Below are 60,948 nucleotides of genomic sequence, written 5' to 3'. Positions count from 1 at the left end.
ACTTTACTTCTTCCATTAATAAAGCATTTGAGGTTCTTCTATATGCATGTGTCTCAATGGTGTATTGTTATACTTGTGTATTTGATTTATTCTAATCCTTGAATCAATTATGAATGTATGCTTCTTGTAGTTTCCTCTTCTTGCCATTTTGCAGGATCTTGGTGTAGCTGGGCCAGTGAAAGAGCAAGGAGCTGGGAGCAAGTAGCAAGGAGAGAAGATTGGATCAATCATTAGCGAAAGACATCGGTTAGTGGATCTCTTTCTCCCCTATTTTACTTTCATAAAGAAGAAATCTTAGATAGCTTTTCTTCGGTTGTTGTTGAGGTACTATCACCCTTATAGTGGGATAGGGTCATTCCGTATTGGATACTTTTCCCAACAACAAATTGGCGACTCCGCTGGGGATCGTATCTTGTTGGTTGTTTGTGTTTTTGCTATTCATTTCCTAAACACAGGGAGTACCGAATCGAACTGCATTTGGATCTTTCAAATGCAAAGTAGAGGGCAGCTACTCTGGCTCAGTTTCTGGGCATGTTTATGATTTGAAGAGTTGATCCACAAAGACTCTGAACAGCTCTTAGTGATAGCTTTTCATCCTCCTAATTACCCTTTAGTGTGTACTTGATTGATAGCTTCTGATTTGGCCAAAAACTGTGAATTTTTGAGCAATCTGTGACCCGGAAACCAAGAGAAACGAGAGTTTCTCTGTTCATTGCAGGTACTGTGAAGGTAGTCTGCATTTCATCACAGGTCCCGAAGGGGCTACCTGCGCTGAATGTCAAACTGACAGTGTACTACCTGCGCTGAACCAGTTTTGCCTTGTGCTACTGGGGTTCCCTGCTGTTTATTGCCCTGTTTTCATCCTTGTTTTTGCAGCCTGTTATCAGTCAATGTACCTATCTGAAACCACCTTTCCTTGCCACTATTTTGCCTCGGTTGTATAAAGAAACTGTATTTGTTCTTTGTGTGTTTCTTACATCATTTGCAGTTTCCCATAATGAAAAGTGAACTAGTCTTGTTGTGGCATCTTAGATCTAGACCTGTGATTAGTGTCGTATTGATCTTAAGAGTTAGTTTGTTTGCTATTCATAGCTGATTGAGCTTTTTCTTTCGTCATATGGTTTGAATTTACGTATTTCTAGTGTTGAAACAAGTAAATCTTACAGTGTCTTGATTTTGGACCAAGCTTGTTTGCTTTCACTTGAAATTGAATTCGAAATTATACAACAGCTTTCTTTTTGTAATACATCAACATTAAGAAAGAGAAAAGAAATACCTGCATTTTGCATTTGCATTTTTGATAAGTTTGCATGTTGATCTAGGAGAAAGTGCATTAGCGTGTGCTTTATGATCTGTGTGAAGAGATGCTGTCTTTCTTTTCCCTTAGTAGTTAGGATTTTCAAAGTTAAAAGATTATAAAGCTTGCTTATCATCTTAGACTGCATTTATGAATTTGTACCAATACATCTCGTGGTGATCCTGAAAGACAAACTTTAAAAAGATCAACTTAAAATATATTGAATGAACCTAACAACTCTTTGCAACATAACACTCACAGTAGAGGTCTAGGTAGAGACGTGTTCCGGTGTCGTTAAACGTAGTGATTGTCGATCTCTACGAAGGTGGGTGATTCCTCCTGAGGGACGATAGCACTAATACGGACTTGTGCTCCCACGTACCGTCACGTATATATTGGGAGACCCCTATAGGCATTTATCCTTTATCCTTAGGAAGCCGTGTCGACCGCCCTACTGATCGCGATGCAGTGAACACAACATTCACGAAGATCGACCACCCGTACCGTAAAACGTATTCTGTGGTTTCGCGAAAGGTTTGGCACACCCTCTGCCTAGATCTCCAGAGCAGTGCCTTTTGGCCTTTTTCAAACTCTATAACTGAAAAAGTCCAACCGAGCATTTGTCACTTCGGGCTCGTTAAAACATCGAAGGAGACTAGAGTCATCTTTAGCTTTTTCTCGACTCTTTAAAACTGAAAAAGCAAGTTGTGTCTAAAAGCGTCTAATAAAATTCATTCAATTCGGAAATATAATTCCCCTTTTGTATTTTAGTTGATCGAGTAATCCGCAACCGTGGAAGAAAGTCAATTGAAACCCCGTCGTTCGCGGAGGCTTGCGAGTCAACCGTCTTTGTCTCTGGAATCGAAAGTAGTATGGACAAAGCGAACTTGCTTGACCGGGTCAAAATCTCCCATCAAAGTTAGAACAACAGTTCCAACAACATCTGAGATCCCGGTCACTCCAAGCATTTCTGGAACCCCTGCCTCTATTGAAGAAGTTCAACAGCCACAGAGGGACAGTAGCACTGATCCTGGTCTGAGAACAAGTACTTGCATAACTGAACCAGTTCCATCTGTAACCGGTCCAGAGAGTTTTGTTCCTCAAACAACTGTCGCTGTCGAAACAACCCCTTCTTCGGCACCAGAAATCTTTTACGGACATGATGGTCTTCCTCTTCCACCTGGTTTGATTGCAATAGAGGAAATCGTAGAGGACCCACAAGCAAATACTCCAACTCATTTTGGAGGAGGTGTCACTCTTTTTCCCTCTACATCAGAAGTTTGTCCATCGCCAGTGGAAGTTCCTGTAGAATCGCTAGGCCGTTTATTGGATAGACTTAAAATGTCTGAGCAACCGTCGACATCTAGGACTGTGTCAAATGACACAGCAACGGCAGATCTCCCTGCCGCCACTCCAACGATGTTCGCCGGCGTACCAGCTGTCCCAACTAGCTCTCAACAGCTAGAAGGAGTCCACCCAGGGACTATTTCGACAGTGTGGTCTGTTCCAGTTTGTTCTTCCGGTATAATACCTGGTAATTCTTATGTTGAAACTAGAAAAATTGATCCCTATGGAGGTCAATTTGGGCCATCCAGTCCTCAAAGGCAATCCATACCCTTGAGCTCCGGATTGCTACCGTATGGGGGGCAATATGCCCTTTCATTACCCCCTCCAGGAGGATACCCATACGGCAGTTCTCAACAGTATTCAGGATTGGCTGAAGTTACGACAAGTGGTTGGGTACCTATGTTACCCCAACAGCCAAGAGTTGTGTATTCTATGCAACAATGTGTACCTATGTCTAGCATCCCGACGACGCCAGCTATTGTAACCGTGTCGCAAGTTCAAACTGTCGCAAGTTCCAACTGTCGGGACGACACAGGTCCAAACGGGTACAATTACCCCGCATCTTGGTCCGTCGGTTAGTATAGCACAGCAAAACATCGCTTCTCAACCATGGATGGTGCAGTACCAACAACCACAGTTCCAGCAGGTGTACCAAGGATCTGAGCAACAGATCTTTGCGAATAGTGGACAACCCTATATTCAAAACGGGTTAAATCAACCACTTTACAGTGGTCAAGTCCACCAGCCATATCAGTCATACCAGCATCAATTGCATTATGCTGGTATGCAAAGGCCTATTGCTCAAGCGATTCCATCGTATCCTGGGTACGCCTCGCCAAACCTGAATCAACAGTTACCATTCGTGGCAACTTTAGAATTACCAGATTTACATCGATTGACGAACGATCCAATTTCCTATGCCCATTGGTGGCCAGCGATTCCTCACAAGCTTCCTTCAGACATTCCTAAATTCAATGGAAATCCTGGCGAAGACCCGTCAAATCATGTGATGACTTTTCATCTGTGGTGTTTGTCGAACACCTTGAATGATGATTCGATAAGGCTTCGCCTTTTTCAGAGGACATTGACAGGTCCGGCGGCTAAATGGTATATTGAGTTACCTAGAGCCTCTTTCGACAATTTCAGTTCCCTAGCCATGACTTTCTTAACCCACTTTCAGTTACCTATAAGGTACGAAACTGGGACAGAGATCTTAACCAATTTCAAGCAGACAATGGCCACACATATATCCGATCATATACATGAGTGGCGTCGTCGTTGCAGAATGGTAAAGACTTATGTTCCAGATCAGCTATTAGCTGAGTGGTTTATAAAGTCGCTTCTTCCTGCAATAACAGAAGATGTGGCCAAGGGAGGGGTCGTAACAGAGGAGCAGGTTATTGCGCGTGCCCAGTATTTAGACTTAGTATATACTCAGTCTGGCACGCTCTATGACAAGATACCTGATGCCCCCAGACCGGAATTTTCAATTCCTCCTCCTCCTGGGTCAAATAGTGACTCTCATGCCGGCGACGGTGTGATTGGCACTGCAAACACAAAGTCGACAAGGGATTCGAATAAGAAAGCCCGTAAGACTTTGAATCAAAAGGCAAATCAAGAAATTTTTGCTTCGGAAATAAATTCCATATTTGCGGATAAAGGAAAAAATTCCAATCAACCAGGAAGCAAGAAGAAGCAAAACAAAGGGAAGAAGAAGAAACAAGGTGAGTCATCCCCTCAAAAGACTTCTTCAAACCCTCTTGGGCAAGGGAAACAAATTTATCCATGTCAGATATGTGATGAAGAGGATCATTTCACAAAGAATTGCCCATTCAAAGCTGAGTTAAAAAGGTTCTTTAAAAGTTCCCAAACCTCAGCTGTGTTAACTGATCCATTTCCCAACCCAGGTAAAAATATGGTTGATAGTGGAAATGCTTCCCCGTCGCAAGTGCTAATGTTATCGATCTCTAAGCAACAAAATGATGCTTTGATTTCGACAAGGAGTAAAGATTACGGGAATCCACAGGTGTCGAATGACAAGGGTTAAGATCAACCTAGTAGTTCGACAACAACTTCGGCAGAAGTTGTACCCCCCATCACGCATGAGTTAACAATAAAACCGCCAAAGGGGGTAGTACACAAGTCTACATTTAATCCTCGCGCCAGGGCGGCGCAACATTATAACATAGTGGAAGATTTGGCCCAATCGCCATCCGCTATGTCGACTCTTGAGGTACTGCAAAATTGCCCATCCCAAAGGCAGGCGTTGTTATCAGCTATTGGTGGAGTGGATCCTAAGGATTCCAATCTTGTATCCTTTGATCACAAAGGATACGATCCTCAGTTACCAGCTCAACTAGCTTTCCTTATTCAAGTGAAAGCACTCAACAAAACTGTTCACAGAACAATTATTGATGAGGGGGCATCAACATGTATCATGTCGATGAGTTGCTGGAAAACTCTCGGATCTCCAACCTTTTCGCGATCTTCGACGACATTAAAAGCATTCGACGGAAGGACGTACACCCCGTACGACATCCTAAATAACTTGAAGGTTGAACTAGGAGGAAAAACAATGGAAATTGATGTTGAAGTCATTGATGACAATCTTGACTATAACATCCTACTGGGAAGACCATGGATATATGCCATGGCAGCTGTAGTGTCGACTTATTTTAGGAAGATTGCATTCCCGTTTGAAGGAGGGATTACGATCGTCGACCAACAGAAATTCCTCCCTAATGGTTCACAAGTTACAGGAAGCATTCCCATGATCCATGGGAGCGACCATTCAATTCAAGATATCGGAGTAGGCCTATTGAAAGACCCCACAATGATGGGAGCTTTCGCATTGCCACCTCCTATCCATATAGGAAATATCCCGTTTGTAGCAACATGAAACATGATATCTTCCTTGAAGGTCGCAGAAGACAAAGTCGTCATGGATCATTCGATGGTTTTGCCACCAAGCCCTATAGAAATATTGTAGCAATCAATGTTTCGGGCATGGGAGGCGAACCCAAGTCAACGCTCATCAAGCGTTTGGGTAGATAGGTCTGGAGAATATGGTACCCCATTAGATCCTTGGTCGAAAGTTCATGGGACCGACGAGGGAATCTTACAATCAATGTTGATTGAGGGGGCACCATGGAATGATCACCACCATTGTTCCCTTCTTCCAGAATGTGAAGAAGATACTCAACATGACCTTTACCACCCTTCAGTTTTTGAATTCCTAACAAATACTGTAAATACGGTGGATTCCAAGCGAAACTTATCCAATATTGAGGAGACTATAGCCATAAATATCTCGACAAAACCTGATGTTGTAGAGAATATTTATGTCGGCAAAAGTTGTTCCCCTTCAAAACTGGAAATATATGACGCTCTTTTTCGCGAGTTTAGAGATGTCTTTGCATGGTCATATGATGAAATGCCAGGCATTGACTCGAGTATTGTTGAACATGAAATTAAAATGTATCCTGATGTCAAACCAGTAAGACAACGGCTTCGACAGGTGCACCCGAAGAAAGCCGCTGCCATTAAAGCAGAAGTTGAGAAACTTCTCCATGCTTGTTTCATCTACCCGGTTCCTCTAACCGATTAGGTATCGAATATTGTCCCTGTTATGAAAAAACAAGGGACAATAAGAGTGTGTGTCGACTATAGGGATGTAAACCAAGCTTGTCCAAAGGACAACTACCCTACACCCTTCATCGACCAGATAATTGATGAATGCGCCGGATGTGAAATCTTTTCCTTTATGGATGGATTTTCCGGGTATAACCAAATAAATATCCGCCCACATGACCAGTCAAAGACTGCATTTATTTGTCTGTGGGGCACATTCGCTTATCGAAAATTACCCTTTGGTTTAAAGAACGCAGGGGCGACGTTTCAGAGGGCAATGAATTATGCCTTCCATGACATCAAGAACATCGTTCAACCATATCTCGACAACCTTCCAGCTCATTCGCGAAAGCAGACTGATCATCCGCAGCATTTGAGAGCGATATTTCTACGTTGCCGACACTACAAGATAAGACTCAATCTGCACAAGTGTGTGTTTTGCATCGGTTCTGGTCGTTTACTTGGCTTTGTAGTCTCTAAGGATGGGATTCGTCTCGACCCCTGTAAGGTTCAGGTAATCATTAATTTGCCTCCACCTTCAAATGTGCTTCAGATTCAGAAACTCCAAGGGAAAGAAAACTTTCTGAGGAGGTTCATTCCAAATTACGCAGAACTTGCTAAAGGTTACACTCGTCTTTTGAAAAAGGATATACCTTTTGTCTGGGAACAGGTCGCGCAAGCTTCCTTTGATGCTCTGAAAGATTCTCTAGTAAGAGCGTCATTAATGTACACCCCAGACTATCAAAGAGATTTTAACCTGTATCTAGCTGCAACAGATACGACCATTGCGATGGTTTTAGTGCAAGAAGTCAATGGAATTGAACATCCTATTTATTATTTAAGTAAAAACTTAAATGATACAGAGAGTAAATATTCCTATGTTGAAAAACTAGCGCTTGCAGCTGTTCAAGCGATTCAAAGGTTTCGACATTATGTCCTCTTTAGGAAAACTACCATTCTATCAGATTGCAACCCCATGACGTATATACTGTCGCGACAGTTGCTGGGGGGAAAATATTCAAAATGGATAGCGATCCTTCAAGAGTTTGATCCGGAATTTGTAAAATCCAAGTCAAAGAAAGCTCTAGTTTTCGTGGAATTATTGTGCGATCTCCCATCGTCGTCCAACGGTGAAACATCGGAAGAGTCAATCGTGGATGAAAATTTGTTTCTGATATCTACAAGCGATAAGTGGTATGGAGATATCATAGTTTATCTCCAAACCCAAAAATTCAGGCCTAACACCTCACACTCTGAACAGAAACGTATACGATACCAATCTAAATACTACATGATCGTCGGTGATACGCTTTACCGTCGTGGTATCGATACAGTTCTGAGGAGGTGCCTTACCCATGAGGAGGCCGAAAAAGCCCTGAATGATTGTCATTCAGGCGCATGTGGGGGGCATCAATCTGGATATGCAACAGCACAAAAAATATTACGAGCAGGATACTTCTGGCCAACCATGTTCAAAGATTGCATAATCGCAGTCAGAAGTTGCCATGCATGTCAGATTTTTGATAGCAAAACCAGAACACCACTCGCACCTTTGCAGCCAATAGTTGCTGTTGGGCCTTTCGCCAAATGGGGCATCGATTTCATGCAATGTAACCCCACCTCGATCGGGGGGCATGGGTATATTATAGTCGCCGTTGACTATTTTACCAAATGGGCTGAGGCGATGCCTACATTGGATAACACTGGTGAAACAACTGCCCTTTTCTTTTTCAATCATGTAGTCGCCAGGTTCGACGTTCCGCAGGCTATAGTTACGGATCATGGATCGCATTTTCGCAATCACATGATGGTTGAATTAGCTGCCAAGCTAGGGCTATCTCATGACAGCTCTACCCCATATTATCTGCAAGCCAACGGACAAGTTGAGGCAATCAACAAGGTCCTGAAGCGTATGTTGCAGAGGATGATCGGGTTTCACAAAAGAAGGTGGCACCTAATCCTGTACTCAGCCTTGTGGGCTTACCGAACGTCGGTAAAAAATGCCACTGGGTTCACACCGTTTCAACTGGTGTATGGCCTGGAGGCAGTCTTACCAATCCAGTGTGAAATTTCGTCTCTTAAACTCGCAATTGACCTCCTCCCCAGAACCTCAGAAGAAGAGGCCCGTTTCTTGGAATTAATCCAGTTGGATGAAACCTGTTGTGACGCCGCTCTGGCTAATGAAGCCCATAAGAAACGAGTCAAGGCGCAGTTCGACAAGAATGTCAAACCCCGTGTCTTCTCTAAAGGTGACTTGGTCTTGCTTTACGACCAAGAATCCGACAAATTGGGAGCAGGAAAATTTAATTCTTTATGGATGGGTCCCTATATTGTTAAACGTGTGTTAGCAAAAGGAGCCTACGAGTTAATGGATTATGACGGAATACCACTGGCACAACCCCGCAATGGGTTGTACCTCAAGCGTTACTATGCCTAAGTAGTAACCTGAGTGCTTTTGTTGTATTTTGTTTTCGCTAAAGTGTTTGTTTCGGTTGAGTAATCCACCTTTTTCATTTGTTGCAGATGTCGAGCCTTTCTGAGACATATGTGGGATATGCCGACGGAGCGAGTCGTAGTTAACGAAATCTATCCTCCGCAGCCTGGGCCATTTTTGATCCAAGCAGCGAGTTAGTGAGTTTCAAAGGTGTGTGTATTGGGCAATCAACGAATAACATCGCTGATTATAGCGCGTTGATAGAACTCCTCTCTGATACCATCGCCCATGGTATACGCCGACTAATCGTCAGGCTAGACTCACAACTTGTAATACTACAACTCAATGGTATATATTCAGTCTGCAATCCAGCTATTTATCGAATGTTTCTAAGGGTTAAGATTTTGGAAAGGCAGTTTGATTCAATTCAATACCAGCATATTTCCAGGAACTTAAACACATTAATCGATTCATTAGAAAACTATGTATTAGATAGACATTTACGACATTTATAAAAAGAAATGCGTCAGTGCTATGCAAGTGGATCACATAAATCAACCAGAATAAACCTCGAAAATCAAAATATATAAAGTTGTTTATCATTTGTACATAATGTTCTGTAACCAAGACAAAAATTGGTCATATGACCCAAAAACTCAAAAGTGCTAGGGGGCACCCTAGCCTAGTGGTGCTCATGATAGCACGTCACGGCCTGTGCAATCATGTGCAAGAGACGAGTCCATCGTCTAGGTACGCCAGTGGTATGCCGCTGCAACTGTAAAGGTAACTCATCGATCCGTACATTCGGAATACCGAGAGTAAGGCTCTCAACCTGCTCCTGCACAGCTGTAAGGGTCTCAGTGTCGTCAAGGTCGTGAAGGATAACTCTCCTAGCAGGCTCCACTGCCGGGGCAGCAACGGGCGATCGCAGACGGACTGCTGGACGAACAGGACAAACATCTGCATGCACCCAAGAGTTTGATTAAAAGTCTTGATAGAATAAAGCACAACAACATTATGAATAAAAATAGTAAACAGTGATATGGTCAAAGATTTTACCAATAGCACCCCACTGTTCGCCATCCGGTAGCACCAAATCTGGATCACCTTGGAAATCCATACCCACATATGGATACTTGGAAAAGACCATCTCCTGGCGCTCGAACCACCTGAAGAAGGCATCAGTAAAAGTAATCTGAGGTTGACCAGCATGCCTAGACATGTGATCGACCCACCTCTGCATACGTGGCTCGGTAGGAGAAGGCAAGTCGAGTATAATATACTGAGGCTGCATCAGTGGGATCTTCTCCAAGGCGAAGGCAGTCAGAATAGAACCAAATCGAAAGTTCTTCAGCTTCCCGTCCTTCACCTTGGTCAACTGACTTTTCATCTGAACAAGTACTGCATCACACCAGTTGAATACTTTCGGTTGGAGACACTCCAAGGCATGCTGCACATAAGATCTGTTGGCAACATGGAGAGCTACGCTACCGGCCATCCTACCAATGGTATACAGAATGGACCTGAGAGACCTGTCAGCAATCTCACGGATAACAACCTTGCCGTCTCTGCTCGGCTAGGAACCCTCCCTGCAATACTGGCGAACATAATCTCTCAAGGAATCAGTCCCCCGAGCCGTACCTGACAAGGAAATGGGGGCACCTCGCCTTGACAATCCAGTCAAGAAGTACATGTCCTCTATGGTCAAAGGGATGGACTTTCCCCTAATCTGGAATACTTGGTTAATAGGATCCCAAGCATCAAGCATGTACTGCAGCAAAGTGATCTGTGCTCTCATGCTAGAGATACAGAAAAACTTCAGCAAGCCACAGTTCGACAGCACGTTCACCGTGACAGGGTCATGGAGGGCAATCATGTCCTCCTCTTCATGTTCTCGTTCTCGCCATGTAAGGGACATTTTGTTAAAGGTTCCCTGCAAAGCGAACAAAAGAAGGAGTAAGTTCCTGAATTTGGTGAAAAACTGGCGAAAATTCATCAAAAAATGTGCCAAAAACTCAACTTTTTGAGCCCAACGCAGGCAGAGGGTGTCCCACCTGCGCTGAAGGTCAGGCTGCCTTAAGGCAGCTTGACATTCAGCGCAGGTTTAGAATGGGGAACCTGCGTTGAAGTTAGGGCGCCCTGGCAAAACCCCTGAGGCTCAGAAAAGTTGGAAAACAGGCACAAAACAGGAAAAGGAAACCATGAAAGGAAAGAGCTAGTGTTTAGCTCCTAACTGGTCCAAACGGCGCCGAGAATCGTCCACAGAATCTCTCGAAATCAGCTGGTGAAAATCAAGGGGGAAGAGGCACCTCCAGAGCTCCAACAAACAAAATGCAAATGAAATGGTAAAATGAGAGGTAAAAACTCTTTTTAATGAATTTTTACGCAGTTCAAAGCAAAATATTAGGGTTTTCATCTCATTATTATGTATTTCTAACTAAGTTTGATGCAGCAACTGAAAAATGCAGTACTATCTTTGAAAAGAGAAAAGCTAGTAATGGTAAAAAATCAAAATTTGACCATATATCGAGCAGTTTTAGCATAAAGTTCATGCTCGTTAAAAAATAAACGCAAGGTCCAAGCAGTTTTAACGCGGTCTTAATGCTCGTTAAAAAATAAATAAAAGCAGTGAGCAATGTTTCCCCCAGAGTTTAAGCTCATTTTTAAATAAAAAATGAACCTATTTTCGGTAAATAACCTCTGTGATCATAAATTTATCAGCCATAAAAAGCCTTGGTCGTGTTTGCACCTATCACCTCCACCGTCATTTGGCCGATCGTTCACCTCCATATGATTGTTTACCCATTTTGAGGAACAGCTGCGAAGAGTGATTTCAGCTAGCCATCCTTGTGACACTGACGTGATTGGAAAATTCCAACCTGTACCTGGAATCAGTTGCTATCCCTGTTTATCACTCGTTTCTCAAAAGACGAGTCTTCTTTAAGCTCTTTTCATCTGACTCGTAAAATATGAAAAGTTTGTCGAGTTTTGGCCTTCCAGCTCGTTAAAATGATCGGAAGAGCTATCCCTCCTCTAGATTTTAATCTTTTTGGACCTGAGGGATTATTGCACAAAAAGGTCGAGCGCTTGTTTTATTCGGCTCGTTAAAGTTATCGAAAACTCATCCCTTCTGTATTGTTTTACACTTTTTCGGACTTAAGGGATTAGATGACGAAAAAGGAATTTTGGAGTTAACTTTCTGTACCTTTTCAGATTCTCTAAAAATGAAAAGGACCAAGTTTTCCTTGTCGTTAGACTCGTTAAAATGATTAAATAGCAACAAACTTGTCTTTAGACGAGAACGAGTTTCCCTATCGCTAGGCTCGTTAAAACATAGCGATGGGCTTGCCCGAAGGGCAGGTTATAGAACAAGCATATGTTATCCTCCTCAAGCTTGACAAAAATAAAGAGGTACTGGTCAGAAATGACTGGGGAAAAATTGGGAGAACCTCAAAGCTTTAATGGTAGCAAGTTGCTCTTGAACATGACACTTTTCCTCCGTACCACATCGGGTTGGGTTGTTTCATTCACCGGTCTCATCACCGTGGTCTCGCCAAACCATCCATTTGGGGTAATTCTACCGATCCATCGCATCAGTGTCGTTATATGTTCAAGAGATGTTGTTCAGAAAGAGTCAACCGTGTCCCATCCACTGCCATACATTATCCTTCATCCATTCATGACCGCCACCCTGAATCATATGTCACAGATTGTTTTCACCTCCACTAAAATCTTTAGCTCCGTTCCGTGTCACTGATGTGGGATTCATTAAGGCCCTCATTTGACGGATCGCTTCTTGTAGACTTCAGCTCATTATCCAAGAATTTGATCTAGGAACAACCCCCTCAGTACTTTGAAGCTTGCATGCCTCAATGGCAAGTTTCTCACTTCCGGCGACAGGTATACATCAATGACCTTCGACCATAAGACTTTGCGTGGTGTTCGACGCCAAGTCCTATATTCACACCACGTGAATTGTACTGCAGTACCTTGAGGGTCATTATCATTATCGGTGATTCCTCTCGCGCTTGTTAACGGTTTACATCATTGACCGGTAATCAAGCGATGTCTTTCCATGTTCGACTTCAGCGCAATTCTCACATGGATCGACTTGTACTTAGAGTGAATATCGAACGCGTTTGAAGACCCCGGATCTAGTTTCATCCATCTGGGCTGCGATATATATTCAGGAAATATAAAGACATTTAACATGTACATCATTGCAGCAGATGATCATCCTACTCAAAGGATGATAATTTCAGCAGAGAATTATCAGTCTACCATCAGACGATCGTCTGTTCTATGTACCAAAATGAATTTATAAAGCTGAGCATGGGAATGCCCGCCTCAGCTAGATCATGAAAGCAGAATGAAAAAGTAATGTATTGTATTGTATTTTATTACAGGTCACCTCTCAGCGATTGAATGAACTTCGGATCCTCCTGATAAAGCATTTCACCCGATGAACGACCTCATACTTTAGGGGGCAACTGTTATAGACATTTTTGTGCCTTACAGCATGAAGCATGAAATGTCCATAATCTAAGGGATCCAAAGTCCCTAAACATGTTGTTCCTACCCCTAGAGGAACAAGGTCAGCAAACCACAACACTGAATATCAGTTCTCCACCTGAAAACACTCAAAAACAAGCAAATTCTGGATCATGTCAACTACTCCACTGAGCATCTGCGCTGAATGTCAACTGCAAAGAAGGCCACCTGCGCTGAGCGTACTTGGACAAGTGGCACAGTCATTCCTCAAGGTGTCAATGCCCAGGAAGCTTCCAAAATGACACTTGGATCAGGGAATTCGACTGGTGATGAGTAAGAGGGTCTAGATCTCCAAGTGGAAGCAAGAACCTCCAAGTGGACTCAAGAACTGAAGAATAACTGAAGTGAGAGAGGACACTAGTCAGCTCTCAAGCTGACTCATCCTTTCTCCAAAACTCCTATATATAGAGCTCTCTCATGAGGTCTAGGAAGGCTAGAATCTTGTGAATGTAAGGAAGTGTTGTTGGTTTGAGTTTAGAGCTATTGGGTGATTTGCTTTGAAGGAGGTGAAGAGGAGATTTCTTTCTGCTGGGAGGTGATGCTGGATTGGGCCTCTTATGGTTGTATCACTTCCTGAACTTTACTTCTTCCATTAATAAAGAATTTGAGGTTCTTCTATATGCATGTGTCTCAATGGTGTATTGTTATACTTGTGTATTTTATTTATTCTAATCCTTGAATCAATTATGAATGTATGCTTCTTGTAGTTTCCCCTTCTTGCCATTTTGCAGGATCTTGGTGTAGCTGGGCCAGTGAAAGAGCAAGGAGCTGGGAGCAAGCAGCAAGGAGAGAACATTGGATCAATCATTAGCGCAAGACATCGATTAGTGGATCTCTTTCTCCCCTATTTTACTTTCATAAAGAAGAAATCTTAGATAGCTTTGCTTCGGTTGTTGCTGAGGTACTATCACCCTTAGAGTGGGATAGGGTCATTCCGTATTGGATACTTTTCCCAACAACAGGATGGCTAAATGATCACTCTTTGCAGCTGTTCCTCAAAATGGGTAAACAATCAAATGGAGGTGAATGATCGGCCAATGAAAAATGGAGGTGGTGGTGCAAAACACATCCAAGGCTTTAAAAGGCTGAAATTTTAAATTCACGATGGTCATTTACTGGAGGTTGGTTCATTTTTTCTGGATGAGCTTGAACTCTAGGGGAAAGCTTGCTCACAATGCTTAGGTTTATTTTTTAACGAGCATGAAGTCCGCACTAAAACTGCTCGATAATTCCAGTCATATAATAGAAATGTCTCATATAATAAATGGCAAGGTTTTTAATCTTTGCCCCACATCCTTTCTTTATGCAAGTTATAAAACGACCAATCCTACGAGTTTAAAGGGTTAGCCTACAGGTTTAAAGGGAGGACCTAAAAAACTAAAAAATAAATGGTCGCTCTTCGCTTGCACGCCAAAAGGCTCGCATGCCCCCAGGTATAAAATATGATTTTAAGGTTACCCCTCAATTTGCAAATAAAACAATTGTTTTATCAGGAAAGGCCTACCTCTTACATGTTACCAAAGATTGTATTATTCGCGTAGCGAATTAACTATTTCTTCGGCGCTGTCTACCGAAATAAACAACGTGGAGTGCCGCTGGCGCTCACATAACTTTGACAAGAGTATCTTATTCCAAACCTACCTCATTTCCAGATTCTGGATGGGAATTACGGAGGTCAGTCCTACCTCAATTCCAAATTCCAGACGGGAATTACGGAGGTCATATACTCTCGCGGAAACCTATTCTATACCTGGAGTTTTCCTGCCGAAGCAGACCAGGATGCATGCCCCCTGGGTTTCAGTCACGTCCCCGAATCACTCGCCTTCATCAGGCTGACGGACTGGGTGTTGAGGCATTTCTTGCGGGAAAAGACCATTTAGGAATGGTAGATGACTATATGTTGAGTGTAAACCGGGGAATGAAAGTTGGTCTACGAGCTTGACCACTCTTCCTTCATGCGGAAAACACATCACTCTAAAGAGTGAGGAGACAATTGCACCCATGCAATAAATATAGTCTCGCCCAAGGAGTAGATTATAATCTAACGGACCTTGGACTACCATCACGTTCATCTGAACGGTCTTCCCTTTTAATGTAACAGGTACATTGGGAAGAATACCTAAAGGTCGACTGGTTCCTTTATCAAAGCCTGTCAGATTTCTCATTTCAGGCAGAAGCGTTGGCGAACCAAGCGCTTTCCAAGCAGTTGAGGAAAGGATACTCACAGAAGCCCCTTCATCTATGATGGTACCGGCCATAACCATTCGGTAGATTTGAACTATAATTCGAAATGGTATACTAGCCGGTAAGCGGGGTCTGCCTAGTTGATTCCAATCAAAGGAAACAACTAGGTTGCTTGGAGGTGGGACCGAATAGACGGCCGGATATGACTCTGATGAACTTCCTTCCTGCGGTAAAGGAATGGGAAGGCTATTCCCCTGATCATTAGAGTCTGTATTCACGAACAGAATTTGGACGGTGCTATCCTCATTCTCTTCGGTGAAAGTATCGTCCGAGGACGGAACTTCTGAAGGCAAAACCGGGTCAACTGCCGTTTCAACCTTTTGACTTTCGTCAGGTATGGATTCAGATGGTTCATCCTCGACGATAGATGCTTCGGCTGACCACTTCAGAGGGCCAGCCGGATTCTCGACTAGTGGTGGACTTGGCGAGAGTTTTTTATATCCAGGCGGAAGTCGTATAGGTGAAACCGGACGATCTTCCAAAACTCTTTTTGCCTCGTCTAAGAAGGGACAATGGTGGACGGCGTGATCGCCTTCGCACAGTCTACAAGGAAATTTAAACTTTCCTTTTTGTCCGTGGACTTCACTCCCACTAGTCGACGGTGTGCTGTCAACATGAGGTTCAGAGGTTGATGCAACCGGATTGTGCAACCGAGGGGACCAATCCTTCAGGATCTGAGGGATAGAGGGGCAATCTCTATGAAAATGGTCCCCTTTGCAAATGACACATGGCATTTTAGGCCTGGTCGGTGCAGTGTGTGGATTTTCGCTATGTAACGTCTTGTTGCCCCCACTCCTTTTAGGCTCCTTTTCTTTCTTCTCTTTCTTCTTCTTTTCCTTCTTCTCCTTAGGTACTTGGTTTTTCGCTTTCTCAGCCTTACCAAGCGAAGAGGAAGGAAGTGAAGAAGAGTTGGATGAAGTGGAGGCCTTGAGGGCAACTTGTGGATCGTTTAGCTGCTGACTAGATTGCTCAGGAATAGCGGTGTTCATAACAACTGAAGTTGAGAAGAGCCAGACTGGCAAGCCTATTGTCAACCCTGGAAGTGACAATGTGGCCATATGGGGTGCACCGATTTCTCCCCATGAGGAGAAAGGACTAGGATTTCCTCCAAGGGGCATCCCTTGGTCGGTAGACTCCATTTTCTCAACCTAAGATCAACGTAGGAAAAGTGGCAATTTTCGCTTAAAATAAATTTTATGACGCTTGGACACAACTTGTTTTTTCAGTTTTAAAGAGTCGAGAAAAAACAAAAGATGACTCTAGTCTCCTTCGATGTTTTAATGAGCCCGAAGTGACAAATGCTCAGATGGACCTTTTCCGTTATAGAGTCTGAAAAGGAACAAAAGGAACTGCTCTGGAGATCTAGGTAGAGGGTGTACCAGATCAATCACAAAACTGCAGAATACGTTTTACGGTACGACAGTCAATCTTCCCGAATGCTGTGTTCGGTGCATTGCGATCGATAAGGCGGCAGACACGGCTTCCTATGGATAAAGGATTAATCCTATAGTGGTCTCCCAATATATACGCGACGGTACGTGGGAGCTCAAGTCCGTATTGGCACTTACCGACTCAAAGTGGAGGAATCACCCAACCAACAGTGAGGACGACAGTTACCAGGTTTAAAGACGTCGGAACACGTCTCTATCCTAGACCTCTAGATGTTGCGTTAAGTTCCAAAGCGTTGTTAGATTCATTCAGTTTATTTTAAAGTTGATCTTTCTTATGAAGTTTGCCTTTTGAGGTTCACCGCGTGATGATGGATGTAATTCCTAAATGCAATCTAAAGATGATAAGCAAATTTTATCTTCTTTTCAAGTCATGAAAATCCTAGCTACTAAGGGAAAGAGAATCAAATTCTTTTCTCAAAGAGCATAGAGCACACTTTACAATGCACTTTTCCTAAACCAAGCCAAGCAGACTGTCTAAAATGCAAATGCACAATGCATGTATTTCTTTTTCAACTTTCTTAGTGTATGCAAAAAGAAAGCTAAATGTGCAAATTCGAATTATTTCAAAAGCGAAAGCGATTTAACAATTTCCTTTTTCAAAGATGAGAGAGGGTAGAAAACACTCAACAATTTTTCTTTTCGAAAGGAGAAAAAGCTTTGCGACTCTTTTAAAAATGCACCAATTCGAATCAAAAGCAAAAGTAGATCATATAATCAACACTTTTAAAGGGTGTTTGGCTGCCTATGGCTGAAAACGACAGTTACGACACTTTTCAAACACAAATCGACAGCTTGATTAAACTACTTTTTGCGAAAGAGAGACTGAAAATGATAAAAATACAACTAAAACATTAACAGTTCTTTGCACATTTGGGGTTGGAATTTCTGCAAGGAAAAGATGTTTCTGAACAGAGGGACACTGATCTAAGGCTGCAAAAACAGAGAATAAAACTGAAGGAAGTGAAACTGGGGGCCAAAATTCAGTGGCAAAGGCTCCAACTGTCCAGCGCACCTGTAACACAGGCTACCTGCGCTTAAGAGCAGGTTCACCCTTCAGGAATTGCGTTTAAGAGCAGGTGCTCAGTTCAGAACCTGCGCTGGCTCAGTGACGAGACTTTGAACTGGCTCCGGGTCACTATTTTCAGTTTAGTTCAGTATTTTAGGCCGTGTAAAAGATCAGTAAGCTTGTTAATTAAGGGTAGATCTTATATGAGGGTTCTAAGCTACCACAGAGAACAAGATAGAGTGTTTGTAGATTGAAAGTTTAAATCATAAACAACCCGAAGATCGACTGAAGTAGCTTTGATCTACTATGCATTCGTAAAACGAATGCAGTTCTAAGGCTAGCTGGCTAATCTTCAGACTCCGTCTATGTGTTTATAAGATAAACAATTACAAATAGACAAACAAACTATAATCTAGTCCTCCCTAGTGGAGTCGCCATTTTTGTTACAGGGATTAGTGTCCACACGGATCTACTCTATCCCACTAAGGTATGGTAGGGCCTTAGAAACAAAACCACAATAAAGTCTAACTTGATTTCCTTTTATATGAATAGATAGAAGAAGAAAGAAGGGGCCAACTTGTGTCTTCCGCTTGAACTCCTTACTTGATTCTTCCTCCTTCTTGTAGTCGTTCGGTTCTTGTACGCTTATATGCCCAACTTTTAGGAATACCTGCGAAACCAAAGCAACCAGATACTATGCAAGAAAAAAGATCTATCATATAAGTAATCTAGGGTCAATGTAGATTAGCCATTCACATGTATAAACATACACACATTACACAAGTAAATGGAAGGAACAAGAATAGCTTTACTGATCAAATAAGTCAAGAGAGTTACAACCAGTTGTTCTGACCCAGCATCATCCTCTTGACATGGAAGAGTTCCCTTAGAACCTCATACAAAAGCAATCACCCAACAAGCTCAAATATCTCCTCAAGAAATTATTAGCACTTCCTTGCAATAAGCCCAAATTCCAACCTCTGGATTTCATGGAAAGGGATCCATTTATAGCCATTTGACAAGGTAATGAGTCAGCCTCTTTGTTTTTGATTAGTGTCCTCCCACTGATAGTCCATGCTTCCACTTGGTGAATGAGCATCTATGACTCATCCAAGGTCGAATTCTGGGTAGTAAGTGTCACAGGAGATAGTTATGGAAGATTCCATGCCTTTCCACCTTGCAAACCAATACTGCCATTTGTCACTTTCCCGCTCAGCGCACCCTGTAGAAGGCTACCTGCTCTTAAATGCAGGTCCACAGTGTATCCACCTGCTCTTAAACACAGTTAGACCATGGAGCAAGTGCTCTTATCCTAAATTGACCAGTTTTGAGTGGTTTTTCATGAAGGACTTTCTGGGAGGAGCTGTAATCCTTTGACCTTTCTCCTTTAGGGGTTGAACCAACACTTTTAGGACTAAGGATCCCTTGAATTATGGATATTTGTCGCTTGGGGTTGTAGGAGCCAAAAATATCTATAACATTTCTAGACCAAAGACTCTTAAAGGTGCATCTTCAAAAAACATTGGTGAACGAACTCCACCTGAGCTCATGGCTACCAATCTTTCAAGTGCCTCAAACGATAAGATGATTTCATACTGGAAGAATTCAAAAGAGGTGAAATTTCCATCAAGAATTTGGTATGTGAAAGAGAGAAAGCCAAAATGTGAATATATATCTATATATTGATATACCGAATGATAATGGAATTTTTGAAGTGGTGGGAAGAGTCATAGATATGTGTTCGGTATCGGACACTAAAGTTTTTTACATACTTACAAAAGCTCCCAAGTCACATGAAAGGATTAAATACCGACTATCATATTCATTGTATGACACGAGAGAGGTATCTACAAAGTTGTGTAAACAAATCATAAATGAGATGAAACAAAACATCATAAGTATTGTTATTTATATTTGTATTTTGCGTTGTTGAAAGTGTCTCGCTATATTTTTTTAACTTTGTTTTTATTGACATATGATATTTTGTTTGGCATAATTTTGTTGAAAGTTGTTCAATTAGGTTGGGAGGCATTCATTTCATAGAGCATGATATCACAAAAGTTGTCAGTAGTTTTTACTCAGTGCTAGAAGAATATATGGAAGACAAGCAAAATGTAGTAATTGATGATGCTACAAAGCTACATCCAAAGGATAAAAAAAAAAGGCCTCTAGTGGATAAATCTAGTAAGGGTAGACAAGTTACTTTTGAGGACGATGAAGTTGAAACTGATAGTGAAGCATCTGTTGTCGAACTGAAGATGACATTGGAACTGAGAAGAGCCGTAAAAGACCAAAAGTAACAATGCCCAAGAATAAATCTATTGAGAATGTTATGATGAAGAACAGTAAAGTTGAATATTTTGAAGTAGTAATTACCAGTAGTCAAGAACCTAGTGAAACTTCAAAAGAAAGCAGAGAAATCGTTACACCAGGAGTTGATTTAGAGGATGTCATTATCAAAACAAAACAAAATGCTATTCGATAGAATTTGACAAAGAGAAACTTAATTGATGGTGGTCGTACATTTTAGCTTAATGTCAGAAAAACCTATAAGGCAAGTGAAGGACAATGTCAACATCAAGTAAGAAAGCCACATCATCTGCATGTTCGCAACTTGAAGACCTTGATGAGGTAAAATCCATATGCTCATGTGGTTAGTTATGTGCTTCTTATTGATCCAATTCAAGTACCCAACAAAGAAGCGTTTGATAAGTCAAAATATTTTGAATACAAATATTATGTGCTTGGGGGGAACCATTCTGTAGAAGCTCAAAGATAATTGATGGAGGAATATCCTAATAACCCACATTTTGAAACAATGAAATGTATCATTTATGTTGGTTTATCAGATACATAAGCAAAGCTAGTGGCATGGGATCATAATTCAGATAATGAATATAGGATGTCTATGAATTTCATCCAAAGGGTTAGCTTTATTCATAGTGAATTTCAAGAAAAATGTGGTGGGAATAGGATAAATGTTACTGCAGATTTCTGAAAGGAATGTTGTATGGAAATAGGCTATCAAATTGAAGAAAAAACCAATTCAAAAGGTGGAAAAGGAAACAAAATTAGTGATTTATTCAGAGGTGTTGATAACATTTTCCAATTGGCATTTAGAACTGGAGATGTTTGGAAGTTGATTGATGAGATTTTTAGCATGTGGGAAAACATTGGAATTAAAAACTAGAAGGTCAAAAAGACTAAGCCATTGATATGTAGCAGCAGTAAATCAACTCCTGAAATGAAACAACTTCCAGAAGATATGAATATCACACCTTGGAGAGCAATGCAAGGAGTGAAAGATGAAAAATTGTCAAAACAATATTATCTCGTGTGAGGTCAGGGGAATTATCATTGGAGGAAATGTCTGAGGAATTTCAAAATTAAGTTTGTTGAATTATTTTTATTTATTTCTAGATTACAATTTTCTTTTAGATAAAACATGTTGTTCTTGGTAGTATTTTTTATACATATCATTATATTAACTTTTTGTTACTTTATCCATGTAGTCACAAAGTTTACATGAAAATTCAAGAACAAATGGTTAAATTGTTGAATGAAGATAGTTGGGATGATGTTGTACGCAACTATTCAGATTCAAGTTCTACATCATCTTTAAAAGCTTTTTATCTTGCATTTAAAAAGGTATCTTGATTTATACATTCATTTTTATTCATCTGTGTACTATTTATGATTTATAACTTACACATAATGGAGCACCAGATAGCTTCAAAACCTTTATTGAAAAAATAAAGATTGAAAGACTGAGGAAGCAACATATTAAGAATGTTGAACTTGATCCAACTCTTACTCATTTCATTTGGAATGGGCTAGACACTATTCAATATCAAGTTATAGAAGGCGATTGTGAAGACATTGCTAAACTCATACCTAAAAGGGATTATGCCCTAGTTATTGTAGATATTCCCCATGGTTTCAAGATTCCAAACATTGACTATGATAGTGACCCTTATACTTATCAAGCTCTTAGTAAAGTGGTTGCGGGATTTGTAGAAATCACATCATCACCATTATGGAGATTTGTGACATTTCATTCAGACACACAATTGGCAATGATATTGTCAAGCTTCAAAGGGAAAACAAATTCAAGGATGCAGCTTACATGGTAAGATGTTTAAAATGTATATTTGATTAATGTCGAGAAATTCATTTATGTACAAATTAATTGAACTTTAACTATTTCATGTTACACGCAAAAGTAAAATTTTCTTAACCATGAAGATCAACTATTTATAAATGATTGTGAGTTCATTCATATTGATAGTGGGGCAAAAGATGATAGCTATATGTCTATGATTTTTAATTGGGTAGACGGAAAGAGTCATAACCAAATACTCACTTATGATGCTGTTGTGAGAAAACTAACATATGAAGACAAAGAAGCAAAAGGAGAGATAGTTAACATTTATCAAAAACCACAATTACTGATTAACTATCTTATAGACATATGTTCAAATGAAGAAGATTGGGTTTTGGATTTATTTTCTAGCTCAGGTAAGTTTTATTACATGGAATTGAATTTCAATATGTTATTTTTTAATTAATATGTCATTGTACTAATTTACTTCATTATTTCTTTTGTGCTTGATAATTAGGTACAATATTAGCATGTTGCATTCAAAAAGGAATAAATTGCATTGCAATTGAAAAAGATCCAATACAGTGCAATTTCATTGAGCAAAGAATTAATGCTCTTCAATTTCTTCCAGATGCAATGCAAGAAATTGGGTTGAAGAAAGGGGACTTTAGTAAATCACGTGTGGCAAAAAAGGCAAAGGAACCCCAAGCACCATTACATGGGATGTTTGGAAAGACATACATTGGGAGATTCGCAGACATCAAAGATCCATTAGAAGATGAAAATGAGCAAAAGGAAGCAGAAAATATTGTGGAAGAAGACAATGATGAAACTCTAGAGGACGAAGAGTTTGGATTACGTGACATTGTTAATTAAATTTAAATTATGCTTGGAAATCAAGCTCATTTTTTGTAACTATTAAGTAGTTATACTTGTAATGTTTTGACTTTGACATTTATGAGAAGAATATACACTCAATTAAGGTTGTTATGTGTTCAATATTTGTAATATGTGATTTTCGCATTAATTTTTAAGTTAATCATTATTTTTTGAAAAAAAATGTTATTATTATTATTTTTTTGACATGAAATTCATAAAAAAAGCTATTATTTAACCATTTTTAGTTAAAATTTTCGCATAAAAATTGTGATTTTCGAATGTCAATTGTAGCAAAAAATTATCAAAACGTGTAGTTTTTTAGTTATATTTATGTTAAAAATGCCTATTTTTATGTCCATTGTTAAAAAAATATTGTTTTTTAAAAACAATTATTTCTTGTGGATTGAAAAATTAATTAACGATGTATAAATATGTAGAATATCGAAAATTAAAAAATACTGACCTTCTCCAATAAATATGCAAAACAATAAAAACCACACTACAAAAAAATTAAAATTAAAATAAAAACAAGAAAATATGAAGAAAAAGACCACTTCAAAAATGATTAAATTTACAAAAAATTATTTACATTTCATACATTAGAAAATAAAAGAAATAAAAAAACAAAACTTAAAAAAAAGGGTCTAGTGTAGAATTACCAAGTTTTTAAATCAGCATAAAAAACACTACCATTCTAAAATGAAATGTACATAAAAAAGTTTATAGTGCCAAAAACTATGCTCTAAAAAACGTGTGTTCTGCATCACTCCTTTTCAAAATCGAGACACTTTTTTGCAAAACAAGTAATAGTATGAGTTCCCGTTTCAAAGTTTACATTGTTAGAATGATCTCCAGGCATTTTGCCTATATTCGACCTCTTTTGGGTAGCAACCAAGAAAGTGAAAAAGCTCAAAGTCTGTAATCCAATGGGAGAAGAAAAACTGAGGATAAAAAGAAGTCTACATCACTTGAAGAAACCGAAGTCTGTGACTAAGCCGAATCTTAATCTAAAGCTATCTATTTGCAGCAGGATCTGAATATCTGTGGTAAAGAGTCAAGGGTTTGCTATAGTAGCCAAAGATCAGTAATATAAGGCAAAGAGTCTGTAATTGGAAGTCACTGTATTATAATAAGAGACTAAACTTGCAATAAGGACAGAATTTCAGAAGCTGCTTCTGACTTTGACAAGGTAGAGACTCAACTATTGACCTTGACTTAAATAGGAGGGCTGACTTGGAGGGACTCTTTGGTCTTGTGTTGGATATCTCATTTTGAATAAATTCAATAAGAGGAGGATTGTTGGGTTTTCCCTTGCCTTGAAAGCCTAAATCTTTGTGTTCTTGGAAGAACAATTTGTGTAATTACTTGATGAAAGAGAAATATTAACTAACAAAGAAAAGAATACTTATATAGGACTTTACTTCCAACTATGAAGGAATACAATGAGGACATAAAATTTGTAAATCTTAAACTTGGTTAGGCCACTGCACCTCCAAAAACCTGACTGATTAAGCCATAAACTAGAAACCTTCTATGGAACTCCACAAACAAATGAATTAGAATGAATTATCAACCAGAATCAAGGGCCTTTACACTTTACATTTGACAATCTATTGCACTATGAATATTGAGGTCACAATTATTCATTTATATTTCACTGTGTAAGAAAGGATGATCATATTTTATATATTTTGTCTAGTAAGGCTTGCACTTCGTCATTACTAGCTCTAACCAAGGTTTCATGTTCCCATTGTAATGAACAATAACTGCATTGTCAATCTCTCAACAATCCACGCTAGGATTATATCCTAAACACAGCACATACCAAGACTTGTCCAAAGGATGGGTCAGGCCATAAAATGTTTAATCCAGCGGGTAGTGTTCCAAGCTTCCACAACACTCTATCCTCATTCTGACATACAATAAAAGAAAAACTTAGAAATCGAACAAAGAAAAACCCATTAAGTTTTCTAGCTAATTACTTCAGATTTACTTCAAATACTTTAAAGTAAGCATCACAGGAATTAACATAAATAAACCACACTACACACCATGGAAAATTTTAGGGGCTAATGTTCGCCCAGTGGGCTAATTTTCCATGATTTTTCCACAAAAAAGATTCGCCAATTTCCAATTTTATAAAAGAAGATTCGCCCAAATTTTAGAATATAAAATTATTTTACCTTAAAAATCGCCAACATTATATAGAGACTATATATAAAATAATTATAAATTTGAATAATTTTACAAATATATCAATAAACATTTATAATTTGCATATTAGGGATTAGTGAGATTCGCCAATGTTTTAAACTTCAAGAAAATTTTCCATCCTTAAAATTTTCCTTGCTACACACTTGCCATGTTCTGCCACTTGTGATATATTCTAGTTATATCTTGTTTCTCCCATTCTTTGAGACCAAATACATTCATCCCATATGCCCAACCACAAGCATTAGGCTCAAAGTGCCTTACTATGTGCGGATTGGAAAAATTAACGTATTTTTCAAACCGGTGAGAGCTTTCTCCACAAGTTTCCACTGAACCATTAGCCTTTCCATGAAGATCTACTGACCACAAGGGCGTCAAATCTTTCTGCACCACAACATCATCATCCAAGAAAAGGATCTTGTCCATTTTTGGATAAACTTGTGGAACATAGAAATGAAGATGATTTAGCATGGATAAATATTTTGGATTTATATATTTCAAATTGGGGGAATGTACTGAGAGTATAGTTGAGTGATCTGCGCTAAAATAATACTCTTTCATAGCTACGGATTCAAGTTGGCGAAGCACAGGGAAATCGGAGGAATTGATCCATTTAAAATCATCAACATTTTCTACATGTATCGCAGCTTTCCTTGGGGGATTAGGTAAAAACCACATTTTCATGGCCCCAAAATTTAACTTGTCTGTGACAAGATGAAATACATGTTTATGAGATTCTTGCAAACAAAAGTAAATCAACTACAATGAGATCCAAATATTAAATGTAAAATGCAGCAAAAAACTGTTGGACTTCCAAACTTTAGAGTATTTTAAATTCATAACATTTCACCTTAGCATTCATCACAGTTGAATTCACAACCACAGATGCAACCAATACATTGTCAAAAAATAATGCATAGTGATGAAGAGTTGGATCCTCCAACTTGTCCTTTTAAGGAAATTTCGCTTTTCAAGGGCAAGCAAGTAATAATCTGTTTCACTTAGAACTAAAGAAAATTTTTTATGCATATAGTTGTTTGTCCTAGTCCAAGTACAAAGGTCTGTGTCAAGTTGATTTCGTTTTATATGTCTTACTTAGGATTTGAGTGTTAAAGTTCTTAACTTAAACCATACTCGACTCCCATTGGTTCTAATTCATCCATCATTGTTCCATAGTCATGTCTTATCCATGTCCAAGTCATCGTGTCTTTTAGTGATTTCGCAGCATAAATCCCATTGGCCAGTTTCGCAGCGCAATTATGGTTTAGCAATTTCGCAGCGCATCATGATTAGGCCGTTTCGCAGCGCATTATTAGAATTTCAAACTAACAGCGCTGCGAAATCATGGATTCGTGCTTTTTGCAGCGAATCTTTCCTGAAAGGTCAAGTCTGTTATCCAAGTCATCAGTTGTGTCCACTCATGTCAGTTTTTGTACCTCTCGTATCACGTTTGAACACTCATTTGCCACTATCCCACTATTAGCTCTGTCAACATGCACAGAAATATCATTCCTAAGGGATTTTACCGTGGATGTACTTAATGATAGTCGTAAGCGCTGCATGAGTGACAAAGAATTTGGATTTCAAGCGAGGCTGTTTTCAAGCGAGCCTAATTTCAAGCGAGGCTGAATTAAAAGGAACTGAACTACTATTGCAACTGAAGCTGTTAGACTCTGTGTGTGTGAAGATTTTGAAAGGAAAATGGAGAGAAAAGAGCACAGATCCGGTAAATGCTAGAGGACTGAACCTAAGGGCTTGGATATAGCGTTGAGGGATGAAGGCGTGAAGAAAGCATTCAAAGATGCCGGCTGCTGGAACTTTTGCAAGAAGCTACAAGGAGGACATGCGCAGGTAACCAAAGAATTTGTGCTAAATTTCACTGGTTTAAATTCAAAGATAGCTATGCTAGAAGTACAAGTTTCTCTAGAAGCCATAGCTGCTGTGACAGAGATCCCACGAGGACGGGAAGAATGGTTTAAAAATTTTAAGTTTGATATGAACCCTTGTAAAGAGTTTTTAAAAGAGGCATATGTAAATGAAGACTTAACAAAAGCAGTGCCCAGAAATTATGTCAAGGAACATTATGCTCTTCTTCTCACCTGCATTCAGAAATACTTGACCTGTGAAGGAAGGTACAATAAGGTCTATTCTTACCATTTCAAACTGCTCTTGCATTTCACGGGAAAAATCTCCATAGACATTCCTTTTTATTTGTTTCGCAGTATCGGTAAAATGTGTGATAAAGTGCAGCTAAGGAAAGAGGACTGTGAAAGCTCTTTGTTTCATCATGGTTTGATTAAGTTGCTAGTGTTAGATGGCCTCCAAAAGATAGGCAGAGACTGGAATTCATTTATTTTCATGGCTGGATTTCAAAGCAAGACTGGCCTTACACCACAACCAGCCAGAGAATTAACAATAGCTTAGCTCCAAAAGGAAGCAAGAGCTAAAAAGCAAACCAAGACACAGCTAAGCAAACCAGTGAAGCCACTAATCATTCAGGATCAACCTCAACAATCAAAAAAGGAAAAAACTTATGATAAGAAGACTGTTCCTGAAACAAGTAGAGCTGAAGCAGTTTTAAGAGTAAGGACAAGAAGCTAGATAAACAAAGAAAAGGGTAAAGCCATAGCTGTTGAAGAGAGCCCAGCATCCAAGGCAAGCTTGAATGATTTATTACAGGCCATTGAATTCAAGCAGTTTGAACCAGTTCATATTGATTTGACACAGTCATCACCAGAAACTGCCAAGAAGTCTAAAGCCTCAAAAAAGCTCAAGTTCGATGAGCCAGGAGAAGAATTCATTTTAAAACCCAGAAGACCTATTACAAGGAAGCAAGTAAAAGAAGCACTGTCAAAGATAGAGGCAATCGAGAGAGTTAGGCAAAATAATGCAAGCAGAACAATCATCACATCTCAAGAGGATAATATAGCAGTCATAAAGAGCCAATTAGAAGCAGCCAAATATGAGATTGCCAAATTGAAGCAAGCAGTTAGAAAACATGCAGATGTGTATACAAAATATCGTAAAGCTCTGTGGGGTGAGACTAAAATTTTTCAAGACCAGATGAATTCAGTAGTTGATGGCCATGCACAATTTCACACATGGACAGTACCAGCCATCAAAGAGGCCCAGTTCGTTAGAAAAATAAATATGCAATTAAGAGCTGAGAATAAAGCTCTGAAGAAGAAGATTGAAGACCTGAAGGTACAGCTAAGCCAGTTAGCTGCCAAATGAATTTTCTTTTTCAAAGGGAGGTTTTGTTCCAAGTTTTTGTAAAATTTGCTTAGTCTTACTATTTTTGAAGACATGTAAATCCCTGCTATTATATGAAAAATCGAAGGGAGTTTTGGCAATCAAATGTTTCGGTGACAAAGGTCTCGGGTAAAGGCATGCTGTTTTAAATAATTCAGTAGTTTCGTAGTGCGCTACGAAACTGCTGAAGGTGATGATTTTAACACAGAACAGGCAGTTTTGTATTTTGAGCGAAAATTTTGAAAAGGAAACGCCAAAAGGGTATACAAGATATCAGCGGGAATGACATTAGCCAATCAAAACAAGACAGGTGGAGGATTTAAAAAGGTGGAATATTTCAACCCATTTTTAAAGTTCTGTGATATCCATGTTGTCACCGTTCAAGAGGTAGCAAATCTTTTGCATACAAGGACCTTTTGCTTGCACACATGTAAATCGATGCAGCTCACAACACATCCAGAACGTGGCAGTGTTCCATATTATGGGTTATTAAAGGCTAGAAACATGCTTGGTACATTCGAGCATTTTGAGGAAAACTGGAGCCGAGAAGTAAGGGAAATCTCCTAATACTTCTGAGCAGTTGAAAGGTTCAGCGTTCAAGATCACTATGGAGTATTAAACATCCAGCTCAGCCAAGTTGAAAGAGGACCAGGTTTCAGAGAATAAGAAGAAGTCATTATGCATGCAAAATGGAGTTAGAGTCATAGTTAATTTAGAACTCTTAAACACTACAGTCAGTTCCTTATTGTAATTATTAGTTAGTTCAATAGCTAATAGGTTTCATTAGAGGCAGTTATCGAGTTCCCCTCATGCTGGAGGAGGAAGCTCGAAGTAGTTAGAATAAGGATTCTATATATAGCTGGAACATCTATGTAATGGGGGTTGGAGATTTTATAAAACAGAGTACTGTTTTGGCTTATGTAGAAAGACAAAGTTCAGTAATATAATAGAACTGCTTTTCTTCTCAGGATTCATAAAGTGTTTCTATGTTCAAGATGTGTGGTTTTACTTTATCCTTGATTTATTTTACAGTTGCATAGATGTGTAATCACTCAGAATTCACTTATGCTGCTCTGATTTTCTGTACACATTCATGAACTGTGGTTTTATAAGAGTTGTGTTTTGAACATTTAAATGCCACATGCCCTGACTTCTATGTAAAGGTTGTATCATTATTTGCTGAGGTTTTATTGACTCCATAGGCCCAATGGAAACTTATGTAATGTTTGTCCAACCTTCATATTTGTCACTATTATTTCACAAGAGTTAGCCCTCTTATTTTTTAAATCAAAATCAATAACCTTTTGAGAGAGCCCTCTCAGGCTGAGGAGGCTAAACCTTAGTCAAAAGATTGGTTTGAAACAATTACTTGAAGTCTTCCTGGTCAGCAGCCTTCCAGGGTCTGATTTTGAGATAACATAATCCATGGTCAATTGCATGGACAGATAATGCAGGCCCTTGGGAATAGTCTTTGCTGTCAGCTGACTTAAAAATGTACTTTGCTTTTTCAAGGTCCTTACTTGCTCGTCTGTAGACTGAAGCATGGCTCGCAAATTCTTTGTTACTATCCCACAGTCATAAAATTGTTCTCTAGCCTTGGATAGGACATGACCCATAGCCTTGATCTTCTCAGGTGAACTGAAACATTCATATCAATTATCAGCCATGAAAAAGAGAATGAAAAGCAGAAAGATTGACACACATACTGCAACTTTAAAAGAAACAAAGGATATGAACACCAAATGCAAATGGAAGCACTTACTACTCTTGATTTAGAAGCAACCAATGTGAAAACTATTACCTTTGAGGTAGATCAGAATTTGCATTAGCCTCACCCAATGTACGTTGACATTCTTTGATACGAAGCATCATTTCATGGTATAAATCAAGATTATTCCTAGCCTGAGAAGTGCTTGAATACACCCTAGCCATAATCAGTTGGTCTCGGATCAATCTAACAGCATAGTTAGAATTCTCGTTCTCATTCTCAAGCCTCCAAACATAGTATTTTTCTAGGACAGCAGAATATACCTCCTTGGAACATTTAATTGCTGCATTTTCAAGCTCAACTCGTTTTTCTTCATCTTATTGAATCAGCTCTGTTGACCTTTTCTCCCTCCTCTTTTGTCTCAATTGTTGTAAGCATTAAACTACTATAAATTAAAGCATACTATGCTAAAATCTAAGAAATATAAAATTTTTCTATTGGAGAAGTAACATTCAAAAAGGATTTTGGAAAATAATATAACAATTTGTTTTTCCATGAGAACAAAAAGTAGCGATCTAGTGCAACAAAGAATTTTACCCTCTGCGAAACTTTTGTTGGACTTTCTTCAAGCCACAAATGGTTTCATTACAACAACCATTGTCCTAGGAGTTTGACTAAACATTACCTTACAGTAGGCTACCAACATCATAGATCAGTTAACCAGGGAAAATCAAAATTTACCATCAAGAGCATTCTCTTTGACGTCTTGATGTTCACTTCCTGTGTCATCCTCTTGAAACCTCGTAAGAAGTTCTTCATCATTGGAAGATTTTTTTATGCATCTTGTCATTCATTTTACCCCCCTCAAGATTTTCCTTGCCTTCTTCATTGAAGATCACACCATCTTGTTGCGAATGTAACTTTTCTGAGTTGTCTCCAAAACTCATTTGCCTCTGCTTGATGTACACCATTAGAAATAGAGAAGCACCCCAGCCAATGTCAGTTTTCACTTCCTGCTTAATACAACCCTACTCAACTACATAGATCATCATCACATAGGTTTGCTTACATGTTCAATAGAGAAAATAACCAAAATCTTCACCAATCGTACCTCAGAGTTAGTAATATCCCTTTGGTTTACTTCGAAGGGCTTTTCTAATACCCATGAGGAAGATAATTCATTCCATCCAACAAGTCATTCCATCCAACAATATTTAAGTTTAGCTTTACCGAGTCCTTTGTGATAGTTGTTATGACATCAATCACCTACCCAACAAATAAAATTTGTTTTCAATTCTCTGCTCAATAGTGGAGAAATCAAATTTAAGATATCCAAATGCAGCAGGTTTCTTATACTTTCCTCCTTTGGAAAGAGAGAGTCAATGCTCTCTGTTAAACTCTGCTTTCTCCAGTCATCTGCGTGTTCCTATGAACCCCATAGATTAATAGATAAGAGTGATTTTAAACATATGACAGAGCTCCAGTATCCTCAATAATTCCTCTCTATTTCAATTTGATGAGCCCCAATTTTTGGTACAATTTGGGCTCATATTGGCCTACTTACCTTGTTCAACCATTCATCTTTTATGACTTATGCATTCATTTCTTAGTATATTCGTGTTGTTTGTAGGAAGAAGGGCAGGCATTATATCTATGTGGCTAATACATGATGATTTCAGGTTTTTGGCATTGAGGAGAGCAAAAGACCACGCAGAAGGAGACAAGGAGACAGAAAAGGTGGCATTGCATGTTTATAGGGAGGTTGTCTACAGCTTTAAATGACTTCCCTCGTGCTTTTCACCTTAACTCCGAGCTCTAACAGCTCTCTCCACTGAGCTTAAAGGCAGCCAACACGTTCTACAGGATCAACAGTTTTACAACAGTTTGACTTTCAGTTGGACAACCAAGCTCCATGAATGAAGGAAGCCAGCTTGATCCTCATTTTGTATAAATATGAAGGTCGTAGCCTTTGTTAGAAGCTTTTTGATTTTTGGAATTACTATTGTAATCTCTGAGCACAAGTTACAACTCGGTTTTTGTTGTTTTGTAAGCCAGTTTTGGCATGACATTAGACTTTTGATTATGAATAAAGGCAAGTAGATTTGGATCTAATTCTGAGTTTTTAAGGGATCTATATCTCTCAGGTTAGGGCCCAACCTGAGAGCAATAGATCTCCTCTTCTTTTAGTGTTATTCACCTTTCTTTCCAGCATTGTGTTTCCTTGTTTGGATATGCATTTCAAAGAATACAGTTTGCTGATTTGATTTGGTTAATGAGAATTGCGTAGGGTTAGTTCATTGTTAAATCACTTTCAGTTATCTAGATCAGAGTAGGAGGTTTGTAATCCACTAGAGCTCCAAGAAAAAGGTTGTTCGTGCCTTCACTGCCATCTTTGTTTAGGGATTGGGGTGCAGTCCATATCAACCACCAAAAAGAACGCGGTCTTTTACTTCCATGCAAGCTGCAACATAGTCATTTTCATTGAAGATCCATCCATGCACTTTTGATATTGAACCATACTTCTACATTTGCACTCCATGCACGACTTCTTTTCTCGGTTTACATTGCTGTTCATAGGTTTAATAGCACAGGTAGCATAGGTTAATGAATTCTCGTTTTTGATGCAAGACATAAGTAATTTGTTTTATTTACACTGCTCCATATCCTTCTACTTCCTTTTTCTTCTTCTTAACCTCTCCTAAAGCCATCTACTCGACCTCTGTTCAGCTCGTTCACCTTCCAACTCTTTCATTGCCCACGTAGCTTCATCTTTTTGACCTTTCGTTGATCCCATCCTTCTATCCACCAACCACTTCGTGCACTCTTTCTCTGTCCTATTTCTCTACCCCTGAGTCATCACAAGCTCCATCTCCACCTTACCTATCCACCCATACCACTCCATCACCTCACCATCACCTAAAACTCCCATGGTAGAGCATCCTGTAGAAGTTAGCAGACTTCCTGTAGAATCCCTGAGTTTCCTGTAGGATCCCCCGCAGACATCCTGTAGAAGCCTGCAAACTTGGTTGCCGAGCATCCGACCGTTGAGACTTCTGTAGATTGATGCTAAGGATCCCCTGGGACCTCTCCTAGCCCCCCTGACCTTTCCCAAGCTTCCCTTCCTTTCACACCACCTCTACACAACCAAACCCTAATAAGAAACAAAATCATCATCACTCCAACCATTTAAGCAAAAATAGAAAAACATGTTCTTTTCAATAAAAAGTAGTTTAAGTTCATGCATTTTACATCATTAGAAGTAATGGCATCATTTCCAGACGCTTGCACTCCATCCATTGCATCCTAGAGGTTAAGCTAGTCAGATTAGGGTTTACTAGGGTTTCCATGTTTTGGTTGGCTTTCAGTTCATTTTTGCAAAGTAGATTAATTTCCTCTGAGATAGCCTTCGTCCATCATTTAGCAAGCTTCTTCTGAGAGCATATAGAAGTTGGCTTGAGCCCTAGAAGACTTGTGCCAACTGACCAAGTGATAGTTGCGACAAGAGCTAGTACTTGTGCATACAACACCGTCGCTTCCAAGTTTGTACGAACTACCGGGTTGATAAAATTAGAGATAGGAAGCTCCAAGAGTTGTAGCATTATTGCTACAATACTGGAGCCCACCATCTTTTTGGCGCCATTGCCGGGGAAGCGTCAGAGTATTAGTAATTGTTGCTTTTCTTCTATTTTCTTACTCTTGCCTTCTGCTAAGTAGTTTATTTCATTTCCATTCTGCAAAAGTAGCATAAACATTTCCTGCTTTCATAGATTAGCATTTCCTGCTTTCATAGATTATCATTTCCTGCTTTCATAGATTAGCATTTCCTGCTTTCATAGATTAGCATTTCCTTTCTGCAAGCGTAGACTAGCATTTCCATTCGTGCAATTTCATTTGAGCAAAGTAGATTAGTTCTTTCCTGCTTTCAGTTTAATTCTGCATCTTTTATACTTAGTTGTAGATCAATCTGTTTCAGTTTTGCAGGTACCAAAGAAAAAATCAAAAGCAATCAAAAGAAAAAGAAATCCTTTTCCCTTTCATGCCTCGTAGGAACCGAGATAAATTAGGCAAATTCCTACCAAACACCCCCACCACATCACTGAATCACCCTTCTCTCTTCTTTGGTGACAGTGACCCAGAAGAAACTATAGGTGAACATCCTGAGATAGACAAAGATCCTATAGAAGAAGAAGAGTTAGAGACCACTCCATCTGAAGCTATGGCTGACAATAGAAGAGAAGATGAGAGAATAGAAGGTGCCTTCCCCATCTGAGAGACCAATGGAGAGATGAAAATGAAGAACATTAGCCCCTCCGCCTTACCTCACTTCCATGGACTGACTACTGAAGATCCTGATACCTTCCTGTTTGAGTTTGTTGTCCTTTGTAGAACCTATGACTATACTGAAGATGAGCAAAAGCTGAAACTCTTCCCTTCAACTCTTAAGGATGTAGCATTGTGCTCGTTCATGGGATTACCTGGGAATAGTATCACCACTTGGGCTCAGATGCAGCAAGCTTTCAATACCAAGTACAGGGATTACTGTAGGTCCAAGGAAACCAAGGGGGAAATATTTCGGATGACCATGGGAAATGATGAGTCCCTAGAGGATTATGAGGAGAGGTTCCAACTTAGCTATAAGTGGGCCAGGTGCACACTTGACCCTGAATCCCTCAAGTTGGTCCTGCTCCGAGGAGTCCCTGAAGACCTCTTAGATACCCTTCACATGTTAGCTGGGGGGGACATTTACCAACTGCCTTATGAGGACATCAAAACTGTGTTTAGAAACCACTCCAGGGCAGCTCGGAAACGAGGTAGAGGAAACCTCCTCTCAATTAGTGTCCCTTTCTCCAAACATGAGCTTGTAAATAAATTAGAAGATCTCAAGAGTGAGGTGAGACAGACCATTGCCATGTAGCTAGACACATTCAGGATCCAGCAAAAGAAAGAGGAAGCTGAGAGAGCCTTGGCTGTCTTCTGCCCTAGGTGCACAAGGAGACACCCTAAGAACGAATGCCCATTGCATTCGGTTGAAGTGCGTTTCGTTTGTGAGGAGGACCATCCTACAAATCAGTGTCCAACCTTACCTGGGTTTAAAGCCATGTACCAAGGGACAGAAGCTCCCACTGAACCTCTCTATTACCTCAACCAAAGGAGGCCACAAGGATCTAGATCTTATCATTAGGGAATGCAAGGGGCACATCAAGCTTATTACAGCCCCAACCAATCGACTCCTATTCCTTCTTGGGGTCCCCCTGCTCATCCTTCCTGGTCCTTGCCTCCGCCATGGTCTTATCCACCTTAGTACCCTACTCAACCTACTTCTCATTCATATCATTCACATGCCCAGCCACAGCCTCAATGGAATGCACCTCAGTAGGGGTGGAGGCCCCAATACAACACTCCTCCTGCCATTTTGCCTCCACCACCAGTTCAACCTCAGTCATTACCCCCTGCTCCTCCAAGGCAACCTCAAATGCCTGATCAACCGAACCCGAACCCCAACAATAGACAGGCCCAACAGGTATACACTGGGGAAACCTCATGCCCTACCTATGCTATGGAGATCCAGGAGATCAATCTTCGATCTGGAAAGACTCTACTAGATCGCCAACCTCCTCCCCGAGAGGATGAAGAAGACAAACAGGAAAGTGAACCAAAAGCTATTCCACCCTTTCCTGAGAGACTAACAGTCACCAAACAAACCAACCCAGAGGAGGATGAGCTTCTGGGTGAGCTCAAGCAGTTGTGTGTGAAAATACCACTTCTCCAAGCCATCAAGGATGTGCCAATATACAACAAACTGGTTAAGTAAAGGTGCTTCAAACACCCAGGCGGGCGGAAGAAAGATGCTTCAACCATTAATGTCATAGGACAATTGTCTGACCTTATGCTAGGACAAGTCATCTGCCCAAAGTACCTAGATCCTGGAAGTCCTGTAGTAGATGTCCACATCAATGGCACCATCATACCTCACACCTTGACCGATCTGGGGGCTGCCATTAATGTGATGACCAGGGATACCATGCTCAAACTTAATCTTCAGGGTTCCCTGAGGAAGACCTCGACAGTACTGCAACTAGAAGATCGCTCCACCGTGACTCCCGAAGGGATTGTGGAGGATGTCTTGTTCTCTATTGACTCTTGGGAATACCCTGCAGACTTCCTGGTTCTGCAACCAAAGGCAAAGCTTACTGGATATCCTCTCATTTTGGGAAGGCCTTGGTTAGCTACTGCAGATGCTTACATAAGTTGTCGTGTAGGAAACATGACCATCAAAAATGGTCCCATGTCCAAGCAGCTAGTCCTATAGCCTCCTGCCCAACCCTCCTTAGAGCATGAATTACCACTCTAGTTGGAAGAAGGAGAGGAAGACGAGGTGTACTCAGCACCTTTGTGCACCTTAGATACCACTAGAAGAGACCCCCAACCGAGGATGACTTGATCGAGACCTTGATCCAGAATCCACCTTCCAGTGCACTACCCTTAGAGAAATTGGTGGAGGATGCCCAAGCTAGCACCTTAGTGGATCTTTGTACAACCAACCCTGTTACTCCCAGAGTCAAGAATGTGGAGTTCGGCCCTGAGAAAGCATTGAAGATCAGCTCCTCCCTATCTCCTTCCCAGGAAAAGGAGCTGTGTAGTCTGTTGGCCAACCACCTAGTTGCTTTTGCTTGGAGCTATAAGGAAATGAAAGGAGTCCATCCTTCGGTCTATACCCATCATATATACATCAAAGAGGATTGTAAACCGGTTAGGCAACCCCAGAGGAGAATGAATCCAGCTCTTAAGGATATTATCAAGGAAGAATTGCAAAAACTGTTGGATGCATGATTCATCTACCCCATCTCAGATAGTGAATGGGTGTCCCCTCTGGTGTTGGTTCCCAAGAAAAATGGGAAATGGAGAATCTGTGTGGACTACCGAGAACTGAAGAAAGCTACCAAGAAAGACCATTTCCCTCTACCTTTCATAGATCAAGTGTTGGATGGACTGGCAGGAAAGAAGTTCTTCTCTTTCCTGGATGGGTTTAGCGGGTACAACCAATTCCAAATCAGCCCGGAAGACCAAGATAAGACCACCTTCACTTTTCCTTGGGGTACCTTTGCCTACCGAGTTCTTCCCTTTGGGCTATGCAATGCTCCTGCTACTTTCCAGAGAGCTGCCTTGAGCATCTTCTCGGAGCTGGTCCATGATGCAGTGGAAATCTTTATGGATGACTTTACTCCTTATGGGGCCAACTTCCAGGAAGCATTGTCCAATCTGGGAAAAGTCCTAACCAAATGCATTGAGATGAACTTGTCCCTTAGTCCTGAAAAATGTGAATTCCTAATGACTGAAGGGACCGTGCTAGGCCATACCATTTCTTGCCAAGGGTTACAGGTGGATCCTAAAAAAATTGCTCTCATCAAGAAGGTTCCACCTCCTCAAAAGGTAAGGGATGTCTGGAGTTTCTTGGGATTAGCAGGATATTACCGGAGATTCATTAAAGATTTCAGCAACCTAGCCTCACCATTGTTTGGCCTGTTGGCAAAAGATGTGGAGTTTAAGTGGACTGACGATTGTCAGAGGGCTTTAAATGAATTGAAGGACAAGTTGGTGTCAGCCCCAATTCTGAGAGGTCAAACTGGGCCCTACCTTTCCACATCCACACTGATGCCTCGAACAAAGCCATAGGTGCAGATTTAGGACAAGTTGAGCAAAAACTTCCATATGCCATTTACTTTGTTAGCAAAAACTTGTCCAAAGCCGAGCTGAATTACACTGTAACTGAAAAAGAATTCTTGGCTTTGGTCCATGCACTGAACAAGTTCCGACATTATATTACTGGTTACCAGACCTTTGTGCATACAGACCATGCTGCAATTAGATATTTAATGAATAAGCTAGATGTGAATGCTCGTATTATTAGATGGTTACTTTTATTGCAGCAGTTTGATTTGACCATTGTTGACAAACCAGGTAGAGAAAATGTTGTTGGTGACTTTTTATCTAGATTGGATTTGTCTGCAGATGAGGATGGAACAGTGGATGACCAGATGCCCGATGAACATCTGTTTGCTATTTCAGTACTCTCTCCATGGTTTGCTGATATAGAAAACTACCTTGTTTCAGCACAGTTCCCTCCGCACCTATCTTCCAGAGAGAAGAGCAGAATCATCAGAAAAAGTGCCTCATGTACTTGGATCGGGGGCAATCTGTTCAAGCTTGGCCCCGATCAGATCTTAAGGCGTTGTGTAAGGGAGGAGGAAGTCTGTGATATCCTCCTCACTTGTCATGATGGGCCTTGTGGAGGAGATTTTGCAGCAAAGAGAACTGCCTTCAAAATCCTGCAGGCAGGCTACTATTGGCCCACACTTCATCAAGATGTCAGAAGATATGTCAGTCAGTGTGACCAATGCCAAAGAATGGGGAAACCGACCCAAAGGGATGAGATGCCTCTCCAACCTCAAGTGACTCTTGAGCCATTTGAGAAGTGGGGCATGGACTTTGTGGGCCCAATCAACCCTCCTTCGAGGCAAAGGTCTTACATCATTGTGTGTACTGACTACTTGACAAAGTGGGCAGAGACTAAAGCAATCAAAGCAGCAACAGAAGAAAAGGTGGCCGAGTTCCTAAAAGAAAACATCTTCTATAAGTTTGACTATCCAAGAGATCTGGGCACCGATCAAGGGAGGCAGTTCACATCCAACCTGGTTGAAGATCTACTAGCTCATCACAAGATCAAGCATAGGACTTCCACCACCTATCACCCTCAAGCAAATGGGCAGGTGGAAGTCACCAATAGAGCATTAGAAGGGATCTTGACTAAGGTGGTGAGTAGCAGCAGAAAGGACTGGGTAGATCGCCTGGTTGAAGCCACATGGGCTTACAACACCACTTGGAAGACCACCACCGGCTTCACACCTTATGAGCTGGTCTATGGGAAGAAAGCTTTGCTGTCCATTGAGTTTGAATACAACACTTTGAGGATGGCAGCTCAGCTGGACCTAGATCTCAGCCATGCACAACAAGAGAGGTTATTGCAGCTGAATGGACTGGATGAGCACCGAATGCAGGCCCTCCTTCACTCGGAAGTGGTTCAACTTCAGAGAAAGGTGTGGCATGACCAACATCTCCATGACAAGCAATTTCAGCCGAGAGATTGGGCTTTGTTGTATGACTCCAGTGTTGGGACTCAGAATTGACCTATTTTGACCTTATCTTTTTGCCGTATTATTATCCTTTTGCAGTCATAGGTTGAAAGCTTTTGATTTTATAATGACATAATTACCCCAAGGTACGAAGTAACTTTCCGCATATATATGTTTAATTGTTCATTGCATATTTGTGAATATCTTTGTATTTATCCTTGGAAAATCTGACTAAACTGTCAAGTAATTGTCTTAAGCTTGCAGGAAATATAATGTATAGTTGCTGTAACACCGGAAACAACAACTACTCAGTTGCTGCAACACCAGAAGCAGCAACTCCGTAGTTGCTACAGTCAGCAATAGCAATCACCTAAAGCAAGCTATTTTGTAACAGCTGCATATAACAAATAGCAACTATTCAAAGAACCCTGACGCGACATAATTAAGCAGATGTCTAAAGCAAGAAGAACACAGTCAGCATCGCCTAAAGTAGTAACAACATGGGGAAGCGGCAAAGGAATGTGAAGATCCCGAGAAGACGGTCGAAGTCAGTTACCAGCTGTGTAACAGCCAGAACCTAAGAAAGAACATATTGTCATACTGTTGTAACAGTGCTCTGTACTTCTTATTTTTGGTAGAATAGGATTAACTGAATGAGCTGTAATACTCTATTGTAATAGATGTCTCCTCTATAAAGAGGAGACATCTACATAAGAAAGGGGATCGATCCGTCAGTGTATATAGTCAATCTGTAAAGTGAGATTTTGAAAACTTCAGCAAGGCTGAACTTATTATACTGGGATCTTTTTGGCAGATGAATATAAAACTGTTTTGAGCACTTAATTCAGTCTTCTCGTTCCTGGGGAATCTTGTGAGAGGGACTGGGCCCACCTTCCTCACAAGATTCACCCATTTACTTTCTTGTCAGTGTGTAAGTTTGCAATAGTTTCTTTCTAGTACTCTGTTTGGATTTCATAGCATTACCTCTGGTGTTTATGTTTTGCTAATACTCTGTTTCATTAATTATTTGAGTTTGTCTCTCACCGGTGAATTAGAATGCAGTGTGCGTTAGTAGTCTAATTACAGAGGCAGGTGCTGAACATCCCCACCTGGAGGATAGGGTCCTGATCCTCTGCCAACAGAGCATCCATCATTTTGCCTTCCAGATTTATGGTTTAATTAATTGCTTTTACTTAAAGAAACCTAATTTCGCAGGGAAGGCAACTAAATATTTCTAAAAAGCATTAATGGTTTCTTGGTGAAAATAACAGGTGCATGAGAGGGCGCAAGAAACCTAATTTCGCAGGCAGCAGGGGAGGCAGAAAGACTTTTATTGACGAGATCATCTCGAAGGCCGAAACATCACAGAGGACGAGTTCCAGGAGACCGCAGATCCAATACTCCTCACAAATAGACCCACAAACAGAGGAAGTACTGGGACCTGAAAGGAAGCTGGAAGTACCAGAAAACACTGAGGAACTGGTGAAAGAACCTGAAGATACATAAGACAAATTAAGTGATTCAGGGAAAGGACCAATGGAGGACAACAGAACGGAAGGAAGAGGGGAAAATTCGCTCTCTACCCTGGAATTTCCTATTGGGGAACTTCCGAGAGGAACAACCCCTATGAAGAATATTCCACTCTCAGCGTTACCCAACTTCCATGGGTTATCCTCTGAGGACCCAGACGAATTCCTCCTTGAATTCGACATATTGTGCAGAACTTATGATTATGTGACTCCTAATCAGAAACTGAAATTGTTTCCAGCAACCCTAAAAGGAAATGCGCTGAGGTGATTCATGAGCTTAGGAGCTCAGGTAATCACCACCTGGGACCAGATGAAAGAAGAATCCCTGGCCAAATATCAAGACTATTGCCGAACGAGGGAAAGAAAGGAAGAACTGTTCAAAATGGTTCAGAAGGAAGACGAGAGCTTAGAAGATTTTGTGGAAAGACTGCAGTATAATCTGCAGAGGTCTGACCATCCTAATATGAGTAAAGACATTCTAAAGACCATATTGCTAAAAGGGGTAAGAGATGATTGCCTGGATATGCTGAACATGCTAGGAAAAGGAGACATCTCCAAAGAATAATTTGATGAAATCATCAATCTCTGCCTGAGGTGCTCAAGAGGAGCAGGTAGCAGATCGAAGAGCAGAGATAATGTGTATTCAAGAGTTCAGAAATCAGCCAGTGGAGGAGCGACAAGAGCTGAAATAGGTAACTTATTAGAAGAATTTAAAAACAAAATGCTAAGCTCTTTCGTGTCGCAAATCGATGCTCTGCAAGTTAAGAAGAAACAGGCGAAAGCAGAAGCTGCTCTAGCCATCTTTTGTTCCAAGTGCAGAGAAAAGCACCCATTAAGGGAATGCCCACTGGATAAGATACCTATCTGTACAATCTGCGAGAAGGACCACGAAACGCAGCAATGCCCCTCTTTTCCTGGAATCAAAGCAGCACTGTAGTCGACCGAAGAAGAGGCTAAAGCAGTGTACCTAATGACACAGAGGAGGAAATGGCTGCAAAGACAAGGTATGAGCTCTAATACAACATTTAATCGTTGGAATAATAATTCTCCTTTTTACCCACCCATGAATCAAATGCAATACCCACCCTTCAATACAATGAACTTTCCACCTATGCAGCAACCTAATCTTCCTTTCCATGATCCTACTATATGGAATCCTTGGGCTCCCCAACAACCATACTTCAATCAATGGAATCCAAACTGGGCAGCCCAACAGATGCCATTTCCTCAACAACAACAGTCTCTCTCCCTACCATCTAACACTCCCCCAAATAATCAGGCAATTAGGCCACAACTGCCTGTACAACCTAACCCAAATCCAAACAATAATAAAGCCCTGCAAGTAATTGACATTCATAATCACCGCGTCTCTCCCCTGCAATGTAATGATATTCATCTTCGCTCAGGGAGAATTGTCGAACCCATTATAGATGATATCACTGACTTTGACAAAGAAGAAATTAGAAAAGAGAAATTGCCTGACAACAATGCTGAAACAGCAGAAGCAACACCTAATAATAACGAGCAAACGATAGATCCACCCTTTCCTAAACGGTTAGCTCTCACAAAAACACTTGAGCAACCTACCTTTAACATTTTAGGAGAGTTACAAAATCTGTATGTTAAAATCCCATTATTGCAAGCATTAAGAGATGTGCCTATTTATGCTAGAACCATTAGAGACATTTGTATAAAGAAGCCCGGAAGGAAGGCTAAGGATCCCCTCACAGTTCATGTGATGGGAGAACTAACTGCCTTAATGACCGAAAAAGATTATCCTGTGAAGTATGGTGATCCTAGTCACCCTACAGTAACAGTTCAAATCGGAAAAACCTTTATCTTTAAAGTTCTAGTAGACTTAGGAGCTGCAATAAATATAATGACTCTCGAAACAACACAACCGCTTCAGTTGAAAAATCTAATTAGGGAAACTCCAACAATCTTAGAATTAGCTGACCGATCTACAATTAAACCCGAGGGGGTCATTGAGGATCTTATAATTTTTGTAGAATCCTGGAACTACCCGGCTGACTTTGTAGTACTACAGACTAAAACAAAGTTGGGGGGTCACCCATTGATTCTAGGGAGACCTTGGCTGGCTACAGCAGATGCTTTCATCAGCTGTAGGTCAGGATCAATGACCATATCCAACGGGCAGGAAACTAAACAGCTCACCCTCTATCCTCATGCCACACCCATGATCAATAGTGACAATTCTGTATGGGTAGACTATGAGGATGAAGAAACCCAACCAATACTGACCATTGGACAAGCCTTGACTTTTAAGGACTCCACCGAAGATGAGCTAATTAGCAGTTTTATTTTTGAACCATCTTCGGTTAATCCTGAAACATTTAACCACTTCACTGCAATCCTAGAACCTGAATCCCAGCAGAACATGAAAGATGAGGATTTAGGCCAGACACGAGTAGGCAACCCTTCCAAGAGTACAACAATTGAAACTGAACCTGGTAAAACACTAAATATAAATCCTGACTTGGCTGATAATGAAAAAAAGCAATTAATAAAGTTACTCCAAGCAAACAAAGAGGCATTTGCATGGGACTACACAGACATGAAAGGGATCTCCCCTGAATTATGTACTCATCGTATTTATATTAAGGAGGGATCCCAGCCAGTCTGTCAACCCCAGCGAAGAATGAACCCTAACCTTAGAGAAATTGTGAAAGAGGAACTTCAGAAACTTTTAGATGCAGGATTTATATATTCAATATCTGATAGTGAGTGGGTTTCCCCACTCGTAATTGTACCAAAGAAGAATGGGAAATGGCGAGTATGTGTAGACTATAGATCATTAAATAAAGCAACCCAAAAAGATCATTTCCCTTTACCTTTTATTGATCAGGTATTGGATAACTTAGCAGGCAAGAAATTCTTCTGATTTTTAGATGGGTTTAGTGGATACAACCAAATTAGGATTGCACCCCAGGATCGGGACAAAACCACATTTACTAGCCCATGGGGAACCTTTGCCTACAGAGTACTTCCATTTGGGCTATGCAACGCTCCAGCAACATTCCAAAGAGCGGTGATAGGAATCTTTTCTGATATGTTAAATGATTCATTAGAAATATTCATGGACGACTTTACTCCTTATGGAGTGACCTTTGAAGATGCTCTGCAAAACCTTGAAAAAGTACTTAAGCGGTGCATAGAAGCACATCTTGCTTTAAGCACTGAAAAGTGCCATATGATGATGAACCAGGGTATTGTATTAGGTCATTTCATTTCATTTTTAGGAATTCAAGTCGACCCAGCTAAAATTCAGGTGATTCAGAACCTTCCTATCCCCAAAACACAAACTGAGGTGAGAAGTTTTTTAGGACATGCCGGATATTACAGAAGATTTATTAAGGATTTTTCTAAAATAGCTTCTCCTTTGTTTGTGTTATTAATGAAAAATGCTGAATTCAAATGGACTGATGACTGCGAAAATGCATTCAATAAACTTAAACATCATTTGTCCGCAGCTCCTATTTTGAGAGGACCTGATTGGGCATTACCCTTTCATATCTCCTCTGATGCCTCAGACACGACAATTGGAGCTGTCCTGGGTCAGGAAGAAAACAATCTCCCCTATGCTATCTATTTCATTAGCAAAAACATGACACCAACTGAGCTAAATTATACAGTAACTGAGAAAGAATTCTTAGCAGTTATTTATGCTATTAATAAATTTCGGCATTATATTACTGGCTATACTACCTTTGTGCACATTGATCACTCGACCATTAAGTATTTAATGAATAAATCAATTACAAATGCTCGAGTTACCAGGTGGTTGTTACTATTACAAGAATTTGACATCACAATTGTAGATAGGCCAGGAAAAGAAAATGTAGTTGCTGATTTTCTTTCTCTTTTAAAAACTGATGAAAATGCTCCAGTAGATGATTCTTTTCCTGATGAGTATTTATTTGCAGTATCTGCTCACTCACCTTGGTATGCAGACATTGCCAATTATCTAGTTGCAGGAAAACTACCATCACACCTATCACACAGGGAAAGAAGAAAGATCATTCAACAAAGTGCTAGGTACAGCTGGATAAGCGGGTGTCTGTTCCATACAGGAATAGATCAAGAAATCCGGAGATGCATTGGGGAAGACAAAATTTATGATGTGTTAAAAGCTTGTCACGATGGCCCTTGTGGAGGACATTTTGCAGATAAAAGAACAACACACAAGGTACTGAGAATGGGTTATTATTGGCCATCACTTTTTAAAGATGCTAGGAAATATGTGAAGGCTTGTGACAGCTGTCAGAGAATGGGTCAGCCTAACCATAGGGATGAAATGCCACTTAACCCCCAGGTAACTCTTGAACCTTTCGAGAAATGGGAATTAGATTTTATAGGTCCCATCAATCCTCCATCTAATCAAAGAGTTTACATATTGGTATGCACGGATTATATGACTAAATGGGTAGAAGCCAAAGCACTCATTAAAGCTAATGAAGAAGCAGTATTAACATTATTATTCGAAGAAATCTTTGTTAGATTTGGATTACCCAGAGAATTAGTCACTGATGGAGGACCTCCTTTTAATTCTCATGGCTTCAAAGACACGCTCCAAAAATATCATATTAAATATAAAATGACCACACCATACCACCCCCAAGAAAATGGGCAGGTGGAAAGTACTAACAAGGTCATAGAAGCCATCTTAACAAAAACAATAAAGGAGAATAGAAGAGATTGGTTTCAGAGATTGCCCGAGGCTCTATGGGCTTATAGAACCACTTGGAGGAATACAACAGGCTTTTCACCCTATGAATTAGTTTATGGAAAGAATGCTATTTTCCCTGTAGAATTTGAAATTAAAACCTTAAGAAATGCCTTAGCTGTTAACCTTGATTTAACTGATGCACAAACAGCCAGGTTGCAGCAGCTTCAGGATTTGGATGAGAAAAGACTAGATGCCATCCATCAGACAACTATGATACAGCAACAAAGAAGCAGATGGCATGACAGAACCATCAGGCAAAAGAAGTTCCAGAAAGGTAACTGGGCTTTGCTTTATGATTCTTGTTTCAAGAATTTTCAAGGGAAGTTAAGAACAAGGTGGTTGGGACCGTATGAAGTGGATGCTGTTTTTCCAAATGGAACAGTTAGACTGATAACAATTGATGGGGACAGAACACCACTGTTAGTCAATGGTTACCGACTTCGGTTATATCAGCGGCCAGTTTCCAAGGAGGATTTTAAAGCCACTTGCATGGCAATAAAACATTATTATTTTCCAGGGGAACTTGCTGACCCTCAAAGCACTTGAACTTTTATTATTTATGCAATATTCTTAGGTTAGATATTCTTGTTTTTTTAGAAACTAATAAATCCTGCCAAAGGATTGCAATATTATATTTCAGTATTTTGCAGGTGTTAGCTTGGGAAGTAGCTGAGAACAAGAAGTCTCAAAGGAATTACTGTGTGGACTCGGAATCCCTGTCGCTGAAACACCATTTTTTTTGTTGCTGCAACACCGTTTTCTGTTGCTGCAACACCATCCCTGTTGCTGCAACACCATTTTCTGTTGCTGCAACACCATCCCTGTTGCTGCAACACCATTTCCCTGTTGCTGCAACACCATTTTCTGTTGCTGCAACACCATCCCTGTTGCTGCAACACCATTTCCCTGGTACTACAGCACCATCTCCGTTACTCCAACATTATTTCCCTGTTGCTGCAACACCATTTCCCGTTGCTGCAACACCATCCCTGTTGCTGCAACACCATTTCCCTGTTGCTGCAACACTACTTCCATTACTCCGACACATTCCCCGTTTTCACAACCATCTTTCTCCCAATCCTTGTTGACCCAATGGTAAATTTCTGTTGCCGCAACACCAATCCCGGTGCCACGACATTGCTTACCAATCATGAAATATCCTTCCCAGCAAAATTCTCTCACGTACGACAACCCCTGTTGTACCACTTCAGCTCTAAAAGTACAAATCTCGATAAAATATACCACTCTCTGTGATGATTACACCACCCGGCTATCACTTTCTGTCGTCATCATTACAAATCACCTATATTTCCCATGCTTTTGGATCCGCGGTAATTATTATGATCTGGCAGAAGACAAGAAAATACTTTTTGGCGCAACGATAAAAAAGGTAAGTACGAAGGTACGCACGTTTATGAATGAGCATTAAATAGTAGATAACGCGGAAAAGTTGATAGGACCATCGAATGATTGCATTCCCAATCATATCATTTACACATAGGAGGGGGGGGGTTACCGAAACAATTCTCATAATGATATACTACACCAATTACTGCCACCCTCAATTCTCCCGGTTGTATGTAAAAGCCACAACATGGTACCATTTGCGATGTATACTCTGAGTTGAAATCGGTAGCTCGGTTCTGAATTCTCAAGATTCACTGAGACAACAGCCATGGGAGGAACCCTCATTACTCATGAACCTGGCACGACAGCAGTCCTGGAACTCTTTCCGGAAATTTATCAAATTTTCCTGCAAGCTGGATGGATAGAGTATTTCAGGAGGCTGCCGGACTTTGACGAGCAGCAAGTTCTGGAATTCGCATGCAACCTAACAGAAGGTTTCTCTGTCATCCAAGGAATTCAAGTCCCGATCACAGAGGAAATTATAGCCGAAGTCACTGGACTACCAGCCAATGGCACATGCTGGTTCAACAAAAAGCACTTGATTCTGAATGCACAACAAGATTTCCTCTGTCCGGGCGAGGAAGTAGAGACCAAGGGCAGAGGTGTAGCATTGCGGTCGTTACCCCAACCATGGTCGAGAGTCGCTGAATTCGTCAAGCAATATTTGACGTGCGAAGGTCGCTACCAGGTAATCTACCAGCATGACTTTGTCCTGTTAAATCACTTAAGAAATGGTCAATTATTAAACATGCCTTATTATCTATTGGGTTGTCTTAAAAACATGTCACGATATGCTATGAAAGCGAAGCATCCAGTTCTTTCCTTAAAACATCATCGCCTAGCCCAATTGCTGATCAACAGAGCCCTCGCTCTAAACAACCCTCCACCCACTATTAATCCCCATCCGGAGCAAGGAATTCCACAGCCAGAGCATGAGAGCCCTCATCAAGAAGAGGAAACTCTTCGTCAAGCTGAGGACACACCTCAGCAAGACGAAGAACTTCCTCAGCAAACGGATGACATGCCTGAACAAACCTCTTTGGAAAACCCTCAGCAAGTAGAACATACTCCAGAAAAACCCCAGCAAACACCCCTGCATGTTACCGAAAATGAACAAGCAGCAGCACAATTAACCTCATCTCCAAGAAAAACTAATCCTTCCGCTCCCATACTCAGTATTTCTACTGATGATTCTGACGATAATATCCCAATCTCTCTTCTTAAACGAAAAAATCTGCAGGGAAAGAAAACCCCAGCAAAAAGGAAAAGAACTAGGGTTCCAACTAAAGCACCTGCTACCCTGACTACTGTTCCTACCTTAAAGGCTAGCAGGAAGAGAAAAACGCCTGAATTCCCTGCTTCTTTACTAAAACGGAAATCGGTAGTAATCGAATCCCCTAACTCCTCCAGTTCACCACCCATCGCTTTAAGAATCCGCACCCCAGCCACTCCTCGAAACTCCTCTCCCTCACCCACAGAGGCTGAGATGCAGAATATTCATAGCTTCGTGACATCATATCTTAAGACAGCTGATACACAAGAACCAGCTGCCGACACCCAGAGTGATAGTGACCAAGTGGCTGCAACACAAGAAACAACCACTACCCCAAGTGATACACAAGAACCATCTGTGGGGAATTTTGACCACTTTGACGAAGCACAACCTCTGCCTCCACTGGAATCTACTGTTCCATAGGATCAGCCTACTATACCTGCCCTACAGGAAGAAATTGAGTTCCTGAAATCTCAGATTCAGGACTATCAGGAAGAGATAATAAGGGTCAAGGAAGCATATCAGAAAGAATTCAGCCTGCATATTTTAGCACAAGTAGCGACTGCAGCAGAGAAAAGTAAAGATAATGAATACATGTGTGCAAATTGTGGTGAAATATATACTCAGGCAGGATATAAAGTAGTAGAAGAACCAATAAAGGAAGCCTCTTCTACTGAAAATGAAACAAAGGAACCTGTTGATGAACAAATAGAAATTCCACAATCCTCTGCTCAGATAGAAAAGCCTGTTGATACACAAGAACCAACAGATTCTTTAGAAGAAACGCAGGCAGAAAAACCTGTTGACACACAAGAACCAACAGGTTCCTCAAAAGAAATGCAGTTAGAAAAACCTGTTGACACACAAGAACCAACAGGTTTCTTAGAAGAAATGCAGTCAGAAAAACCTGTTGACACACAACAACCAACAGGTTCCTTAGAAGAAATGTAGTCAGAAAGACCTGTTGTTACACAGGAACCAACAGGATCTTCAGAAGAGGTTCAGACAGACAGACCTGTTGCTACACAAGAACCAACAGGATCTTCAGAAGAAGTGCAGTCAGAAAAACCTGTTGTCACACAAGAACCAACAAGCTCTCTAGAGAAGTTGCAGGACCAAACTAAAGGACTTACTGACACACAAAAACCAGTAAGTTCATCTGAAACTGCACAAGATCAAGAACCTACTGACACACAAGAACCAGTAAGTTCACCCGAAATTGCACAAGATCAAGAACTTATTGACACACAAGAACCAGTAAGTTCTTCGGAGACTGCACAGGAACAAACAGAGGAGCCTGCTGACACTATGCAGGAAGAAAAGAAAGAGGAAAATAAGGATTCACCCCGGCCTACCCAATTTGCCATGGAAGCAGAAGCTACACAAGAACCAGGAAACACAGAATCTTCCCAGGTCACTGAAAGTGTTATGAAACGGGAAGAAGAAAAAGTTTTAGGAGAAAATGAAGAAAAACTGGACTTACCTAGCCCTATTCAAGTTGCCAAGGAGCTAGAAGAGGAAGAATCAAATAAGGAAAAAGGTACAGACTCACCACGGCCTGCCCAAAGCATTATGGAGGAGGAAGAAATAGTGTCAAGAGAAAATGAAGAAAAACTGGACTCATCCAGCCCCAGTCAACCTGACAAGGAGCGAGAAGAAGAAGAAAAAGATACATACTTATCACGGCCTACCCAAATTATGATAGAGGAAGAAGAAATAGTTTCGGAAGGAAATAAAGAAGAATTGAATTCATCCAGCCTTAGTCAAACTGCCAAGGAGCAAGAAGAAGATGCAGAGAAAGGGACAGATTCACCCTGGTCCACCCAAATCACCATCGAGCAAAATGAATTAGTACAACAGGAGGAAGAGACTCTAGTTAGAAATGAAGAAGAAGATGCTGGACCATCCCAGCCCATTCTAACAGAACAGATCATCTTGGTTGATGCCTATATGCAAACAGAACTCCCCACTGTTAGTGATGCATGCATACAAACAAAGAGTTTTCAGGAAATAAAAAGAAAGTGGTGGAGAGAATATCAGCAGTCTCAAGGCAAGGCATTCGAACAACAAAAGGGGACCTGGTTTGATCATGCTTATAAGAACTGGGAAGCACTGGAGCAATGTAGGGCCTAGTATAAAGAAATCAAGGAACTGAAAGCCAGACTATCCCAGATGTTTGAGTTGTGTCAAAGAATGCTTGCCACAAGAAAACCTTCTTTTAATTATGCTACATTTTTGAGGGAAAGGCTTGCATTTATACAACTAAAGGCTGTCAAAGAGGGGAGGCCTCATCAAGTGATCACAACAGAGTAGTTTATGCAGACCTTTGCAGAGGCACCTAAAAACGATCAGAACCTGCTATGTGAACTATACCTCCATAATGAGGCTGTTTCCGAAGAAAGACGCATGAACATGCTACCCTCAGTCAGCGACATACAGCTGAGAGCCTTTGTCTCCTTTTTGGCTAATCAACTTACTTGGCAAAATGCCTTTGTCTCAGCCAACCATAACGAACAGAATTGTCTTCTGTGGATTCGAGCTGAACCACAGAACGCTGCTACTTTCATTGCACAACACCTAAAAATGGTAAGTGACTCTGATATGAAGGATCATGTCATGAAACTGCAAACAGAGGTTCTAACAGACTGTCAGCGTTATGTGAAGACTAAAGCAGCCTCGGCTGTTAAAGCAAATAAACTGTTTTGGGATAACTGCCCCACAGAAAGGCAGGAATATCACCCATATAACCCATCAAATCTGCAAGTAACACTTTCAAGGGTACCTGAGTATGTTAAATGCATGCAGCGTTGTGCTGAAAATTGGATGGGTTACAAATTCAAATTTCCACTTTTATGGTTGTCTGGTGATCAGTATAAGGGCCAGTTTGGATTATCTAACAGAGAAGAAGCAGCAGCATGGAAGCACATAAAAACTGTTTTTGGGTTCAGGGAGAAGTTTGATGCCACTCCCTACAGCTATTGTCTTAGTAATCTACATTGTTCGTCCCAGTTTTCCGACTCAGACTCAGAGTAGCCATTGCATGGGGACATGCAATCTCTTCAGTTGGGGGGGATGTTGGGACTCAGAATTGACCTATTTTTACCTTATCTTTTTGCCGTATTATTATCCTTTTGCAGTCATAGGTTGAAAGCTTTTGATTTTATAATGACATAATTACCCCAAGGTACGAAGTAACTTTCCGCATATCTATGTTTAATTGTTCATTGCATATTCGTGAATATCTTTGTATTTATCCTTGGAAAAGCTGACTAAACTATCAAGTAATTGTCTTAAGCTTGCAGGAAATATAATGTATAGTTGCTGTAACACCGGAAACAACAACTACTCAGTTGCTGCAACACCAGAAGCAGCAACTCCGTAGTTGCTATAGTCAGCAACAGCAATCACCTAAAGCAAGCTATTTTGTAACAGCCGCATATAACAGATAGCAACTATTCAAAGAACCCTGATGCGGCATAATTAAGCGGATGTCTAAAGCAAGATGAACACAGTCAGCATTGCCTAAAGCAGGAACAGCATGGGGAAGAGGCAAAGGAATGTGAAGATCCCGAGAAGACGGTCGAAGTCAGTTACCAACTGTGTAACAGCCAGAACCTAAGAAAGAACATATTGTCATACTGTTGTAGCAGTGCTCTGTACTTCTTATTTTTGGTAGAATAGGATTAACTGAATGAGCTATAATACTCTATTGTAATAGATGTCTCCTCTATAAAGAGGAGACATCTACATAAGAAAGGGGATCGATCCGTCAGTGTATATAGTCAATCTGTAAAGTGAGATTTTGAAAACTTCAGCAAGGCTGAACTTATTGTACTGGGATCTTTTTGGAAGATGAATATAAAACTGTTTTGAGCACTTAATTCAGTCTTCTCGTTCCTGGGGAATCTTGTGAGAGGGACTGGGCCCACCTTCCTCACAAGATTCACCCATTTACTTTCTTGTCAGTGTGTAAGTTTGCAATAATTTATTTCTGGTACTTTGTTTGGATTTCATAGCATTACCTCTAGTATTTCTGTTTTGCTAGTACTTTGTTTCATTAATTATTTGAGTTTGTTTCTCATCGGTGAATTAGAATGTAGTGTGCGTTAGTAATCTGATTACAGAGGCAGGTGCTGAACGTCACCACCTGGAGGATAGGGTCTTGATCCTCTGCCAACGGAGAATCCATCATTTTTCCTTCCATATTTATGGTTTAATTATTTGCTTTTACTTTAACAGTACCGTAAGAACTTAGCGTAAGAGTTACGTATACTACAACTTTTTAATGCTTTTAGGATTTGAGTACATGCAGTACGCAGTAGCCTTTGGAATAAAAAGACTTTCCCTGGTTGACAATTAATGTGGTACTTGAATGTTTAATTCATAAACAATTCAACTAGCCAACATCCAGATACAAAGATTTCAAGGGGAAGCTGAGAACTAGATGGCTAGGGCCATATTCAGTGGAAAAATGTCATGATGATGGATCTGTTCTTATTCGGACCATTGATGAGGAAACCATCCCCATGCTTGTAAATGGGCATCGATTGAATATCTACAAGAAGCCTCTCTCAAGGCAAGAGTTCATCAAAACTATGGAGAAGGTAGTGTTGGTCATAGAGAAGGGTTCTCTCCTGTTTCGGGCACACCCTGAAGAATCTAAAAAAAAAAAATAATAATAAAGATCCTTTGGTGAAAACCTTTCTGAGGTGCCCAAGGCAAGTGGTAGGGGTGAAAACCTCATTGAGGCACCCCTATTGTCTTTCAAAAAAAAAAAAAGGATAAAGATTTGAAAAGATCCTTGAGTGAAAACCTCTCCGAGGCGCTCAGGGTAGATGGCAAGGGTGAAAACCTCATTGAGGCGCCCCTGTTATCTTTCAAAAAAAAAGAAAAAGAAAAAGAAAAAAAGAAAAAGAGAAAAAGAAAAAAACAAGGTCAGCAAATTCATTATGTAAAATTGCATGTAGGTGTTCTATGGAGGAGAGGAAGCCTCTCAACTCAAAGCCAAGGGTCCTCATCATGCAGTCAGGACGCCTCACCAGCACCCCCTCCAAGAACACTCATTTTTTCCAAGGTATGTGCAATTTTATTACAGCTTGAGTCTTCTACAGGAAGACGCAGATTTTCTACAGGAAGATGCAGAGTTTCTACAGGAAGGTGCAGACTCTCTACAGGAAGCGCAGACTTTCTACAGGTTGCTCTGTATTTCTACAGGAAACTTCCTGTAGAAGCCCAGAACGGCCCAGAATTCATTTCATGAAGAGATCTAAAGGCTAAGGATCGGTTTGGACGTGTTATCACCAAAATAGGACCCTGATAGGCTGTTGATCAGACTATCTCAGTGTAACTATTTCAAACCAACTTTTGGCTGAGGCTTAGCCTCCTCAGCCTGAGAGGGCTCTCTCAAAGGGTTAATGATTTAGATTAAAGATATGAATAGATGGCTAACTCTATGGTTTGTAATTGTGTATGTTTATAGGTTGAAAGATGAAGGCTGGCTACCATTGGGCTATGGAGTCAAAGTATGTTTCAGTACCACAACAAGATCAGCTTAACATGAAATCAGGGCATTCAACATTTGAATATTCAGAACACAACACACATATGGAACCACAGCTCATAAGTGCACACAGGAAGTCAGAGCATAATCAGTGAATTCTGAGTGATTGTACACCTATGCAACTGTAAACAAAACTAAGGAAAGGACAACACTCATTCTGAATATAAGAAATCCTTCATGAATCCTGAGTAGTGAAGCCAAAGCATTCTACCTAGCATGGAAGTCAAGGCATTATAGAGTTCAAGTGTAGAAATGACAATACAAAACAGTGAAACATAGTAAGTTTATCTATGAAGGAAGTCAGAGCATCAGTGATGAATTTTGAGTATCATAAGTAAACACCACTGCAATGTAAGTATTGGAAGATGCCATCATAACAAGAACATACAAGAACTCTTCATGAATCTTGAGTTGTCTAAGTAGAAATCTGCATTAGGTTAAAAATATACACAGTCTGCACATAGAGCAGCAGCTGAGCCAAAAAGTCTCCAACCCTTTGCTAATTCGACCTCTTGCTCTATATAAAGCATTTACAATTAGGATTCCATCATCCCTCCTCAAGAGAATTCGAATTTTCCATCAGTGACACCTATTCTAACCATAAAACAAACCATTAAATGTATTTGACACCTAACTAGTAGTCCTAGAGACCTAATACAACTAGGAGTGTAACTCCTTATTATGACTAAAACAACCTTATCTAGACATTTGAAGCATTCTTTGACACCTAACACTCCATGAAGTCGAATTTGATGAAGCCTCCCACGTGGTCACCCAACTGTTGATGACAAACCCTAGAAATTAGGGAACATGTTTCCTTGTTTTTAGGTTTAGGATCCCTGAAAATGGCACGTGGGACAGAGCCTTTATCTCTTCATCCATGACACATTTTACAAAACTGAAGGAGGTTTTTGTAGCCCATTTTGTCTAGAACAAAAACCTCTCCTGGTTTTTTAAAACATTCCTCCAGCTGTTCAGAATATGTCCTTGAAAAACACGTGTCAAACAGGTAACTATTCCTTGCTCTGTTCTGGCTGAAAAATAGGTCTTGGGACAGAGGTCATAACTTCTCGTACAAAATGTATTTGGAAAAAATGAAGGAGGTTTTTGTGAAACAATCCGTGCTTAACAAAAACCTCTTTTTTTTTTTTTGAAACATGACTCCCGCTACCCATAATCGATCCTTGAAGAATATGTGTAAAACAGGAAATTTTGATTTTTTGAAAAACTGCACCTACAGAAGTTTTGTAGCGCAACTTTGGTCACCCGTTTCTCCCAGCTCATAATGAATTTAAGGAAACTGAAGGAGGATTTTTTGAATCAATCCATGCTGAACAAAACCTTCTCTTGGTTTTTTGAAACATCGTTCCTACTGCCCAAAATAAGTCTTTGAAAAAAAGTTGTCTAACAAGAGATGAAAAACTGCACCTACAGCAGTTTCGTAGCGCAACTTTGGTCCTTCATTTCTCCCAGATCATAATGGATTTGAAGAAAGTAGAAGAGGTTTTTGTACTTCAGTATTTTAGGAACGAAAACATCTTTCACATTTCAGAGAGTAGTTTTCCACTGCTCGGAAACTGTTCTAGAAGTTGACTGGTAGAAACTAGGAGAGAAAGTTCCTCTTTTCTAGAGTTTCTTTTTTATTCTTGTCTTGAAATCCTTCTGCTGACCATGTTGTCTCTTTAACCATATGAAATGAATTAAATCAACCATATACCCTGCTCAAATACTTGTGCTAAGAAAAAAATTCTTTAATGGCGCCCAGAGCATTATGAATCAATACTAACTATGAGATAATGACCATTTTCATAACATAGAGTTTAGAGTTCATGAATGTCCTTCCTGTCCTTGTTTTGCCTTTGCTTGATGTTTATACCTTGTAAGTAATCCCTTTCAGATGCCCATCCTCAAAAAGATATCCTTTTGTCTTACAAAAATGATCCATCAAATCACAATATGCAGCTACAGCAGTTTCGTAGCGCGCTACGAAACTGCTGTGCATTAGGCATCACTTACAGCAGTTTCGTAGCGCGCTACGAAACTGCTGTGTAATTTCAAAACACAGCTTTAAGACCAAAATTTAACCTTTTTGAGTCTTTCTTTTTCTTGAAATGGATTTCTCCACATGTCATGAAGCTTGCTCAAAGCTGAATATAATAAACACCATTCTTCAAGGAAAATTTTCAAAATGTAATATATATCAAAATTTAGGATTACCTTACATGCCTTGCTTGAGCCTTCAAAGAACTTTGATGTATGCTGACCCTGAGTTTGCCAAGTGCTTCTTATCCATGAAAGGAGCATGAGAATAACCAAGACCAATTCTCCCTTACCTTACCCTTTTCCTTTGAAATCTTTTCAGTGATAACAGTGGCTCCACTTGGGATAGTGTGCCCTTGTGGTACACTAAGAACTCGTAGGTCCAGTGCTTTGTCCATTTTATGAAAAACATAGATTTGCTTGACGAGCATTCCTTTCCAACTTCTTGGGCCTTCACCTCGGGCTTAAACTTGATGATCATTGTGAGATAAAGAAATCTACCACTACTGAAAAAAATGCTCAGTCAACCTTGAGCTTATTTGCATTTTCCTACCTACCTACCCTATCAGCTGCAATCTCCACTTGTAGCTCAAGGAACATGAAATTTCCAATGAAGCCAGTCATTTGTTTTATCTGATATTAGAGGCTCTTGACTACATCCGACCTCAAAATAACCATGGTAGTGAGATGACCACATCAACTCATAATATGCTTGATCTTCATAATGCAAATGAAAATGAAATAGCAGAGTGCAAAGATTGTCCATATATTCACTTATAGGGTCAAAGAATACATGGTTAGCTTGATGATTCTTGTAACTTTCTGGTTGAGCAAACTGATCTTCAACAACAGTGTACATTTCCTCAATCGTGAAAGAGAAAGGAAACAACACTCTCTCCTTGTGTTCTGCCATAGAAAACTTCAGAAATTAATGATCATGATTATGAAGACTATATGCCTGAATTTGACCTTGTAAACCTTCAATGTCTTTCTCAATGTCATTAGCAACTTCATTCAAAAATTTCATCTTATCCTCTATCTTACACTCAAATGATTTTAGATACGAGGATAAGGACAAAGAAAAACTTTCATTTGTATCTCCATTACTATGATCATTATTCCATTGTTTGAAACCTTGAATTGAAGGAGATTTTGCCACCAACTCTGATCTATCTATCCATTCCTCCAAAAACATAAACCAAAAGTCTTCAAATGACTTGATGGATTTGGCAGGAAAGCTTTCAATCCACCGTTTACATTTCCCTTGAAGTGAATCATAGAACAACATAATGCAAACATCTTCATTTTTAACTCTAAGAAGCTCGATAAAATCACTAAACTCAGATAGATGCTTCAAAGTTAAACTCAAATCTTCTCCATTGAATTTTGGACCATTCCTTAGAAAATATGCATCCTTGGGAAAATGATTTGGGAAACCATGAATTCCTGAAAAATCTATGCATGCATACCTTGAAATAAGAATGGTAGCATTTGGGTCCTTCATAACTCCAGTGGAATCACCATGAATATATGAATTTTGAATTCTTCAACAATGGAGTCGCCAAGGTAGATTTGCAGCCTCAAAAAGTCTTCTGAGCTCCTGCTACCTTCAGAAGTTCAGCCTCTTGATTTTGGGAAAGAATAATCTTCAGGCTCCCGGCAGACGCACCAAAATGTTATCACCAAAATAGGACCCTGATAGGCTGCTGATCAGACTATCTCAGTGTAACTATTTCAAACCAACTTTTGGCTGAGGCTTAGCCTCCTCAGCCTGGGAGGGCTCTCTCAAAGGGTTAATGATTTAGATTAAAGATATGAATAGATGGCTAACTCTATGGTTTGTAATTGTATATGTTTATAGGTTGAAAGATGAAGGCTGGCTACCATTGGGCTATGGAGTCAAAGTATGTTTCAGTACCACAACAAGATTAGCTTAACATGAAGTCAGGGCATTCAGCATTTGAATATTCAGAACACAACACACATATGGAACCACAACTCATAAGTGAACACAGGAAGTCAGAGCACAATCAGTGAATTCTGAGTGATTGTACACCTATGCAACTGTAAACAAAACTAAGGAAAGGAAAACACTCATTCTGAATATAAGAAATCCTTCATGAATCCTGAGTAGTGAAGCCAAAGCATTCTACCTAGCATGGAAGTCAAGGCATTATAGAGGTCAAGTGTAGAAATGACAATACAAAACAGTGAAACATAGTAAGTTTATCTATGAAGGAAGTCAGAGCATCAGTGATGAATTCTGAGTATCATAAGTAAACACCACTGCAATGTAAGTATTGGAAGATGCCATCATAACAAGAACATACAAGAACTCTTCATGAATCTTGAGTTGTCTAAGTAGAAATCTGCATTAGGTTAAAAATATACACAGTTTGCACATAGAGCAACAGGTGAGCCAAAAAGTCTCCAACCCTTTGCTAATTTGACCTCTTGCTCTATATAAAGCATTTAAAATTAAGATTCCATCATCCCTCCTCAAGAGAATTCGAATTTTCCATCAGTGACACCTATTCTAACCATAAAACAAACCATTAAATGTATTTGACACCTAACCAGTAGTCCTAGAGACCTAATACAACTAGGAGTGTAACTCCTTATTATGACTAAAACAACCTTATCTAGACATTTGAATCATTCTTTGACACCTGACACTCCATGAAGTCGAATTTGATGAAGCCTCCCACGTGGTCACCCAATTGTTGATGACAAACCCTAGAAATTAGGGAACATGTTTCCTTGTTTTTAGGTTTAGGATCCCTGAAAATGGCACGTGGGACAGAGCCTTTATCTCTTCATACATGACACATTTTATGAAACTGAAGGATATTTTTGTAGCCCATGTTTTCTAGAACAAAAACCTCTCCTGGTTTTTTAAAACATTCCTCCAGCTATTCAGAATCTGTCCTTGAAAAACACGTGTCAAACAGGTAACTATTCCTTGCTCTGTTCTGGCTGAAAAATAGGTCTTGGGACAGAGGTCATAACTTCTCGTACAAAATGTATTTGGAAAAACGGAAGGATTTTTTTGTGAAAAAATCCGTGCTTAACAAAAACCTCTTTTGGTTTTTTGAAACACTACTCCAGCTGCCAAGAATCGATCCTTGAAGAAGATGTGTAAAACAGGAAATTTTGATTTTTTGAAAAACTGCACCTACAGCAGTTTTGTAGTGCAACTTTGGTCACCCGTTTCTCCCAGCTCATAATGAATTTAAGAAAACTGAAGGAGGCGTTTTTGAATCATTCCATTCTGAACAAAAACCTCTCTTGTTTTTTTGAAACATCGTTCCTACTGTCCAAAATAAGTCTTTTAAAAATAGTTGTCAAACAAGAGATGAAAAACTGCACCTACAACAGTTTCGTAGCACAACTTTGGTCCTTCATTTCTCCCAGATCATAATGGATTTGAAGAAAGTAGAAGATGTTTTTGTACTTCAGTATCTTAGGAATGAAAACCTCTTTCACGTTTCAGAGAGTAGTTTTCCACTGCTTAGAAACTCTTCTAGAAGTTGACAGGTAGAAACTCGGAGAGAAAGTTCCTCTTTTCTAGAGTTTCTTTTTTATTCTTGTCTTGAAATCCTTCTGCTGACCATGTTGTCTCTTTAACCACATGAAATGAATTAAATCAACCATATAACCTGCTCAAATACTTGTGCTAAGACAAAAATTCTTTAATGGCGCCCGGAGCATTATGAATCAATACTAACTATGAGATAATGACCATTTTCATAACATAGAGTTTAGAGTTCATGAATGTCCTTCCTATCCTTGTTTTGCCTTTGCTTGATGTTTATACCTTGTAAGTAATCCATTTCAGCTGCCCATCCTCAAAAGGATATCCTTTTGTCTTACAAAAATGATCCATCAAATCACAATATGCAGCTACAACAGTTTCGTAGCGCGTTACGAAACTGCTGTGTAATTTCAAAACACAGCTTTAAGACCAAAATTTAACCTTTTTGAGTCTTTATTTTTCTTGAAATGGCTTTCTCCACATGTCATGAAGCTTGTTCAAAGCTGGATATAATAAACACCATTCTTCAAGGAAAACTTTCAAAATGTAATCTATATCAAAATTTAGGATTACCTTACATGCCTTGCTTGAGCCTTGAAAGAACTCTGATGTATGCTGACCCTGAGTTTTCCAAGTGCTTCTTATCCATGAAAGGAGCATGAGAATAACCAAGACCAATTATCCCTTACCTTACCCTTTTCCTTTGAAATCTTTTCAGTGATAACAGGACGCATGCATGCCACTATTGTCAACCATGCACGTTGCTGTTATCTTGCTCCACCATCCTTGTCGACATGCAACGAAGTTACCTGCACCAGCAAAGCAAATCGATGAGTCTCGAGAAAAAGCAAATTGTAAATGGAAAAAGCGCTAGAGATCTCACACCATATTCATCACAGTCAGCCAGAAGCTCTGAGAGCATGATCGTGAGGCCATCCATCGTCGTGCAGCATGGACCCAAGGAGGAAGAACTGTTCCAAGACATCCCGCGGGAGTCCTGTAACAGTTGAGCCTGCTAGAGTGGATACCATTCACAGCACAGGCCATATGCAAGGAAACGTGGGCGCATGCAACTGAACCATCCCATCCATCGACGTCAGCTCGTGAACATGGACCTCCGGGCCTGTGTAAGTTCGCCAGAAGCAGGTAAATCGACTCATCAGCGTCCAAAGAGCCGAAACATCGTGTGCAGCCGCGCAGGTAAGTGTCTCGACCCTTCCTTCCATCAGACTGCATGAATGTTGCTTTGATTGATTGCTAAGTGTAAAGGTGAATTTGTTGAGTGGCTGTGTGGCCATTTGGCCGGCCATGTCGGCCAGTTAATGGTCTAGTTGGATGTGTGGGTGGCGGCCATGACAAAAAGAATGGGCAGCATGCACGTGAGAGAGATCCCGTCGAAGAGAACGAGTTTAACCAAAGAGGCGGCGGCAGATCTGCGGGAATTAGTGCGGCAGCAAGTGAACACGTAGTTGAATGATGGGGTGACGTCACCCAACGGTCCGGCGGGGACAGCTCACCCCCCGCGCCACGAATTCCGCCGAATTCAAAATCTAATCGGCTAGATTGCACTCATGCAATTATCAACCACCGTTTTGAACTCGAGCGGCGATCCTG

General features: G+C 40.3%; 1 pseudogene; it reads right to left on the bottom strand.

The window, feature by feature from the left end:
* Positions 1-24,588: 24,588 nt before the first annotated feature.
* On the bottom strand, positions 24,589-48,348 carry LOC149212965 (polygalacturonate 4-alpha-galacturonosyltransferase-like; annotated as a pseudogene).
* Between the last annotated feature and the right edge of the window lie 12,600 nt (positions 48,349-60,948).

Source organism: Pinus tabuliformis, chromosome 1_1, assembly GCF_031772625.1.
Source record: "Pinus tabuliformis cultivar Carrire ecotype Pingquan chromosome 1_1, CPIR1, whole genome shotgun sequence".
Taxonomy (NCBI): Eukaryota; Viridiplantae; Streptophyta; class Pinopsida; order Pinales; family Pinaceae; genus Pinus; species Pinus tabuliformis.
Note: the sequence above shows the minus strand (reverse complement) of the source record. Positions and strands in the feature narration are given on the sequence as shown.